The sequence below is a fragment of the Zingiber officinale genome, chromosome 3A, assembly GCF_018446385.1.
Source record: "Zingiber officinale cultivar Zhangliang chromosome 3A, Zo_v1.1, whole genome shotgun sequence".
In the NCBI taxonomy this organism is placed as follows: domain Eukaryota; kingdom Viridiplantae; phylum Streptophyta; class Magnoliopsida; order Zingiberales; family Zingiberaceae; genus Zingiber; species Zingiber officinale.
In genome coordinates this window covers 148,739,279-148,811,367 of record NC_055990.1, presented here as the reverse complement: position 1 = coordinate 148,811,367, position 72,089 = coordinate 148,739,279, and the positions used below count along the sequence as shown (strand labels likewise).

The window sequence follows — 72,089 nt, the reverse complement described above, 5'->3', positions numbered from 1 at the left end:
GATAAGTCATCTTTGCATTGGTTCTGTTGATCTCTAGTAGTGAATCATAGTTGTGTTAGTAGCAGGCTGGATCATACATATGCATATATTAGTGTTAGTGAGATAACTAGCTCCTCTTTCTCTCCTTAATGCCAAGGGAAAGCATGTAAATTAGAAGAAGAAAAACTCTTTTTTGCAAGAAATAATTGGAAGGATCGCAGGTGCATCCGTCCTACGCCTGAAGAATTGGAAGAAAACCCCAAATTATTTTTATTTGTGAAGATTACCAATTGAAACCTTTCAATCACCAAGTTCCTAGTCATATGGAGTGTTTCATTGAGGCATCTATAGCATTTCAAACTATGCATTTTGAGCATGGGATTTAAAACAGAGATAGACTACCTTATTCCACTGTCTTCTTCGAAGGTGGTTGAAATTGCTTAGAGATGCTAGAACTACATTTTCATGTAAAGCTCATCTTCCAACAAGGTAAATTCATTTCTCTAGCATATCAGCAAGATTTGCCTACAAAATCTTGAAATTTCGTTACACTTCACCCTCTCACACTTATCCATTCAGAAACTTTGATCTTTATATTTATATGTATAGTGTTGTCGAGCTCCATTCTATTTTAGTTTTCATAGAATTGTCAATAAAGTGGAAACATCACATTTGATCGAATGCGACATGCAACTGAACTTGTCCATTATTCGTTTTTTTCCGAATTTAGGTGCTACTTGCTAGATAGTGGCACAAGCATCATCCCTGTTTCTATGCTTTTCTGCAAGATTTGCTAATGATTGCATTTCTTTCTTCCATGCTAATTTTTATATATCAGTTGTTGAAATTATCAGTAATTGGATCTACATCAGTTTGGAAACTTTCTATAGGCAGATCATGTTGGTATATTTGAGCCAAATGATGTCATTACATTGGAATGTTTTTTCTCTAAGAAATCCTTTTTTCCTTCTACTAAATTTCTAAATATCTTTCCTTTCCTCTTTTTTTTTTTTCTTGATGAAGTTTTGATCCGCCCAAAGAGGTTTACTGGTTATACAAGACTTGCCATTGTTGTTGTTACTGTTGTTATTGAAATTCTGGTTCGATTTACAACTAGAATACGTAATGCACTATTGCCTTGGGCTGAAAAGGATCTCTTTTGCTTCACAATTTACAATGCTGGCTAGTTTCCATGTAATCGATACACACACTACATGACTACCTCCACCAGCATTGATCTTAATCTTGATAGGAAAGAAATGGTCATCCTTGACACACAGTATGCCGGGGAGATGAAGAAGGTTTGTTTGGTGTGATGCACTATCTAATACCTAAAAGAAACATTCTCTCCCTGCACTCTAGCAACAATATGTGCAAAGATGGTGATGTTGCCCTCTTCTTTGGACTATCAGGTAAGTGTTGGTCACACTACTTCCACATTCTTCCATTCTTTGGATTCAGTAAAATCACAACTTGTTGCTCATTTTCTTCTCAAAATTCAAACTTTATTTTCCTAATTGTTGTGAATTTGGATCCCAGTACTGTTATCTAGGTATGTGGCTAACTGATTTGACAAGGGCAAGGTATGAAGTGAGGGAGAAGACATGCACGAGGAAGGTATCCATTTCCGTCCACTTGCTTCCATTCTTCTAAATCTCATGCTCTGATATTTGTTTCATCTTAATTTTTAACATTTTCTACCTTTTTTGATTGCTTTCACTGCTGCTGTGCTGCATGATAGTATTCGATCATTTTCTTCTATTATTAATTTTGACAATATTCCTTGGTTTTCCTTCATTGTTGCATGTCTTTAATGCAGCATGTCTTTGTTGGCCCTTTCGAGCGGGTCCACGTATGTTATGTTCCATTGGTGCAGTGGCTCTCTCTCTAATTATTGTTCATTTTTCCCCTCTTGATCACCTTGAAATATCTATATCTATTCTAGCAATTACATCGGTATTATATTTTCTATTGAGAAACATTTATTTAGTATCTATTTATTGGTTTTGAACAGAAGAAGAAGAGGCGAAGAGGGTTGAAGGGAATGGAGAGTATGAACTCGAATTCAGAGTGAAGGGGAATAAGAAGGGACAATTTCGTTTTGTTTTTTTCTCCCTTTTTTCTTTGATATAGTTTTTTTTCTTTTGAATTTGGATTTTAATGTGAGTAGTTGTCAATGGTAATATTTGACATATTCTCAATTTTCTCAAATAATTTCTTTTATTTGACTTTGCTTCTTCATTACTGATTTTTTTTACTAATATAATCTGGGTTTGTTAACAGTTCATGAAAACAATTTACTCCAACGAAGAAATTGACGAAGTGCGATCCGAATGGGCGGATTGCGTACTAGACTATATTCATTACTAGGTATAAATTACTAGACTTCAAAAGATGGTTGAACACTTTGTTTGTGACTCCATGACTTATTGATTTTGATTCCTTAGTGCTAATAATTTGTTTGTTCACAGCTAGCTATCTCCTTTGCTCAATACTTCATTCTTGCATTTCTACCATGAGCAGTATTAGCTGACATTTCCCTTATTTATTGCCTCTCTTTGTGGTCCAAAATTAATAATGGTTGGGTTGTGTGAGTAGCTTATTTAGTTTTTTCGAATTATGCAAGGACTGACAATGTGGAAGTTATCTCCTTGTGAATTGTTAGATGATGACCTTTTTGTATCTTATGAGTTGCTCTACAAATTTCTTGTTTGTACTCTCCTTATGATTTTCGTCTATATGCCATGACTTAATCTTGTTTTTCCTCCTATAATTTATTATTTTTTCTTGTTTGTACTCTCCTTATGTCAATTTGCAGCTCATGGCAACTTGTTACTTGCAAAATGGAAAAGCATATTATGCCTACCAGGTCTCAAAGGTAATGCAGTCTGGAAAATGACATAGAAAATTGCATGAATATTTTGTTTCAAGATGTTAATGGATGTAATGTGCTTTGCATGGATTCTATTGATCTTGGATGATAGTTCACTTAAATAATGTTAGCTGCATGTAGTGCTAATTATTTAATAAACTATGCTAAGCTTGGTATCACTGCTCCTAGTAGATTCCATGTACTGTTATTCTCTAATAAACACCTCTTTTTGTTTCCTTCATTTGGTTTGTTTTTGCCTTCTATGCACTATAGATTGGTTAATTACATTCTCCTTTTGGAATTCTGGAATTTGATAAGTTTTGTTAAATTTTCTCTTGCAGGTCGGGCAATTCGTGAGGCTTGAGTTTTTTTGATGCAAGAAGTGAGCTTTGTTAGGATGTAACTTGCCTTGCTAATTTGTAAATTAAAAGCCATATGGAGAACAGCAAATGGAAAACATGTGATTTAATGTATATGGAGAGTAATGGAAAACATGTATATTTTGATGAGTAACAACTCATTTTGTATATTTGTGTATATGTGGCTACAAGATGAATTATATACGGATGTTTATTTTAGATTTAATGTAGTAAACATTTAGTTTTACATTGGTGGTTTGCTTATAGTAAAATAAGATTGGTTGTTTGGTATTAATGAACATTAAAGACAACAGTTAAAAATGTTGTAAAAACTAGGTAAACCACAACAAAAATTTTTTGTAAAAAGTGATAAAAGACAACGGTTTTATCCGTTGTAAAATATATTAAAACTGTTGTAAAAAAAATAAATGTGTCAAATATTATCTACCACAATAGTTTATATCTGTTGTAAAAAATGTCTACCACAACGGTTTATTTCTGTTGTTAAAATTATCTACCACAACGGTTTTAAAACTTTGTCGTATCCTTCGTAGCCAAATTTTGGGCATATAAACAACAACGGATAAAAATCGTTGTCAAATGTACAAAGACAACGGATTCAAAACCGTTGTCGTAGGGCAATACATTCTACAACACCCTCAGTTACAACGGTTTTTTAACCCTACGACAACGGATAATATCCGTTGTCGTTTGCAGTTTTTGTTGTAGTGGAGTCATGCCTACTAGGCAAGATGACCAAGACTCCCTTTAGTGGGCACAGTGAGAGAGCGACTGACTTGTTAGGTCTTATACATAGTGATGTATGTGGCCCTTTCAATGTCGCTGCTAGAGGCGGTTATAGGTACTTCATCACATTTACTGATGACTTCAGTAGATATGGTTATGTGTACTTGATGACACATAAGTCTGAATCCTTTGAAAAGTTCAAAGAATTCAAGAATGAAGTACAGAACCAGCTTGGCAAGAGTATTAAGATACTTCGATCAGATCGAGGTGGAGAATACCTTAGCCATGAGTTTCGTGACTATCTAGCTGAGTGTGGGGTTCTATCCCAACTCACTCCTCCTGGAACACCACAGTGGAATGGTGTATCCGAAAGGAGGAATCGTACCCTATTAGATATGGTTCGATCTATGATGAGTCACACAGATCTTCCGACATTCCTTTGGGGCTATGCTCTAGACACGGCAGCTTTTATACTCAACCGAGTTCCATCCAAGGTCGTGATAAAGACACCATATAGGATATGGACTGGGAGAGATGCCCAGGTGTCTTTCATGAGGATTTGGGGTTGTGAGGCTTACGTTCGATGTCAAGTCTCAGACAAATTAGGACCCAAATCCGACAAGTGCTACTTTATTGGATATCCCAAGGAAACTAAGGGATATTACTTCTACATTCCCAGTCAGCACAAGGTAGTTGTGGCAAAGACTGGGGTCTTTCTAGAAAGGGACTTTGTTTCTAGAAAGACTAGTAGGAGTATGTTCGATCTTGAAGAAGTTCAAGATGCGGACCATAGCACTGAAGCCTCGATGGAAGTTGAACTGGAACCACAAAGTGTTGTGGATGATGTTGTTCCACAAAGAGTTGAGGAACAACAACTAGTTCAAGTAGACATACCTCTTCGCAGGTCTGATAGGCTACGTCGTCAGTCTGAGAGATACTCATTTCTCTTGTCTGACCATGATGACATTGTGCTCATAGAGGATGAGTCTACCACCTATCAGGAAGCTGTGATGAGACCAGATTTCGAGAAATGGCTAAAGGCCATGAGATCCGAGATGGAATGCATGTACACTAACCAAGTATGGACTTTGGTTGATCCACCTGAAGGGGTAAAACTCATTGGGTGTAAGTGGGTCTTTAAGAGAAAGACTGACATGAATGGACTTATTTATAAGGGTCGCTTGGTAGCTAAAGGTTTCAAGTAAATTCATGGTATTGACAATGATGAAACCTTTTCTCCAGTAGCGATGTTTAAGTCCATTCGGATCATGCTTGCTATTGCAGCATATCATGACTATGAGATATGGCAGATGGATGTCAAAATCGCGTTTCTGAATGGAAACCTGCTCAAGGATGTGTACATGACACAACCTGAGGGTTTTGTAGATCCAAACCATACTAGCAGAGTATGCAAGCTGCATAGGTCCATTTATGGACTAAAGCAAGCTTCTCGGAGCTGGAATCTTCAATTTGATGATGCAATCAAACAGTTTGGTTTCATCAAGAATGAAGATGAACCTTGTGTCTACAAGAAGGTTGTAGGGGACATAATTGTCTTCCTCATATTGTATGTGGATGACATATTACTCATTGGGAAAGACATCCCTTTGCTTCAGTCTGTCAAGACCTGGCTAGGGAGTTGTTTCTCAATGAAGGACTTAGGTGAAGCATCCCGCATTCTAGGAATATAGATCTATAGAGATAGATCTAAGAGATTGCTTGGCCTAAGTCAAGGTGCATATATTGACAAGGTACTCTTTCGGTTTGCCATGCAGAACTCCAAGAAGGGATTTCTGCCGATGTCACATGGCGTGAGTCTTTCGAAGAATCAAGGTCCCTCTTCTAGAGAGGAGAGAGACCGCATGGATCAGATCCCTTATGCCTCAGCCATAGGATCTATCATGTACGTCATGCTATGTACTCATCCTGACGTCTCGTATCCTTTGAGCATGACGAGCAGATACCAGTCAGATCCAGGTGAAAGTCACTGGATAGCGGTCAAGAATATTCTTAAGTACTTAAGAAGAACTAAAGAATATTTCTTGATATATGGAGGCGATGACGAGCTAGCTGTAAAGGGTTACAGTGATGCTAGCATCCAGACCGACCAGGATGATTATCGATCGCAGTCAGGGTTCGTATTTTGCATAAATGGTGGTGTTGTGAGCTGGAAGAGTTCGAAGCATAACACAGTAGTTGATTCTACGACAGAGGTCGAGTACATTGCTGCATCAGAGGCAGCAAAGGAGGCAATTTGGATCCACAAGTTCATCACTGAACTTGGGGTGGTTCCCAGTATCGCTGACCCTATTGAGCTCTATTGTGACAACAATGGAGCTATAGCACAGGCGAAGAAACCTCGCTCACACCAGCGGACCAAACATATACTACGGCGCTTCCATCTCATTCGAGAGATTATCGAGAGAGGAGATGTGAAGATTTACATAGTACCTACAGAGGCTAACATCGCAGATCCCTTGACCAAGGCTTTTGCACAGAGGAAGCATGATGGTCACACTAGGTCATTGGGGCTTAGAGCCTACACTGATTGGTACTAGTGCTAGTGGGAGATTGTTAGTTAGAGCCCTAGAGCCAATCATTTGATTATTGTATTATGGACTTGTTGTATCATATTCTTATATAAATAAAGGCATTTGTTTTTTGTTATTATACTTACTTGTATTGGTGTCAAATAAACTAAGTATAATAGCGTCCTTGAGTAGAAGGTTCTTACCTATATCAATCGGTTAGTTAAACCGATAGTGAGATTATATAGGGAACACTACTCTTAATCATTCCTAGTCGAGTATTAACATTCAGGGACAATGTTAATGCAACGAGATTAGCATGTAGGTCAACTCGATGACTTGATCTCACAAGTCATGGATATAGAGATATCAAGTTGACACATGGGTATGCATTGGAGAATGTATACTGAATGACCCGCCATGAGAAAGTATCATGGATCGTTATATGAGTATCATATACTTTCTCATGTGGCTATTAGTATGACTACTAGTCCTTGGACCTGAAGTCACCATGGATCTCTACATAAGGAGTTACGTACTTCGGCTTCGTCAAACGTCACCCGTAACTGGGTGGACTATAAAGGCGATTACTGGGTATGTAACGAATTATGCAGAGAGATGTGAGTGATGTAGATGAGATCTATCCCTCCTATATGACGGGAGTGACATCGATATTCTTGATAGAGTGAGACCACGAAGTGCATGACCATGCCCAAATGAGTCAATATGAGATATTGAGCTCATTTGATTTAGTGAGTCTACTTGGAGTTCAAGATTTAGATTGGTTAGAGGATGACACGGTCTATGCCTCACATTGATCAATCTAGATGTCTAGGATAGAAGGACACTTGTCATATATTGTGAGAAGTCGCAATTAGTAGTCACAAGGTGATATTGGATCTCAACATTCTTGTAACTTGGGTAGTAATGATGTGTTGCTAGATACCGCTCATTACTTATGCTCCTAAATGGGTTTAGGGGCATTGCCAACGTTACAAGAACCTATAGGGTCACAAACTAAGGACAATTAGATGGAGATTAGGTTCATATGATGAACCAAGAGAATTAGATTCATGTGATGAATCAAATTAGATTAAGAGTAATCCTAATTGGGCTAATTGAGTTGGACTCAAGTTAATTTATGTGTTCAATGAGTCTAATTTAGATTATGACTCATTGAATCAATTTAATTAAATGAATTAGATTCATTATATTAAATTGGTTTGAATCAAATGGTTAGATTAGATCAACCATGAGAGAGATTTGGTCAAGTTTGACTTGACTTGAGAAGGAAGATGAAAGGTCAAGTTTGACTTGACCATTTGCCACCTCATTTGTGAGTTGACATTAAGTGGCCAATGATGATATGTCACATCATCATAGTTGGCACATGTGTGTGCCACCTCATGGAGATTACAAGTTCCCTCTTTAATGGCATCCACATTTAATGAAAAAGGAGTTACAACTCCAAGAGGTGGCCGGCCACTTTTATGTGGAATGAAAAAAATTCATTTTTCATTCAAGGGCATTCACTTCATCTTCTTCCTTGCTCTCTCTTCTTGCTCTCCCTCTCCTCTCTTGGTCGAACCTTACCAAGGTGCTAGCACACCTTTGTGTTAGGTTTCTCCACCTAGTTTGTTCGTGTGGATACTTCTAGAGGATTGTCTACTTTGACAATCTTGAGATCCGACACCTTGGACGAGTGGGATTCACGAAGGGCGCGCATCAAGGGTAAAGGCTCTTCTCCTAATGTAGATCTAGGCTTTAGTAAACTCGTACTCGTAATTTTTGTTTTATTTTACTTCGCACGGATCCGGTGGCTTGGGGTTTCGGGGTTTCCGCAACGCGAAAAGCGATTTTCACGGTCCAAAAAACCCAACATCATATGTTGTCAGCTAAGAGGATACTTTGTTATATTAAAGGTAGTCTTGATTATAGTTGATACGGTGTTTAAGGTGGGCCTCTTTAGGATGGGTCAAAGTCTAGGAGGTCGACTGATGCGGAAGTGAAAGTCAAAGTTAAAAGGGAGGTCAACAACATTCGGATCAAGAGAATGCCCTATAGGACCTCCGGGTTGGTCGGGGCTTGAGTTTCAATTTGGTGCGCGGATGGAGTGTTAAGTCAGGGGTTCGACCGACAGGGCCCTTTGGCCAGTCGGGCCTGAAGCCTAATTTCATAAACAATGATGAAGCATGGAGACAAATATCAATTACCCTTACCGAATGCTCTAGTCGATCGGATGTATGGTTTGATCGGGCATGCTAAACACTTGGTTGCTTGTGGTTCAAATAAAGAAGCTGAGTGAAAGCTGAGTCGCCATCTACATTCATAAACATCGACTAGGTACCTCTTGGGAGTAAGGGTCAGTCAGACTATATCAGTAATTCGATTGGTTGGTTAAAGTAGTCTATTGCAGGCCCTGCAACCCCACAAATTAATACATTTTTTTGGCATTTTGTGTCATAGAGGACTGAGGATATTCTGCAGGCAAATCGCACTTTTGAATCTGCCAGCCTATCAAATTATAGAGATTTGCAAGCTCATTTTAAGAAGTGTCAAAGTCACTTTATAGCCTGTCCTTTTTCGGAAGTACTTCAAAATTCATGCATAGATACAATAGTGACATTATAAAAGGGAGTTTTCATCCACAGGCAAAGGTACATGACGCTACATAATTTTACACGCTAGTTGCTATAGTTTCTTTTGCTATTCCTCTCCCAAAATCAATCACTAACTTGAACATCGGAGGGCTAACGCCGAGGACCTTTTCCCTGGCCCGACAACTAACGCTCATTGTGACATGCAAGATAGCGAGAAGTCTTCATCGGGTTAGCACCCGAGCCACGTTCCTAGTCATCCACCTTCACTGCTTTCAGACAGGATCAATAGTATTATTTATTCATCCTCTAGTAACTACAAGTCGATGGGCAATTGTGATAGTGATTTTGTGGGAGAAATTGATGATAGAAAAAGTATAACTAGTGATCCTGTCTGAAAATCGAAGAGATGGAAAGCCGAGGATGTGTCTCTCCCGCTGATCGCCTGTAGACTTCGCTCGGACTTACAACACAAACTACGTCAGTGTCGACTAGGGAAGGGGTCCCCGGCGTTGGCCCTCCAATGTCAAGTCAGTCACCGGCGATGAAGTGGAAAGCTAAGCAACAAGGAGACTGTAACAAAAAACAGTGAATATCGCATACCTCCGCTGATGCTTGGACCCCCTAGCCCGTGTTCACACTTCCCAAGGCGGGCACGCTTCTCAAAGTTTTCCCTGAAAAGACTTTCTAGTAAAGTGTCTCTGACACAGTACCTTAACGGGCCAAACATATCTCTGAAGTGACAATAAAAGCTTCCGTCGTATGATCTTCTGGCTATTCGTGCCTAGTGTCAGTGGCACCAACTCCCAAAAGGATGTCATTGGATATTAAAGGGAGTGTACTATTAGGCCGAGCGGGTTGGCCGCTCGGCCGGTGAGTCGCCGCTCTGGTGTCCCGTCTGGTCGGCCAGAACCTCGATACTCCTTTGCATGTCTGCTCGACCGAAGTTCCACTCTGCCACTGTCAAGACCTGCTGCCGGGCCGAGTGGGGTAGCCACTCGGCTGAAGTTGAACTCTATCAATGTCAGGCTCGGCTGTCTGGCTAAGTGAGGTAGCCGCTTGGCCGAATCTTGGGGAAGGCAAAAATCCACTAGCCAAGGGTCGGAAGACCTAGTGAGTAACAGCACGGCCGAGGGTCGTCGGTCGACGACATAAGGGGTTTCCAGTTGGGCTGCCCAAAGGGTCGCCAAATGGGCCGCTAGTTGTGCCACCCAAGGGGCTAAGGGGTCGGGTCGTTACCAGGATTCATAAACTCTAGTACTTAGCATAGAGGTCTAGAGTTCGAATCCTAGGGAAGGCAAAAATCCACTGGTCAGGGGTGGGAAGACCTAGTGAGTAACAGCACAGCCGAGGGTCGTCGGTCGACGACATAAGGGGTCGTCAGTTGGGTCACCCAAGGGACCGCCAAGGAGCCACCAAATGGGCCGTCAGTTGGGTCGCCCAAGGGGTCGAGGGGCTGGGTCATTACAGAGCGAGGTATCCGCTCGTCCGAAGTTCCATCTATCAATGTCGAATATTGGTGCCTTGACGAGCGAGGAAGCCGCTCGGGCGGCTTCTGCACATTGTCTTCATTGAGCGTCGGTCGTTTGACTTCTCCATGTGTCGAAGGAGGCGGTGGATCGGAGCCTCCTCCCCTAGTCGGGGCATGCTTCACCCGACCGGTCGATGCTATCTCCACGTTGACCACCTTGACTTTGACCTCCTTTAAGCTCCACCGTGGCAGCGGGGTGGTGCTCCTCATCATCACCACATCACATGTCTCCCCCTTAAGTCTAGTCGAAGGAGGTTGTAAGTCCGACTGACTGGACAATTGTCTGAGTAGCTTTCTTCCCAATCGGCCTTCGGCATTAATTTGACTTCTAATTGGGATGTGAATGCTTCTTGCCGATCGGCCTATTGAAGCTTATCGTTCGGGCATAGATATGCTCCCTCAATCCGATCGACACGATGAAGGTTTGAACTTGTAAAATCTTTTCTTGGCCTGTCTTTGGCGAGCGCGAGCCAGGCTTACGTCACCCATATTTCTAGGAAATCATGCAAATCTTTTTGTATTAAGGTTGAGCGAGCCCCCATGCCTTCATTAAATGTCGACCCATGGCGATGTGCCATGTGTCCTGCTCACTGTCGCCGCACGTCTAATGTGATAGGCGTATATCCGCTGTGATATGACGTTTGGTGGTTCAAATTCAATGGTTAGATCTTGGTCTGGGTTTCCGCGACCTAGATCAGACGGCTTCGATCGACCGACCCCCAGGCTTATAAGCCTGTGTGTGTTGCCGCCTTTGCGTACTTCTTCGAGTTCTTCGGCGACGTTCTTGTGCTTCGGCGACGCTCCTCTTCCCTTGCTCCTTCAGCAACCCCTTTCCAATAAGCTCTCTTCCCATCTCCCCTTGTTTTCTCATCTTCCGGCATCTATTCTTCCTTGTCCTCAAATTTTCGACGTCTCAGTGTTCCGATGACAATTTTGCCAGTAGGTTTTCTTTTCTTCGCGTCTCCACCTTTCTTTGTTTTGCAATGGCAAATTCCTTGCAACCTCCCGCCGGCCTCCCGGGGCCCTGGTACACCTCTACCGAGTCCCGATTCGACGTTGGCGACGTTGAGAGTCTGAAAGCCGCTTTTAAGCTTCCTCCAGAATATGAATTTATTCTTCCCTCTCCCTCCGATCGGCCAAATTCTCTGCCACCCGGCTGTATTTGCTTCTTTAGGGAGACATTTTACCGTCGGTCTGTAGTTTCCCCTCCACCCCTTTTTTTCTCCGTGTGTAAATATTTCCGAGTCTCCCTTCATCAACTAGTGTCGAACTCCTTTCGGCTGCTGTGCGGGGTGGTGGTTCTTTTTCACCTGCACAACATTCCCCTTACTCCCCGGCTCTTCCATTACTTTTATTATCCTAAATCTTCTTAGCCGAGGACTTTTCTTTTCCAAGCCCGAGTGGGTTTGGCTTTTTTTGATAAATTGCTAACTTCCAACAAACACTGGAAGGAGTATTTCTTTTTCATGCGCTTTCCCGAGCAGCCGGACTTTCCAACCTCTTGACAGCTCGACGTGGTGGCTCAGCCTCCATTAAAGAAGTACAAGAGTCGATCGAACTATCTCAACGCTGCTTCCATGTTGGTCGGTCAGAAGTATGACATCCACAAATTGTTGTTAGAGGGTGTCCTCTACATCTTCGGCCTGAGTCCGATCCGCAGTCGGCTGCGGACCAGCCTAGGAATGAAACTTCTTCAATCCTTCTTTTGATTCTAACTGATTTTTCTTCCTCTTTTATAGTCGAAGTCATGCTACATGCACATCTGGCTAGCAAGGCGAAGGTCACGGATGTCGCAATCAATGCGTTTGCTGTAGAAGAATTGGGGAGCCGCGGCCTATAGCCGGTCAGCTCACAAGAGGAGTCATAGGATGAAAGCGAAACGGCTCCTGTCTTGGCAAGTGGTGGAGCGACTGGTGGCTCCCACACTCCTTCCAAACGACAGTCAGTCATCCAGGTTGAGGGGGCATTAGGCTCAACCTCCTCAGTCGAGCCATTGATCAGGCGCAAGACGTGTCGGGCGAAGCCCTCATCACGCTCTGCCACTTCAGGGGTGCGATCTGCCGAAAGGATCGAGATGTTGACCCCCACTCCCACCCAAGAGTCCCCTACTCCTGAGTCGTTAGATCAGACCCCCTCCTTGTCCAATCTACGTCAAGGAACAATCTATGCGCCGCCAGTGGCCTTCCTGCCACCAAAGTTGAAGGCCAAGAAGTCTAGCATCCGCCTGGCATCTTCAGCTCGGTTGTCCAGAGGAGCCACTTCTGCACAATCAACCTCGAGCGGCCAATGCCATATTACGGTGATTCTCCACCTGCCAACCGAAGGATGGAGCGACTCAACCGGTGCCTCATCCCGAGCCCCCGAGCATCAGATAATAATCCAGGGGCCGCTCGCACAAATATGGGCCGACGCATGAGCCCGAGCAGCGGTGATGCCCCCGGGAGCGCTCGCAGACAGCCATACCCAGATCTCTGCTGGGGTAAGTTACATTTTCATAATTTTACCTCCGATTGGCGCTTATATTCTCTTTATTTGCAGTACTGGGTGGAGAGTCTGACCATGTGCCAAAGGCTCACCTTTTTGGAGGAGGAAATGAAGAAGATGAAGGCGTCAAGCGGTCAATCCTCCGCCGCTCAAGAGTAGACAATGTCGAGGTGGCCAAACTATAGGTCGATCTAGAGAAGAGCACAAAACTGCTCAAGGCCGAACAGGAAAAGAGTGCAGGGCAGGCCACTATGCTGACTTGGCTCAATAAGCAGGTCACCACCTTCGACAATAAGATCGAGTCAACTAATGCGAGGAAGAATCGGACCATCGAAGACCTTGAACTGAAGAATAAGGAGGTCCGGGCCCTGGCCTAAAAACTCAAGGAAGCTGAGGATTTCCTTGTCGCCGAGCGGAACAGCCAATCGGCTGAAGAAACTACTCTTTGAGGGCAAGTTGCGACCAAAAACAATGAGCTGACCACTGCCAAGGATGAGCTGGAGGCCTCCCGAGCGGCTTTAAAAACTTATCAGGATGCCGAGCCCAGCCACTTTGAGGCTATGAAGAAGAATTACCTTCACTCAAACGTTTTCAACGAGAAGGCCACCGATCGGGCTCTGCGCCTCTTTGATATGGCCATCAATGGGACGATCGACCAGCTCCGAGAGGGTGGCTACCTACCGATAGCTCTGACCAGTAGCATCATCAATCGAGATAAACTCACTGCGTCGTTGCCTGATGATGCCCTGGACTACCTTGAGTGAGGCCGAGAGTCCTTGTAAAAATTTCTAAAAAAATTTTGAAGTCTTAATGAATGCTCGTCCGTTTGGACAATTTTTATCTCCTTGTATGTTTTTTCGACTCCCCTTTTCTGTAAGCATTACACGAACTCGTGGCCCCGTGACTCCGATCGTCCATAATTAGTCTATCCAGTCGACCGATCCCTTTTGTATTCAGTTCCGTCATGATTCTACGAGCTTTCGATCGGTCCCGGGAATGTCTTGAAGAATTATATTAAACAGTCACTATATTTTGAAGACTTAGGCTTTTGAGTAGTCGACGCTTGCCCTCTTATTGAGCCAAGGGCTTAAGGTCATCGTTCAACCGTTGTGGAATATTAGGCGAACACTGGGGTTTAAGGTTGCCGCTCGACCGTCGATGTGATCCTGGGTTTAAGGTCGTCGATCGACTATTGACGTAGACCCATATTTAAGGTTGCCCCTCGACCGTTGATATGATCCTGGGTTTAAGGTCGTCGCTCGACCGTTGGTGGAGACAAGAGTTTAAGGTCATCGCTCGACCGTTGATGGAGATAAGAGTTTAAGGTCGTCGCTCGACCATTGATGGAGACAAGAGTTTAAGGTCGTCGCTCGACTGTTAATAGAGACAAGAGTTTAAGGTCGTCGCTCGACCGTTGGTGGAGACAAGAGTTTAAGGTCGTCGCTCGACCATTGATAGAGACGAGAGTTTAAGGTCGCCGCTCGACCGTTGATGGAGACAAGAGTTTAAGGTCGCCGCTCTACCGTTGATAAAGACAAGAGTTTAAGGTCGTCGCTCGACCGTTGATGGAGACAAGAGTTTAAGGTCGTCGCTCTACCGTTGATAGAGCAAGAGTTTAAGGTCGTCGCTCGACTGTTGATGGAGACAAGCATTTAAGGTCGCCGCTCGACCGTTGATGGAGACAAGCATTTTAGATCACCGCTTAACCGTTGGTGGAGACAAGCGTTTAAGGTCGCTGCTCGACCGTTGATGCAGACAACCGTTTAAGGTCGCTGCTCGACTGTTGATGGAGACAACCGTTTAAGGTCGCCGCTCGACCATTGGTGTATACCCGAGTTTAAGGTCATCGCTCGACCGTTGGTGGAGACGAGGGTTTAAGGTCACCGCTCGACCGTTGATGGAGACAAGAATTTAAGGTCGCCTCTCGACCGTTGATGGAGACAAGCGTTTAAGGTCACCGCTCGACAGTTGATGTAGTCATTTTCTCAAGAGGTATTATTCGCTTTTATTCATATTTTGCCTTGCGTTCAAGAAACATTCAAAGATACATAAATTCACTCGCGCACCTCTCATCCTGGCCCCATAGGGTTGGAGATGATTCGCGCTCTACGGTTGTTCTGCCTCCTTCTCAGGTTCCCGATCGACTATAATTAATATGGTGGCCTCCGTCCAACTGGGTGATTATGGACTTCTCTTCGTAGACCAACTCCTGGAGCTTTCTAGTGATGGCGTTCACCTCCAAGCACGGATTCTTCCGAGCGCTTCTTGCTTCGGCCTTGACCATCTCGACGTAGCAGAGCGGCCAGCTGATCGCCTCTGACTTCACCCACACGGTCGTCCACTGGGAACTTGATCTTTTGGCAGTAGGTAGACACCACCACTCGGCCCAGGATGATGTTGTAGGCCATCTGTGTGTCCACCACGATGAAGTTTGTGGTCCTGGTTCTCCTCAGTGGCTCTTCCCTGAGTGAGATGGCCAATCGGGCATGTCCGAGCGGCAGTATCTCGTTTCCCGTGAAGCCGTAGAGTAGGGTCGTCATGGGCAGCAACTCATTATGATCAATTTGTAATTGATCGAATGCCTTCTTGAATATGATATTCACCGAACTCCCTGTATCAACAAAAAGTTTGATGAATAGTATAATTAGCGATTACCGCTTGGATGATCAACGCGTCGTCGTGAGGGATCTCCACTCCCTCCAAGTCGTTGGGGCCGAAACTAATCTCGGGCCCTTCGACCTTCTCCCTGCTGCATCCCACTGCGTGGATCTCTAGCCGCCAAGCGTATGACTTCCTGGCGCGGTTGGAGTCGTCTTCGGTCGACCCTCCGGCGATCATGCTTATTTCTCCTCGGGCAACATTGCTTCTATTTTCTTCTTCCCGAGCGGAGGGTCTATTTCGCTCGGTCGTAACTCGGGAGGGATCAGTGTCATCCCTCCGCTGATGTTAATGGTGTCGCTCGGGCGCCCTTCTTTCATTCTCTCACCGCCAATAGATGCCTTTGTCGCCAATCAGGAGAAGGAGATATGCGACGGTATCCTCTTGGAGTTGGTCGATCTGCAAACAATTGGTGCCAGACCGCGGCAATCACGCGTATTGTGGGTCGGCGACTGGTGAAAGGAGCAGAACATGGGTGTCCATACCTTGCCCCTTGTCGTCTTTGGCCGACCGGAAGCCACATGTTGCACGGCATGTATCCTAGCCTCCTGGTATGGTCGCGCTCCCTCCGCTTTCGGCCCTTTGGGCGGTTGGTGGCTACTAGCAGATCGCCGCTTGGGCGCCGAGGGTTCGGTCGGTGCCTCTTTTCTCCTGGCCGCTTGGGCTTCTTCGACATTTATGTACTCGTTGGCCTTCTTAAGCATGTGGTCGAAGTCCCTGGGTGACTTCCTGATGAGTGATCAGAAGAAGTCTCCCTCGATGAGCCCCTGAGTGAATGTGTTCATCATTGTCTCGGATGAGACCGAGGGGATGTCCATGGCTACCTGATTGAAACGCTGTATGTACGCTCGGAGCACTTCCTTGGGCCCTTGCTTTAGGGCAAAGAGGTTGGCGTTCGTCTTCTGATAGCGTCGGTTGCTAGTGAAATGGTGTTAGAACGCGGCTTGGAAATCTTTAAAGCTTCGTATTGAGTCGTCCAACAGTCTTCAGTACTAACGTTGCGCCGATCTGGAGAGGATAGTGAGGAAGAGTCGGCACTTCACTCCATCTGTATATTAGTGAAACGCGGCTTCGTTATCTAACCTATCCAGATGATCATCTGGATTGGTCGATCCATTGTATGTCCCAATCACCAACAGGGTATAGTGTCTGGGCAGAGGGTCTTGTAAAATCCCCTCTAAGAATTGTAGGTTGATCCGTTCAAGCGACGCGCTGCTTCAGGGCACCTTGCCCTTTCGTGCATCCCGAACGAGAGTATCATCCGAAGAAGATCCCCATTCTTGATTCGCATGGGCTATTTCGGAGGGGGTTTGAAACAAGGCGCGATGGAAGGGGATCAGCGCGGGTGGCGCTTCCCCCTGTGTACCAGTTGGCCTTCTATTCTGCCCTCATACGGATATTTTCTCCTCTCAGTCTTCTTGCCCCGCTCGTCTGCCTGCCACCGATGTTGTAGGCTATGGCGCTAACCGATCGGCTAACGCCTGTTGTTGCTGCTGTTCGATCATCTTTGCCACTCGGGCTTGCACGAGCATGTCGACCTCTTCTTGGGTGAGCGTCACGGTGGTGAGTTGTCCAGCGTCCTCTATATTCTCGGCTCGGATGGAGGCTACGTTCCCACAAACGACGCCAAATATGATCCTGCCCGAAAGTCGAAGAGATGGAAAGCCGGGGATGTGGCGCTTGTTGGAGCAATCCCAATGGTCCGTGTGACCATGTGTTTTGGTGTTTTGGCAAAGGGTTTAAGTTAGATTTACCCTTGTAATTTGATATGTGTATGTGAGTGTGCAGGTTTGCAGAATACATATATAACTCAGCTTGATGGCTTCGGATCCGGTGAAGGATGGAGCATCCGAGGGACCGTGGACAAGGCAGCAAGGACAAGGGCCGAGGGAAGCGACTTCGAGGCATACGCGAATGATGGCATTAGGAATGAGCCGCGGGCTTGGATGTATCCGAGGGACAAGAGCTAAAGGAAGTAGGCTTGAAGGCAAGAGGTCAAAGTTGCAAAGAAGAGTCAACTGAGTCGTGAGGGTCCGAGTATGAGAGAAATGTACTCGGGAAGGGGAACCTTAGGCTCAGCATTGTACCAGTCGATTGGTACTGGGATCAGTCGACTGGTGGTGAGCACAGAGATGTTCTGTGCCCGAAACGACTGGGATCAGTCGAGTGGTCCATGGACCAGTCGACTGGTAGAGAGCCGTTGGGTTGGCACCATTCGACTGGTGCAAGAACCAGTCGACTGGTAACGGTAAAACAGCAGGGATGTTTTCCTCCAAGCTCTATAAGAAGGAGCTTGGGATGGCCGACCAAGGTGACGAAATTAGACTTGGTTAAACCCTAATTAGTAGTCATAAGTACTCAAGGTTTCCCTTGTGTCCAGGTGTCTTTAGTGAGTGTTGTGGTGAGGTTTCTCCACTCACAAGGAGGTTTGAGCTAGTCGAAGTTTCCGGGGACTAATCCACCGACGGATTGAGGGATCGTCCACCTTACGGACAGCCATAGAGTAGGAGCAAGTTATCTCCGAACCACATTACATCGACGTGTATTGGTTTGCATTTCTTTTTTATTTATGTTTGTATTCGTATTTGTATTTGTATTTGTATTTGTTATTGTATTTCCGCTTGCGCACTAACGAATACGTAGAAAGCAATTGATTTGGGGGCGTCGTCTATCCAACCCCCCTTCTAACCAGCCACCGATCTCCTATAGCGCTCCCGTCGACCGCCTATAGACTCCGCTCGGACCTGCAACACAAACTATGTCAGTGCCGAGCCAAGGAAGGGATCCCCGCCGTTGGCCCTCCGACGCTCAAGTCAGTCACCGACGATGAAGTGGAAAGCAGAGCAACAAGAAGACTGTAGCACAAACAGTGAATATCGCATACCTCCGCCGATGCTTGGACACCCCCCTTTATATAGAGCTCCGGTAGCGCACGTGCATACTTCCCAAGGCTAGCATGCTTCTCGAAGTTTTCCTTGAAAAGACTTGCCAATAAAGTGTCCTTGACACAGTACCTTAACGGGTCGAGCATATCTCTGAAGTGACAGTGGAAGCTTCCGTCGTACGATCTTCTAGCTGTCTGTGCTCAGTGTCAGCGGCGCCAACTCCCAAAAGGATGTCGTTGGATATCAGAGGGAGTGTACTGCTAGGTCGAGCAGGTTGGCTGCTCGGTCGGTGTGTCGCCGCCTTGGTGCCCCATTTGGTTAGCCAGAACCTCGATACTCCTTTGCGTGTCTGCTCTACCGAAGTTCCACTCTGCCACTGTCGAGACCTGCTGCCGAGCCGAGTGGTGTAGCCACTCGGCCGAAGTTGAACTCTGTCGATATCAGGCTCGACTGTCTGGCTGAGCAGGGTAGTCGCTCGACCGAAGTTCCGTCTCCCAATGCCGAATATTGGTGCCTTGCCGAGCGGGGAAGCTGCTCGGGCGGTTTCTGCACATTGTCTTCATTGAACGTCGATCATTAGACTTCTCCATGTGTCGAAGGAGCCAGTGGATCGGGGCCTCCTCCCCCGGTCAGGGCATGCTTCGCTCGACCGACCAATGTCATCTCCGCATTGAGCGCCTTGATTTTGACCTCCTTTGATCTTCACCGTGGCAGCGGGGGTGGGCCCCTCATCATCATCGCATCAACTGGTTTTATATTCTTTTTTGAAAAATAATGTAATTTCGTGGAGTTCAAAAAAATTAGTTATTATGACACTTTCCAATTATGAAGTTGAGTATGTTACAACTACTTCTTGCACTTGTCATGTTATATGGTTGAAAAGATTGTTAAAGAAACTCCATTTAGAGCAAGAAGATGTTACAAGAATCATGATTGATAATAAGTTAGCTCAAAGTTTGGCAAAGAATCTAGTGTTTCAAACGTAGCAAAGATATTGACACAAGATATCATTTTATTCCAAAAACATTGCAAAGAAAGAAGTTAAACTTAAGTATGTGAAGACCATAGATCAAGTTATTGATATTTTTACAAAGCCACTCAAATTTGATGATTTTCAAACATTGAGGTTCATGCTTGTAGTAAGGAAGATTCAAATTTAAGGGAGAGTGTTAGAAGTTAAAATATACTTGAATATACGAATCATAAATATTTTATGTACATGAACCAAGTGAAACATGAATCTTGTAATTTAAGTGTCTAGATAAATAAGTTTATGTATCTAATTAATGATGTATGACCTAGGAGTTATTGGGTAATATAAATACTCTTGTAATATAAAGTTGTAAGATAAACATTTTTTTTAATACAAAGTTATTATGCTACCACTTTTTTTCTCTTCCTAGAAAGTTTATTTGAGAGCTCATCACCTTCCAACATTATGCTCGTCAACCCGGTCCGCACCCACAACCACAACCGCAACCGCTTGCGCTGGTTATGGAAACTGGAGCAAACTCTGCTAATGAAACCTGGAACATTTGCAAGCCCCAACGGCGGGCCAAATAAGTGTAACTTGACAATCTCTCAACTTAAAATTATTCATGGCTAGTTGTTTGTTACCCAACGAAAACATAATATGCAACACCAAAAATAAATATGGCTAACACTTTCATTTTTGCGTGGTCCGAAATCTTTAATTCCTACTCAATGACTGAGTGACTTAATTACCTCTCGAATTTCACTATATTTCTTGTTTTTACAATTGAGAAACTCTTTACAATTTTTTTTTTCTTACATTGAGAACCAGAAGACAATAACCTTTATAAGTAAAACCAATAACAATATAAATACAACAAGAGTAAACATGAATATAAACCACTTTTTAGTTTTTTTAGCCTTTTTGTGAGCTTTTAATTAGTAGCCTTGCTAACAATATAAATACACTGTTCTTTTATCCAGTCATTTTATTTTATTAATTCAGGTATTCAAATTTTACTGACCCGATTAATCCTGACCTTCCTCCTAATCTGTCCACCGGCCGGTAAATCAAAAAACACTCATGATAGTGTGTCGACTTCTGACTTCCATATGTCATCCATAATCTTAGGGTTGCGCGTCCCTTGAATTCCAAAGCCAAGTACCCAATCCTCCTAAACCTATTTAACCATCTACTAAGAATTTAATCAATCTTATGATAAAAAGGTAAAATCGCTCGTCCCCAGCGTCCCCGTCGTACCCGACCTAAGACAATCATGAGAGAGGTAAATCATAACATCTGAGCGAGCATGTAGTAGATGGGGTGAGTTGCACAAGGACCAAGGATTTACACTTCAATTACCCTGAGTTTCGACCTCATGACCTAAAATGATAAGCATCCCACCATATACCAACTAGATGACTTATGAGATAAAGAATTTAATCAATCTTAATCTACTTTGACGTCTCTAATCCCTATATACCTAATCGCTCTGATTTAGTTGAACTTTTCTACTAGCACCCGTCTTTTGCTAACATCTATTGGATTTCTTTGATGGTCAAGAATTCAATCATTAATCTTGACTTGACAAAAGAAGAAAACACATCTTCCATCAGTATCACTCTGATGGAAATCTCACATATGAGAGCTTTTCTCTAGCTGATCATTTGTGAAAAATACAAGAAAAAAAACGTAGTTAGATACATGAGGTTTTCATCATACAGAGTTTTGGGAAAAGATCCATTATACATAATTTTATATTATTTTTAGAATTTGAATCCATGACCTTTTGTAATTCATCATCCATAATCTGTGGATGAGATGAAAAATGTAAGAAGAATAAATAAAAGATAGATGAGATTATATAGAAATTAAAGAAGCCGGCATACATAATTTGTGGCCCATCATCCATGATATGATGATTTTGGTCGGACCCCAAAGCATTTTTTGTCGACAACTACAAACAACCAACAACTTTATTCGACAGCACAGTAGGTGCATATCAATCTAGCTAGGTGGCGGTGACGGCGATCTTCATTCCGGATTTGCAGTGGCCGGCGAAGCTGCAGATGAAGTAGCTGGTGCCGCGGCCCAGCGTGATGCGATCGTTGCCGGAGGTGAAGACCTTCGAGCCGCGGGGGGCAGAGCAACTGCTGTACCCAGCCGCGCTCACCGCCACCACGTTGTGCACCGACGGATTGTACCTAAACACTGCAGCGGCAGCAGCAGCAGCAGCAGAAGTTGAGGAATGCACATACAAGAACAAGAGCGTACAGCAATTGACGATGATACTCACCGAGCACGTCGCCGGCCCTGAAGCGTTTTCCATCAGCCCAGCCGACGGTGCTGAAGCTCCAGCCGCCGCCGTCGCCGACGGTAAAAGTGGCTCCGTCGGCAACTTTGCTGTGCAGCAGGAGGCAAAGCAGCAGGGTGGTGAGCCCCAGAGCCACTGCTGCGCTGCCCCTTCCCTGAGCCGCCACCATCGTAGCTAGCTGTATACTGAATTAGTCGAAGAGCTTTGTGAGTGGAGAAGCTGGAGAAAGGAGTGACAGTTATTTATAGGCATTTCAGGTCCTGCAATGCGGAGGGACCGTCCCATTTAGAAAAAAAAAATCTATAAATATGATATAGTTAGAAATGGAATCGTGAATATTTAAGATGATAATTAAACATCTTTCTATACACCATACCCCAGAGATTTAAAGATAGAGGTTGAGAAGTCTGGGAGGGAGGATTAATTGAGATAATCTGAAGCCAACCACTCCATTATTAGTTTGCACGCATGGAGCTATGTGGCCGGCCGCGTTAATGTTTGGTACAGCGGCGGAGGCAGAGGACCGGGGAAGCGGCGGAGTGACGCCATTGCTACGGAGGAATCGCACACTTGTAATCGTGGCAGTGGACAGGGTCAAGTTCTCAGATTTTTCATCCCCAAGAAAATGTCTGCGATGAATCGTAAATGATATTCGAACAGCAAGTATTTGACAGTCTTGCCGTTTTGCTGCGAACGGTAGTGTTCTAATGCGCTGTAATTGAGACACATGATGATAAAAGTGAATACGTTCATCCTAAATATTTTCGTCAATTTGTCTCAAGATCAACACAGAGATGATAAATCATAAATAATTATTAACTTTTAAAATAATAACTAACACATAAAGAAAATATTTATCTTACTTTGCCGAAATTCAAATCCTAGACCTCATGATGACAATACTTCATGCGCTAGTCACTAAACCGTCTCTAGGATATTATACTTGAGACTCGAACAATATGAACAAGTACCACAAATGCTCCATCGGACTTTCCAATTTTATCGTCTTGACAAAATCAAAAGGCGATTCCTTTTATAGAAATTGTTCAAAAGCACTATTCTTTTTATTGAAATTGTTAAAAGATATTTTATTTATTATTATTAAAATAGTATTTATATTCCTGTAACTAATACCCAACTGTAACAGTTTTATATTATAATATAACACTGACCAAGTTTATATTGTAATAACTGCTATTTATATTAGTTATTAGTGTTAATAGAGTTGTTCAATAAAGATATTTTTAGAAATAAAAATTACATTATTTTGATAATAAATTAAAAAAATACCTATTTGACAATTCTAATAAAAAAATATTTTTTTGTGTCTTTCCCATGTTGTTGGTATGTTTTCCTCGGTGGATTTAGAAATCCTACCAGGAAGGAAGACTTTATATTGCTCTTGGAAGTTCACCAATTTTCACTCGTTAAATTTTTGCCCCTTAACAAGCAAATGAACTATAGCCTAATCATCACCCATGCATAAAACGAAGGATATCACATAATTATATAAATATTAAAAATTTGAATAATTTAAGTTTGTCCTTTAGTCCAATCTAATCTAGCAGGGTGAAATCATCACTTAACAATTCTCTCAGGACGAACTCATATACACTAAAAGGGATAAATTAGGAAGACTTATTTAACTTTAATTGAACAACATTCCTAGACAAGAGATACGAGATAATCAGAAATATTATTTGTAGCTATCGAAAATTGAATCATACCTCTATCGTGGCAAGTCCTGTCCGAATACTAACTCGGCTATACCTGTAAGGGTGTCCTTTAGTCTAATCACCTCTAGACATTTAGGACAATTGATTATATATCTTCTATTTTTTTTCAACTCTTCTAATTGATTAATCCTAAAGATAATCGATCTGAACCTATAAAAAAAATTTTATCAATCATCAGAATAATTTTATAGGTGCAAACAACATGTTAGGATTGTCATCTAACCGAAAAAAAAATAATCCACAGTCCACCATAATTAGGAATTGACTCAAAAAAAAAAAAAGTAAGTTTTGGTTGGGGAGGGAAAGAAATCAAACAAAAGGTTGAGAGGCAGTTACTGATCCTGCATTCGTTCCATCAGCAAACTAATCGGTAGAATAATTACTAGGAATCCTAAACATGCTGTCCGGATATATCAGCAGATTCCCCATCAGTATAACTATTCTATGACATTTCCATCAATTAATGCCGACAAATTAGATCGCAGATCCTTTTCATGGCACTGTGACCTTTGGCATTTGTTTGCTTTCGTTTCATCCCATTTGTTTGATTCCAAGTTCAAAGAAGGCGAGGCCGACATGAACCAATGACCAAAAACAAAAAACCAAAAAACAAAAAACAGAAAAAAGGTATATTCAATCTACCTTGTCCATCGACCTATTCAACCAACTCAATTCAACTGGTTTGATTAGCTCGTTCAACTTAGGCAAGTGCAGTTCACCTTGCCGGCACAACACTCCCAACTTGGCTTCCCTATCATGCCGAGTCTATTTCATCATCTAATTTGCGAGGCCTATTAAATCTATGGGTCCATCTAATCTGCCACTCGAAATATTTAATTCTTGAAGAATTGAATGGAGTAAAAATTGATATCAAATGTGATGTGATCCAAGTATACGTAAGTGAAAGAACTGTATCATTGTATGCTTAATTACTGGGACAAAACCAAAAAGAAAGAACTAGTATTACCTGGTCATCTCAAAAGTCAGACAACATACTTCGAAATTTTTAGGCCTTCAGCATGAATGTAACTTGGAGCTGAACTTTATCCAAGGTCAGAAAATGTTTCTGTAAAATACAAACTTATTAAAATATTTTGCTGAGGAAAGAATCAGCAAGAGGATGCTGAACGCAAATTTTCATTTTCAACATTGTAGGTGCAAATCAGCAGATAGTTCTGCATCAATGCAATTCTTCCGTACATCACCAAATTGGCCAGCAAAACAGCATGACACAAATTGAACCTCAATTATCCTCTGAGAATTCCCTTGGATGAATGCAGAAATATGCTTAGATCTTATTTTGGACTTTGCTTTCTTGTTCGAGGATGTAGCTTTTCTTCATTTCTTCCAGGATTGTGTCATTGGTGCTGTCATAGACTAATAATTTAGTATAGTTTCTCAAACAATACCAGTGGAAGTTATCCCTTGCACAAACTCTAATAAAGCAAAAAAGAGGATAATTAAAGATTAGGTTACAGGTTAGTTTGGAATTCACATTAAGCAAAAACAAAATTCAAAGAGAATATGCAGATGATATACATATGCACACAAGTCGTTTGTGGAAGCAAAACTGCGAGGAAGTGCTATGCAGACAAATAAATGGCTAACATCAAGGTATTAGAAAAAAAAAAAAGGGCATTTACATTGATAAACAAAAGCTACAATAACAAAAAAAATATACCAATTGATACATCTATTTTAATCTTCCAAATAGAAAAAGTAATTAATGCATTTCTGAAAATATAGATTAATATATTTGGAAATTTGTTATTTTCATATGTCAAATCATGCAATGCAAAGTACATGAAAAATAACAATTCACATAAACCAACGATGTTTATTTGGCTAGAGTAATGTTTCAACAAGACCAAAACAAACCATATCTAATGGTCATTGGAATTTTATATTCCTATTATCCAAGGAAATTCTCATTTCTTAGCAAATAAGTGAAAAAATAGAATCATCATCCCGTTATAGTATGATCAAGACCATGAGAATAATCCAATACCCTATTTTGATTTCGATTATTGAAAAAGAGAAGAAATAGAATAATCATCCGAATACAATATGATTAAGAATAAGAGAATGAACTAGTACCATGATTTGGCTTTTCAATTAGAATACTAAAACAGGGAATTTAAGAGAGTTAGGATTATTATTTTTTTTCCCGACCCACAATATAAAAGAAATAATTCAGGAATTACTAAATATGAACTCATAGCAATCAATTCAATCATATAACAGGATTTAATTGAGTATAAAGGATCAAAAGAACTGAGTGTGAAATACAAAATGAAAGTATATAATTTATGTAATTCTCTAAAAAGTGCATATCCTATTTGGATCTTCATTGATAACCATCTAGAACAATATTGCTATTGGAGTAGAGACACACTACTTGATGATGATTATGTTGCTTTGTGTATCTAAACGATGAGTTAGCAATCCCAACATTCCTTTTGGATGCCATACATAAGGAAAACTTGTCATTTTTCATTTCCTAAGATAAACATCAAAGAGACTTCTGCATGGACCTTTATTACTAGAAGCTGTTTTTTCTTCAGTTTTACAGGATCATTACTAACTAATGTATTATACCTAATAATTACAAAGATTGATCCTGAAAAACTAGCCAAAGCATCAATCACCATGACAAATAACTTAAAAAGTACTAGGAAGATATAAATTCATTTCTAAAACTTGCCCTAGGCGGCCGCCTAGGCGTTACGAGTCCGCCACCCACACTGGAAACCTACAAGGCGGGTGACCTAGGTGGCCCTCGGCGTCGATGATTTTGGGTTTTTAATTTTTTAAAAAAAAAAACTGACCAATAAATCATTAAATTTAAAATCCCTAAATTACCTATTTGTTTGTTTGTGTTTGCCTCTTCGTTTGCTCTCATCGTCTCATCGCCACGGCTTCGTCGATTCTAGTAAGTTTTTTTTGTTTTTGTTATTTATTTTTTGTTTCGTCTACTCCTCATCGGCGTCAGATACGTTGCGGGACGCGTCTGTAGCCGTCGGAAGAGTCCACAGCTGCCGGATGTGTTGTCGGACGCGTCCAGCGGCCTCTCATGATGCTTCCAACGGCGTCGGATGTGTCCCGTGACTCTTCCAGCACCGTTGGACTTCGCCAGAAGCGTCCCACAACGCTTCCAGCGGCGCCGAAGGCCTCTCGCGACGTGTTCGGTGGTGTTGTCGCGAGTTCCTATACTGTGCATAAATATTTTTAGGATTTAATTAAATCAAACAACTCCCAACTGAGATAGTTTCAATAATAGACTTTCATAAAGTCTAATTAAATTATCCCAATTAAATATATAAAAAATAAATTTAAATTTTATTTATTTATTAATAAATATTATTAATTTATATAAAACAGATTTAAATATATATAAACATATTTAAAATTTTAAAAATTCTAATAAATATTATTAATTTATATAAATCAGATTTAAATATATATAAAACATATTTAAAATTTAAAAATTCTAATAAATATTATTAATTTATAAAAAACAGATTTAGAAATATAAAAATTATATTAAAATTTAAAAAATTCTAATAAATATTATTAATTTATATAAATCAGATTTAAATATATAAAAAATATATTTAAAATTTTAAAAATTTCAATAAATATTATTAATTTATATAAATCAGATTTAAATATATAAAAATATTTTTAAAATTTAATTTTTTTAATAAATATCTAATAAATTTTATTAATTAGATTAAGATATATTAAAAATATATTCGATTATTCTCAGACTTGTTAATGTTATTTTATACAGTACAATTATATTTTATATATAATTTTTTTCTTAGACTTGTTGATGATTCCAATGTTTCTGAATTTATTCTCCAATTACTTTTCAGGTTATCACAATGGCACAACATCTGTAACTCAACCCGAATCCGGGATTCTTAGGAGAATGTCAAATGACATTGAATGGGAGTTTGGGATGTTGATTGATTCTAAAAACCTCGATAAAATTAAATGTAAGTTGTGTGATAAAATGATATCGGGAGGAGTGTATAGGATCAAATAGCACATTGAAAATATATCTGAAAATGTATCTAATTGTCGAAAAGCATCTCAAGAAAACAGACTATTTTAGAAGGGAGGAATAGAAAGAAGAACAAAATAATGGAAAAATAAAGTGGTAGAGCAGAGGTGACTATTTCTCAAAACGAAGAAGGTCCTGAAATTGAAGGGATAGATGGAATTAAAAAACCTCTTCTACTTGGCCCCATGGATAGATATGCATTAGTAATTGCTCCAGCAAATGTAGGTTCAAGTGGGAGTAAAGTGCACCAAAAATATATAAATGCAGCTCTTTTCAAAGAGTGAACTCAACAAGTTCAGCAATATGTTGGGAGATGGGTTTATGAAAATGGAATCCTATTCAATGTTGTTGACAATGATTGCTTTAAGCAACTAATGGAGGAAGTGGGTCAATTTGGACTAAGATTCAAGCCTCCAACTCAATATCAACTTAGGGAGTCACTGTTGAAAGCCAAAGTTGAAGAAACATGAAGAAGAATGGGTAAAGAATGGATGGTCGATCATGACAGATACATGGAGTGATAGAAAAAAAAGAAGCATATTAAATTTGTGTATTAATTACAAGGAGGGTAGTACATTTTTAGAGTCTAAAGAATCTTCAGACGAGGCACATACAGCTGAACTATTTTTGAAGATGTTGACAAATATATTGAACAAGTAAGAGCTCAGAATATTATTTAGATTATAATAGATAATGTCACCAACAATATGGTTGTAGCTAAATTGATGAGAGAAAAGCAACCTACAATCTTTTGGAGTTCATGTACAACTAACACTGTTAATCTCATGTTTGAAAGTATTGACAAGCTTCCACGATATAAAAAGGTTATTCAACAAACCAAGTCTTCTACCATTTTCATTTATGTTCACCATAAGACTTTGTCATTGATGAGAAGTTTCATGAAGAAGAGAGACATAATCCAACCAGGAGTTTCCTGGTTTGCATCAAATTTCCTCACATTGCAAAGTTTGATTGTAAAAAATTCTAGTTTAAGGGTCATGTTTACAAGTGATTTGTGGGAGACATGTAAATGGTCAAAAACAAACAAAGGAAAATTGACTTACTCTACTGTGATGAGCATGAATTTTTGGAATGATGTGACATTTTGTTTGAAAATATTTGCTCCTTTAGTGAGAGGTCTTCGATTGGTAGATGGAGATAAAAAGTCATCCATGAAGTTTCTATATGGGGAGCTTCTTCAAGCTAAAGAAGATATTAAGATGGCCTTGAACGACGTGGAATCAAATTATCAGCCTATCATAGTGATTATTGAGTCAAAAATGAAGGATGGACTTGATACAGCATTGCATACTACTGTCTTTTTTGTTGAACCCCTATTTTTACCATAATAATAGTTTTGTTGCTCTTCATGAGGAGGTTGCGACGGGGATTTTTGAATCCATGAAATTTTGCATGCGGTTAGATGTACAAGATACAATTATTAACAAGAAATTTGCAAAATATAAGTTATTTAGCAAAACATTAGTAGCAAAACATTAGTAGCAAAAGCATGTGAAAAGAATGATGATACATTTGATCCACGTGCATGGTGGAGTACATATGGTGCTCACACACCCAACTTGCCAAGAGTGGCATTGAGGACACTTTCATTAACTATAAGTTCATTTGGGTGTGAAAGAAAGTGGAGTGCATTTGAAGGGATAAACTTAAGTCTTTAATTTGTTTTAAAGTTTATATTTATGGTACTAACTATAATATTTACTTTCTCTTTTTTTCTTAAGATTCATACAAAGAAAAAAAAATAGCTAGTATTTGCCCAATTTAATGCTAGATTGTTGAACAAACAAAAAAGAAAAAAAGAAAGGAATGTCACAAGGTTGGATTGTGGATAGCGGGGAAGATGATGAAGTTGAACTAGGATCCGAGCTCACATGACAAATGGTTGATGAAGCAAGTGGAGCAGATGATAATCTACAACCCGAAGAAGCTCTAATGTGCGAGAACTTCACGAGGATGATTTTGCATCCGAAGAAGAGGAGGATCACAATGATGATATTGAGTTTGTGTCTGATGAAGAACAAGTTGTTGAAAATGATGGAAACGAAGTAAAATAAATATGATATTTTATTAGTTGTGTAATTCTAAAGTTTGAACTCATTTCAAATTTAATATTTTATTAGTTGTGTAATTTTGAATTTATTTTAAATTTGATGTTATTGTCTTGGAGTTATAGTATGTGATATATTATGTAATTTATGTGGATACCGTAGAATCCGCTTAGCAGTGCCTAGTCCCCACCTAGGCCTAGGCACTGGTCTGGCACCCTTTTAGCGCCTAACAAATTTTAGAAACTTGAAATTCATAGATATATCACTAAATATTTTCATGTTGAACCAATGCAATTTTAGTAATTTCAACCAAAACATTAATTTGAAACTTTATACGTTAATAGTTTGAATTAAGAATAAGATTTTAGGATTGAGAAGATGAAATTGATTTTTGTAAGAAAAAAAATGATCTAGGAAAGATGGGTGAACAGGGACTTATTTTGATTAAGAATTTTATATGCATGGATATATTTTCAACAACGTTATTAATGAAGTTATGCGTGGATTTTGTGCAGTTGTTATGTGCCTTAGATTTTTGAGCATTTGAAATTTGAATGCTCAAACTATCCCGATTGATTGGTATCTATAAGAGAAAAGAAGAGGGAGGCAACAGTACAGCTAACACCATTTCCTGACTTAAGTATGAAAGTTATTAACATACAAGAATAAACATGATTTAAGCCCCATTAAAAAATAAAAGAAAGTCAAATAAAAGGGTTTATATCATTCTCACTTTAGGTAAATGAGTTTGGATGTTAATATTGAACTTGGAAAGATGAGGACTAGACATGGATGACACTACTAGAAAACCATGAACTTACTATTGATGAAGGCATTCATTCAACTCTTTAGCTGCTTTCCTACAGTGCCAAACTATAGAAAAAGTTCTTCCGGCAGCACATTCAGCATACTTTGCACACAGATGATCACACTCCTTCAGTGCCTTTTGCTTCATTTTGCTGCGTAAAGCTGGAATTCTTTAATTAGTAAACAACAAAATGGTAACAACCATGGAAGTTAACATGGCTTAACCATGCCTATAGTCACACCATTATGTTGCAAGGATGAAAATGTGGAAAATTATTTCGATGTTAAAGATCCTAATGTAAACACATGTTTCTATACTTATCTTGTATGTTAATTAGGCATGACAAGGTTCCAACAATTCCAACACCCGACATATTTATAAGATATAGTAGGGTGACTGATCATCTCCCAAAAATCGCAACACCGGAAACACGAGAACAGAAAAATACATAAATATCAGAGAAAATAATGCAGAATCAAGATTCGCGAATTGAGCATAGAGAAAGTAGATTAAGAATCGGGGATACGACAGGAAGCAGGAGAGAGGAAGATACCTTCTTCCACCTTCTTCTTGACGCGGCTTTCTCTGGCCTCTTGTACGTACCCCATGGCAGAAACCAAGCGAATCCGAGCAGGGATTAAGATTTAAGAAATGCGAAACCCTACGGTGGAGGCGGAACCTGACGACTTCCTAGTTGACGACGACGTCGTGTAACCGAGAACGGCCTGTGATGAGTATTGCAGATAGGCACGTGTAGAGGTAAAACGGGCTAAATGGGCCAGAAACGAAATAGGCCGACTCAAACCATTTACATGTCGTGCATCGACATGACTCGTCACTGGCCGCGTTGGATGCCAGCTCGGCACAGGTCCTTATAGGCTTTGAGGGGACCGCGTCTCCTATCAATACGTGAGAGAACTCCCATTAGGACATCCACAGTGGGAGAGCTCCCACTGCATAGGAAGAAGATCCCTCCCAGGGAGCTTCTTCCCCATTTGAGAAGGAGCGGAGCCGCTCTTTCAACTTTTTTTTTTTATTATTTTTTAATTAAAATAAGTTTTTTTAATTTAAATATAATATTTAAAATGTTTTTTAATTTAAATATAATATTAGAAATATTTTTTTAATTTAAATATAATATTAAAAATATTTTTTAATTAGGAAAGAGATATATATATGGTGTGGAAGTTTAAAAATATGGGACTCATGAAAGAGTTATTGAAAGGTTTTTTTGATAGTGGAAAGATATGTAAGATTTTTTACTTTTGATGTGGTGCGGATGTGACAACGAACTTATAAATCCAATTTTATCGTGGGATTTACTATGTCACTGTCACATCAAAAGTAAAAACTTTACAACTTTTATAAACCTCTTCCTACAATCATAAACCCAACAAACAATTTTATATTGGACTTACCACATCATTATCTATATTTTCTATTTACTATCTTATTTACTATTTATTTATATATTATCATAAATATATATTTATAATATACATGTTAATTAATTTATTAATAATATATATTAGTTTTATTTAATATTTTTAAATGAATTATTAATTTAATAATTAATATATAATAATTAACTATTTTTTGTTCACTAAATATATTTACGAACAAAATAATTTCATAAAAATATTATTGAAAATTTAATAATTTACAATATTAACAAATAAATCATTACAATGAAATCATAAAATAAAACAGAGTACATAATTAAAATAGAATTAAAATATAAACGAACTATAAAGTACAACATAAATAAAAAACTTACAAATCAACAAACTATAAAGTACAACATAAATTTAAAAAAATATAAACATCCACAAACTACAAAGACCAACATAAATTAAAAAAACATAAATGTCTACAAATGACAAATCTATTATAGGTCACGTCTCTTTGTAATTTCTTCAACTATTTTCATATGCCAATGAAGTTATGCCTCTGTCATTCCACTCGCATCTTTCATAATCATATCATAATCCTTTTGCTTTAGCTCGAGTTCCTTAAGTGTCAAGTTTTCCTTTTGATATTGTTGCATTTGTTCTCATTTCACGTTGAAGTATTCGCCTTCTATAACTTTGGTTTTATTCTTTCTTTTCGCCTTCTGTTGTCCTATTAGACGTGAGCGAATTTCAGAGTCACCATCAGTATCCGGATTGGTTGAAGAAGTATGTGCTCCTGATTTGGAAGTCCTCGCCTTCTTATCAGCATGACGACCAAGAGATTGGGGAGCCCTTTTCTCGCACTCTGTTATAATCTTCCATACATGTTCATACTTGAAAGCCTTATTCTTGTGTACCTTTTTCCACATATCATGTGTAGCGGCTAAAACATCAGCGTCACTTTCACCACTAGCCCGATTGTTGAAGAAATTATTGTACCATCCTGAGAACTTACCAATATCAGGCATAACTCGATAGTAATGTGACTTTATCGATGTCCATTCTCTTGTTGTCATACCCGTAGGCTGATTATCATTATAGTACGTGGAGGTACGTTGCCAAAAATGCTTATTCTTTTGTGCATTACCAACTTTTGGGTCATTGGTAATAGTTCCCCAAGCTCTTGCAAGACACTTCTCCTCGACGGTTGACCACATCACCTTAGCTCTATTACGAGAGGCATTCATTTCTTTGTCATCCTCCTCATCATCCTCGATGTTAATATTTTCTATCCCAGGTATCGTCGAATGTGGTGGAAATTGAGAGCGTAGCATTGAAATTGGTGTTGGGAGCTCTCTATCGGATCCAGATCCACCCAGACTCACCCGTCAAGATTCATTCAACGACATGCTTGATGGAGATGGAGTAGTAAACACTTGAGAAGGAGGTTGCATCATAAACTGGCCACCTATTGAAGCATAATCAGATGGAAACATGAAAAATGGAGCATGATGAACAAAATTCGAACCAGTGGGAGTATTTTATGAAAATTGAGTTGCATAAGCAAATTGCGACGGATGAAGATTGGGAAGAAAATGCGATTGAGAATTTTAAGAGCTTGAATTTCCCTTTATATTTGGAGAACCAAATAAATTGTTGAATGAACCACTGAATCTTTCACCCATTTGGAATAAGAAGATAGAAATATCGTGGTAGAGAAAGTTTTAGATAGTGAGTAGAGAAATGAAAAATACTTCTCTATTTATAAGTAAAAAAAAGTTATTATTAAAATAAAAAAATATTATATAGCCGTTTTTTTTACCGTTGTCAAAAAATAGACGTTGCCAAATAACGTTCATTTTTGCCAAAATGAACGTTGTCGTTCGATTTTGCAAAATGAACATTGCTCATTTTTGTCAAATGGACGTTGTTCATTTTTGTCAAATGGGCATTATCTGGTAACGTTCATTTGATTAAGTTTATTTTTTAAATAAACATTTACCTGACAACGGGCATGGGACCCATGTGTATTAAATATTTTATTCTTAAAAGCACCATGAAGCCAACATCCAAAATTGGATGCTGGCTTCTTTAGTTCTCAACTTTTTAAAGTGGTGCAATGCAATTGGGTTTATAAAACTCAACTTCTTGGGTTTTGTGTAACAACCCACCCTTCTTACTTCTACTCTCTAAGGGCGAATGTTATCTAACTACAACTCTCTATCTAGTGTCACTGACGCTATTGATCATGTCCGAACGCTGACTCAACGGACGCTGGGCACGTGGCGCTCTCCTAATCGATGACGTGGGCCTCCGGCTAGTCGTACGAAGCTCTGGTGGACCTACACAGAAGTCGGGCCGGGAAGGGGTTCCCGGCGGCGACCCTCCGACGCTTAAGTCAGGCAAGCAGATGGTGGAGAAAGTAGCTCCCAAGCTTATAGAACGCGTACCTCCGGCGAAGTCTGCTACTCCTTATATAGAGCGGTGAAAAGAGTCTCTACGCGCCCACCGAGGCGCGTACGTGTCCGCAGCCCATACCTCGATATGTACTTGTCAGAAAGCTTACCTGACGCCATACTGCAATAGTCTCATCGCGCCTTCGATGGGACAACAGGACACCCCGTTGTCAGACTAGGAGTATGGCTTAGTCATATGACTTGACGGCTGTCAGAAGATGTTCTTGTTCTAGTTTGCCCACCGCCGGCCGGGACGTACGTCCGGCCGGCTGGACGGAGACCGTCGTCCGGACGACCTTCATCCCCTGCGCCGGCCGGGCGGCACGCCCCTCACGTCTCGCCTGTCGCTGGCGTTCAAATGCTGGGGAGACTTCTGGGCGAGTGCCTCCCGCTCGGCTCTTAGACATTGTTTCATTGAGCGTCGGAACCCCGATCTCTGTCAGGGCGCCTTTTACTATCAGATGTTTACTGGCAGACCGATCGGCTTGCCCTTTTCTCATGGGTCCGATCGGCTCACCCTTCGGACCCCCGCCTTTGACCTCCACGTGGCGTTGACCCCTCGTTAGGGGTCCTGGCTTACCACCGGATCACTTGCCTTCCCCGAGTCTAGTCGGGAGGCGAAGTCCGACCGACGGATCGCCGATCCGATCGAGCAATGCGATCGCATTAGGCCGCCGCCAGCCCCGGATATTCATCCATTCGCAGATCTTGTCCGTGCCTTGTGTTCTCTTGAATCCATGTCCGATGCTCTCCCCACTACCCATCACGTGCGCTGCGCACGGTAAGGGAGCTCATTAAATGCGGCATATCCCACCGACACGTGGCGATCGTCGGCTTGTCGGATGGCGGTGGCGTCACTTCCGATGGGACAGCCACCGTTTGAAATGAACGGCTGGATGATGACCTCATTATCGACGACCTGGATCGGACGGTGGAGGTTGCTCCCGGGCGGCGATATAAAGCCCGCGACTCCGTTTCCACAGCATTGTTACTTCATCCTCCTCCGGCGTTCCTCTGCTCGTTTTTTTTTCTCCGGCGACCTCGCCCCTCAACTCTTCGGCAACCCCCAGGCCCCCGTCGATCATCTTTCTTGCTCTTAAGACCCTCTTTCTCGTTCCCAACGTTTTCATCTTTCTGTTAATCGTTTCCTTCAGTCGGTTTTCCTCCATTCCTTGCTTGAACCTTCCCTTTTGGTCCCGTATTCTTGTCTTTCGACCATGACTAGCACCTCGCAGTCGACTGGCGGCGCTCCGGGTCTATGGTACACGACCATGGAGAGCCATTTTGATGAGGAGGACGCGTTGCGTCTCGCTCGGACTTACGACATTCCTTCTGACCACCAAATAGTATTAGCCACACCGGCCGATCGGCCTCATGAACCGCCGCCCGGCACAGTTCTTTTTTTCCGAGACCAATTTTTGGCCGGGCTACGCTTCCCCCTCCATAAATTTTTCTTGCAAGTTTGCAACTACTTCCGCATCCCGCTCGGCCAACTAGTTCCGAACTCCGTAAGGCTGCTGAGCGGAGTGATAATTTTATTCAAACTGAACGGCATCCCCCTCGACCCTAAGATTTTCCACTACTTTTTTTATCCCAAGCAAGCCGAGTGGGGCACCTTTGTTTTCCAGTCTATGATAGGTTTCGTCCTCTTCGATAATATGCCGAGCTCCAACAAACACTGGAAGGAGCACTTCTTCTATGTGCGTTTTCCCGAGCTACCAACTTTTCGTACCAAGTGGCAGACGGCGATGCCGGCGCAACCGGAGCTCGGCAAATTTAGAGGTGATGCGGCCTACCTTCATGCGGCCGAACGGCTGGTTGGTCAGCGCTATCATATTGACAAGCTGCTCCTTCCGGGAGTAATGCACATATTTGGCTTGTCTTCTACCCCCGCCGATCTGCCCTGCAGCATGAGTAAGCGATTCTCATCCCTCCTTTTTCTTTTGTTCTAATTGATTTAATCTTTGTTTCTGCAGTTGAAGTCATGTGGCGCGCTAAGGCGACCGAGAAGCTCAAATTGAAAGCCGCTCAGATTGAGGCGGTGACGAACAAGGAGGTCGCCGAGCGGGGCCTTGATCCAGCCGATCCGACCGGCGAATCAGGCGAGGGGACTCAGGATGCCCCTGAAGCCTTAGCAGCCACTACCTCTCACGACGAGGCAGCGGGCGGCGCAGAACCTTCTACCCAAGCCGAGGTGGAGGGTCGTTCGGCAGATGATGTTCCGCTACTCACTCGGAAGCGCCGACGACCGGAATCTGCATCTGCCTCAACTCCACTTGATGAGCCACAGCCCGAGCGGGGCACGGATGCTCCGGGACGATTTCCCTAGAGAGCACCCGACCGCATCTCCGAGGGCAAGCTCGAGGTGCCGCCGTCCATCCTTCAAGAACTTTGCGCCAGACGCGCTTAGCTTCCTTCCTCGTCCACCGGTGGGCCATCCAGTAAGGCCGATGCTTCTCGGGGTGAGCCGAGCGGCTCGAATTTGATTAAAACCGTCCTGCGCCTCCCCTCAGAGGAATATATGGCTGCTGCTGATCGGCCAATGGTCCCCGAGCAGCAGATCACCTTGACACGTCGGCGCCGGATAAAAGCGATGACTCCCGGGCAGCTCGGCGACAGCAACCTTCAACAGGCTACCGGGGTATGCTCTTTTCCTTTGTTCGTGTATTTGGATTAAGTTTTTAACCTGTTCACTTTTGCTCGTAGAACTGGGTGGAGCAGATTGCCGTTAGCAATCGGTTGGCCAAGCTGGAGGATGAATTGAAAAAACTCAAAGCCGCGGGGGACATCCAACAGTCGACGGCCGCTCTGGAGAAGGCCAAAAAATTACTGGAAGCCGAATGGAAACGGGCTTCCGATCTAGCGAGCAAGGTCGTTCGGCTCGAAGCGATGGTCAAACAACGAGATAAGGAGATCAAGACGGCGATCACCCGGAAGCACCAGGCCATCGATGACATGGTCCGAATGAAGGTGGATATCAGAGGGCTGGAGCAACGCATCAAGGATCTGAATGCTCTTCTGGCCACCGAGAAGGAGGGCCGCTCGGCCGATCTCCTAAGATTTGACGGAGAATTGAAGGATCTCCAAGCTGCCAGCGACTCTGCCCACGCCGCGCTTAAAGAATATCAAGAGGGGGAGTCGGCTCGTTCTGACGAAGCGAGGAAGGCGTATCTCCGCTCGGAAGATTTCGGAGAGAAGTTTACCGACAAGATATCCCTCACTTTCGAAGAGGCGATCAAGGCGGCGATGGATTACCTGAAGACCAAGGGCCACCTGCCCGCCGAGCTGGCCATCCCCCCCCCCAGGACCTCGCGACCGTGATGGGCGCCATCCCTGACACTCTTTTTGACTTTGACGCGTCATAAGCGTTTTTTTCTTTTTATGAACTTTTTTGAATTCAGGCCGTTCGGCCCAACTTACTTTTGTAGTTCTTTAAAACTCCTCCGCTCGGCACCACGCTCTGTCAGACTAAAGTCGATTATCTTTAATAACGTCATTCATCATGCGACTGAGTAGCCGCTCGGCGCGCGCGTTCACTCGTTCACTTGCTCGCATTTTTAATTCCGATTAACCATCTTTTGCTTCGCGCCTTACCTCAAAGGGGGTTTTCGCTAGATTTTCGCAATGCGAGCCGCTCGGACGTTTATAGACGCCGGCTCGTCTCTCGATATTTAACGTCAAAGCTCGACGGTCTTCCGCTCGGACGTTTATAGACGCCGGCTCGTCTCTCGATATTTAACGTCGGAGCTCGACGGTCTTCCGCTCGGACGCCGGCTCGCCTCTCGATATTTAACGCCGGAGCTCAACGGTCTTCCGCCGGAGCGTTTACCGGCCCGCCTCTCGATATTTAACGTCGGAGCTCGACGGTCTTCCGCTCGGACGTTTATAGACGCCGGCTCGTCTCTCGATATTTAACGTCGGAGCTCGACGGTCTTCCGCTGGGACGTTTATAGACGCCGGCTCGTCTCTCGATATTTAACGTCGGAGCTCGACGGTCTTCCGCTCGGACGTTTATAGACGCCGGCTCGTCTCTCGATATTTAACGTCGGAGCTCGACGGTCTTCCGCTCGGCCGTTTATAGCCGACGGCTCGTCTCTCGACTCGACGGTCTTCCGCTCGGACGTTTATAGACGTCGGCTCGTCTCTCGATATTTAACGTCGGAGCTCGATGGTCTTCCGCTCGCACGTTTATAGACGCCGGCTCGTCTCTCGATATTTAACGTCGGAGCTCGACGGTCTTCCGCTCGGACGTTTATAGACGCCGGCTTGTCTCTCGATATTTAACGTCGGAGCTCGACGGTCTTCCGCTCGGCCACCCGATGCTGACGTGGCTTGCTGCTCTGGCCGCTCGGCTGTTGCCTTCTGTTTTTGCTCCACAAGCTTGGCGGCCCTTATCTCGATCAGAGCGTCGAGTTCCTCGTTCGAAAGCGTCACCATGTGTTGTCGTCCAGCTTCATCCATTGTTTCTGCTCGGATACAGGAACGTTCCCACAGACGGCACCAAATTGATCCTGTTCGAACGCTGACTCAACGGACGCTGGGCACGTGGCGCTCTCCTAATCGATGACGTGGGCCTCCGGCTAGTCATACGAAGCTCCGACGGACCTGCACAGAAGTCGGGCCGGGAAGGGGTTCCCGGCGGCGACCCTCCGACGCTCAAGTCAGGCAAGCAGATGGTGGAGAAAGTAGCTCCCAAGCTTATAGAACGCGTACCTCCGGCGAAGTCTGCTACTCCTTATATAGAGCGGTGAAAGAGCCTCTATGCGCCCACCGAGGCGCGTACGTGTCCGCAGCCCATACCTCGGTATGTACTTGTCAGAAAGCTTACCTGACGCCATACTGCAACAGTCCCATCGCGCCTTCGATGGGACAACAGGACACCCCGTTGTCAGACTAGGAGTATGGCTTAGCCATATGACTTGACGGCTGTCAGAAGATGTTCCTGTTCTAGTTTGCCCACCGCCGGCCGGGACGTACGTCCGGCCGGCTGGACGGAGACCGTCGTCCGGACGACCTTCATCCCCTGCGCCGGCCGGGCGGCACGCCCCTCACGTCTCGCCTGTCGCTGGCTTTCAAATGCTGGGGAGACTTCTGGGCGAGTGCCTCCCGCTCGGCTCTTAGACATTGTTTCATTGAGCGTCGGAACCCCGATCTCTGTCAGGGCGCCTTTTACTATCAGATGTTTACTAGCAGACCGATCGGCTTGCCCTTTTTTCATGGGTCCGATCGGCTCACCCTTCTTCGACGGACCACCTGGCCTTTTGACCTCCACGTGGCGTTGACCCCTCGTTAGGGGGTCCCGGGCTCTTATCACCGGATCAGCTATTATTAGAGTCAGTTAGATTTATCACGGTTCAGAGGAATTCCTACCGAAAAATTTCGGCAGAGTCTCCCCTGTACCGGTGACCAAATCTATAATACACAAGATATATACGCAGCCACATGCGGCTGGAACACATTTTATTCACAACCACGCAGTAATAAATTCATACTATAACCAAAAGACTAGACTAGCAACAAGAACTAAACACAACTCCCAGAATAGGACATAAATAAGCTACAATACGAATCAAACTCAATCACAATCACATAAACTTCATAACAGTATTTAAAGAAAAGAACTAAAGCATAAACTCTAATCATTAGGTCCTGCAAGTTTGCTAGCACTCTCTGGATCTCTCCATAGTCCAGTCACCACACACATTCATCATCACCACCACCCTGTCGCCTCCCTTCATATCTTAGCTTTTCCTTTATCTGCAGTAGGAGGAAAGAAAATAAAACTATAAGCGATAACGCTTAGTAAGTACTAATCTATCTCACAAAACTCGAAGTGCATAGAAAGTAATGCAATAATACTGAAACTGAAATGCTAAAGCAAATCTGCATGTGCTCATGGTATACAAAAATAAAACTGGATACTGAACATGCTCACTAACTGACAGGATAATAAGGAAATTAACACTGTAAGCTTAGAATTAAAGAAACTAACCTTTTATTTATTCTAAGCATAAAACTTGTTTCAATTTCCTATATTCTTGTAATAGAAATTAATCTTTTAATTTCTATCTTTTACTTTCTTCTTCTTTCTTTCTTCTTAACTTTTCTTTTCTTTCTTTGGGCTCAGGCTTAGTACCATCTTTATTTTGCGCGCTCTCTAATAGTGACTGGGGTAGCGAGCCTCCAGCCCTATGAGGATAAAGATCTCAATCTTACCAGGGCCAAGACCTCGGAATTGGTCACCTGGATTTGTTTAACGACAACCTCGGAAGTCGGGTACTAGCCTCTTACTTTAATTTACTAGTTATCTCTTTTTAACTAGACTCTAGTCTTTTCTTTACTCATACTTCTCATACTCCTTTATTAGAACTTATTAGAATCCTGTAGATATACCTAACAAGTGTAGGATTACAATTAACTAAGCATGCTATATAAAAACAATACAAGAGAAACAATTCTAAACTCTCTCTAAGCATGTTATAAAACAAAGCAACAGAAAAGCGAATCTGAACTTTCTAAACATGCTGTAAAACAAAGGAAAAGAAAGCACATCTGAACTTACTAATTGATCCGGCGGTTAGAACAGGGGACCCCCATTCTGAGGGGTCAATGCCACGCTGGAGTCAAAAGGCCAAGTGGCCGACCGGAGAGGGAGGGGCCGACCTCCCGACCGGCCCCGGCAGACCAACCGGTGAATAGCCAAGGCAATAGGGGCCCCCACTGAAGTCGTAGTTCCGACGCTCAATGGAACAGTAGCAGGGAGCCGAGCGGAAGCCCTAAGAGAAGGTGACATACTGCTAACAGGCCTTGCATAGTACCCTACCGAAAATATCCCCAGCATATCGATGCATACGGCAGGCCGGCGAGAGGGGAATTTCGTCCGGTTGGCGCATAAAATGAGGGCCGTCCGGACGTCACTCCCCGTCCGGACGGACGTACCGGCCTGTGAGGTAGGGAAGGACAAGGACATCTTCTGACAGCTGTCAAGTCCCAGGGCTAGGCCATACTCTTAGTCTGACAGTTAAGTGTTCTCTTGTCACATCGAAGACGTGCTCGGACTGTAGCAGTATGGCGTCAGGTAAGCTTTCTGATAGACACATACCGAGGTATGGGCTGCGGACACGAAGGCGCCTCGGTGGACGTGCAGGAGCTCTTTCACCGCTTTATATAAAGAGCCGCATACTTCGCCGGAGGTACGCGTTCAAGACCTTTGGAGCTACTTTTTCCACCACCTGCTTACCTGACTTGAGTGTCGGAGGGTCGCCGCCGGGAACCCCTTCCCGGCCCGACTTCTGTACAGGTTCGCCGGAGCTTCGTGCCACCAGTCGAAGATCCACGTCAGCAGTCGGAGAGCGCCCCGTGCCCAGCGTCCGCTGATTCAGCATTCGGACAGGATCAAATTGGCGCCGTTTGTGGGAACGCTCCTGCATCCGAACGGAAACAATGGACGAGGATGGACGACAACACACGGTGACGCTTTCGACGGAGGAACTCGACGCCCTGATCGAGATAAGGGCCGCCAAGCTTGTGGAGCAAAAACAGAAAGCCACAGCCGAGCGGCCGGAGCAGCAAGCAACGTCAGCATCTGGTGGTCGAGCGGAAGCACCGCCGGCCACCGTTGCATTTCATCGAGCCCTATTCCGCACCCCTGATGCCGCAGCAGCTCATAGATATCGTGGATCTTCTTCGGACGAAATGCCTAGACGAGATGACAGAAAAGGGAAAGCCCCCCGAGCGGACGCATCGCCCGAGAGGATTAATCGCCAATTTTCAAAGGCTATTCTACGAGATCCTCTGCCGAAGCACTACGTGCCTCCGACGATCGACGAGTATAATGGGACAACCGACCCAGATGATCATCTGGGTAAGTTTGATAACACAGCTACGCTCCATCAATACACAGATGGAGTAAAATGCCGAGTTTTTCTTACCACTCTCGCGGGATCGGCTCAACGGTGGTTTCGGAGGCTGCCGGACGGATCCATCACAAGCTTCAAGGATTTCCGGACGACCTTCCTCCACCACTTCGCAAGCAGTCGGCGCTATCAGAAAACCAGTGTTAGTCTGTTTGCCATCAAACAGGAGCCGAGAGAGCCGCTCAGAGCTTATATCCAGCGGTTTAATCAGGTAGCCATGGATATTCCAACGGCCACCTCAGAGACAATGATGAACGCATTTACACAAGGCCTCATGGACGGGGACTTCTTCCGCTCCCTCGTTCGGAAGCCGCCTCGAGACTATGACCATATGCTACACCGAGCCAACGAGTACATCAACGTGGAGGAGGCCCAAGCGGCTCGAAGAAAGAAAGCTCCGACTGATCGGGCTCCACCTGCCAAGCGGAAGCCTCCCACCGCTCATCAACCGCCAAGAGAACCGAGGGCCGAAGCAATCCACTCCCCTCATGTGAGGTCCCACGTGTAAGAAGTAGCAGCCGAACGGCCCAAGCCAAAGAAGAAATGGACTCCCATGTTCTGCTCAATCCACCGCACGGACACGCATAACACCAGAGATTGTCGGAGCCTTCCCGTTCCCCGGAATGGCGGCCGACGGTCTCCCTCGGTCGACAGGCGACAAAGAACTCATGAAGCCGATCGGACGCGAGCTGATAGGCGACAGCAACAGACTCCGATCGACATCGCTCCCAAGGCGGGAGAATCGCCGAATGTCTAGAGAACGGTCCCGACCGTCCGCTCGGGAAGAAGAAAATAGAAGTAATACTTCCCGAGGCGAGATCAACATTATTGCTGGCGTGCCGACCGGAGGAGACTCTAACCGAGCAAGGAAGGCGAGCGTCCGACAGCTCCAGATCCATGCGGTCGGCTGCAGTCAAGTGGATCCGAAATCGCTTTGGGCCCGGGACTTGGAAGGAATTGAAGTGCCCCACGACGACGCTCTGCTCATCAAAGCGGTAATAGCCAACTACACTATTCACCGCGTTTTTATTGACACAGGAAGCTCGGTCAACATCATATTTAAAAAGGCGTTCGATCAACTACAAATTGACCGAGCCGAGCTGCTGCCCATGACAACCCCGCTCTACGGGTTTACGGGCAATGAAGTCCTGCTAGCCATCTCACTGGGAGAAGAGCCGCTTAGGAGGACGCGGACAGCGAACTTCGTGGTGGTGGACTCTCCCTCATCCTACAACGTCATTTTGGGACGACCGGTGCTCAGCGAGTTCCGGGCGGCCGTCTCCACCTTCCACCAGAAGATCAAGTTCCCCGTCGACGACAAAGTAGGAGAAGTACGGGGAGACCAATTGGCAGCTCGGCGATGCTACATTGAAATGGTCCGAGTAGAAGCAAGTTCCACTCGGAAATCGCCACGGATCGAGGTGAATGCTATAACTGAAAAACCTCCCTCTTTAGTTTATGAAGAAAAAGAGGAAGTACAGATACACCCCACCCAATTAGAGGCTACAACATTCATCGCGTCCGATCTAGAGGCTAACCAGAAAGAGGAGGTGATCCAATGCCTCAGGAGAAACCATGATGTCTTCGTCTGGTCGACACATAAGCTGCCCGGAATTTTGCCAAGTATTGTGCAGCATGAGCTCCACGTCCGACCGGACGCTCGGCCAGTCAAGCAGAGAAAAAGAGATTTCAGCGCCGAGCAGAACGCTATCATCCGGGCGGAGGTGGAGAAGCTTCTGGAAGCCGGCCATATACGCGAAGCTGGCGAACGTAGTATTAGTCTCCAAGCCGGGCAACAAGTGGAGAGTATGCATAGATTTTCGGGATCTCAACAAAGCCTGCCCGAAAGACTTTTATCCTCTGCCCCGGATAGATCAGCTAGTGGACTCTACGGCCGGCTGCGAATTAATATGCATGCTCGACGCTTACCAAGGCTATCATCAAGTGTCGCTCACCCGTGAAGATCAAGAAAAAGTCAGCTTCGTGACGGCCGACGGCGCCTATTGCTATAATGTGATGCCGTTCGGATTGAAGAATGCGGGAGCCACTTATCAGCGCTTGATGAACAAAGTATTCAGAGAGCAGATCGGGCGAAATCTGGAAGTGTACGTGGACGACATTCTCATCAAGTCCATCCGAGCGGCCGATCTCTTCAAGGACATGGAAGAAACTTTCCGAACGCTACACAAATATGGAGTCAAGCTAAATCCTCAAAAGTGCTTGTTCGGAGCAAAAGGAGGGCGTTTCTTGGGGTATATAGTGACCGAGCGGGGTATTGAAGCAAATCCCAGCAAAGTAAAAGCCCTACAAGACATGTCGCCCCCAAGAAATCTGAGAGAAGTGCAGCGTTTGACCGGTCGGATAACTGCTTTGTCCAGATTCATATCCAAAACCGCCGACCGGAGCCTTCCTTTCTTCAAAATCTTGCGCAAGGCCACTAAATTTCACTGGGACGAAGAATGCGATCGGGCGTTCAAAGATTTGAAGGCATATCTGAATTCCCTCCCGGTATTAGCCAAGCCAGCTGCGGGTGAGCCACTTTGTATCTATTTGTCTTCCACCGAGCAAGCAATTGGCTCGACACTAGTAAGGGCGAGCGGAGAAGAGCCTGTGTATTTCCTTAGTCATATTTTAAAAGATGTTGAATCTCGCTACACTGGGCTCGAAAAGCTGGCTTTTGCTCTGGTCCTCGCCGCTCGGCGCCTTCGCCCATACTTCCTGGCGCATACCATCATTGTCAAAACCAATAGCCCGTTCGGGCGTGTATTATTGAATCCAGAAGCGTCCGGGCGGCTCATCAAATGGACGACGGAGTTAAGTGAATTTGACATCCAATACCAGCCCCGCTCGGCAATCAAAGCGCAATCCTTGGCCGATTTTGTGACTGAGGTGCAAAGGCCGGAGCCAGAAGCTACGTGGAGAATATATGTGGATGGGTCGTCCACTCGGCTGTGAATATTATTGCTCTCCCTCAAGAAGAAAAGATGCACTTATCCGTCCTACTGGATTATAAAGCTACCAACAATGAAGCGGAGTATGAGGCCTCATAGCCGGCTTGCAGGCAGCTTGGCGCCGGTCGGGTAACACTTCATTCGGATTCGCAGCTAGTCACAAGAAGAGCTCTCTCGGCACTTTTGAAATTAACACCGACTCAAGCTCTATGTCAAGCGTTTGAGAAACTTAAAGCCAATTTTAGAGAAATTATTGTCCAGAAGATACCCAGAGAAAATCAAGCGACCGATGAGTTAGCCAAACTCGCGAGCTCAATAACACCGGCCGCCATTCAGCAGCCAATTGAAAAAGTACTGCTGGTGGTCGACCAGATGGAAGGCCTCACGTTTCCAAGTGACTGGCGGACACCCATCATAGAGTTCCTCCGCTCGGGCGCCACACCATCCAATGAGAATGAAGCTCAGCTGCTAAGGAGGAGAGCCGGTCGGTTCACACTCATCGGCGATCAGCTTTACAAAAAGGCTTTCTCACGCCCGCTGTTGAAATGCGTGAGCTCGGAGGACTCAGCTTACATCCTCCAAGAAGTACATCAAGGATCGTGCGGAGGGCATCCGGGCGGACGATCACTAGCTAAGAAGATCCTGCTAGCTGGATACTTTTGGCCGACTTTACAAGCGGACGCCGCTCGGACCGTGTCGACGTGCCTTTCGTGCCAGAAGTACCATAACTTCTACCATCGACCGGCAGAGGAAATGAAGGCCGCCACTGTGTCTTGCCCGTTCGACCAATGGGGAATGAATATTGTGGGTCCGTTTCCTATGGCGACCGGATAGCAAAAATTCTTACTGGTGGCGGTTGATTATTTTTCCAAGTGGGTGGAGGCCGAGCCGCTAGCCAAGATCACCGAGCAGATGGTCAAGAAATTTATTTGGCAGAACATCATCTGTCGGTACGGCATCCCCCGTCGACTTATTTCCGATAATGGGCGGCAATTCACGGGAAAGTTGCTCAAAGATTGGTGCAAAAGCTATAGCATCGAACAACACTTCACATCTGTAGCCTATCCCCAAAGCAACGGTCAAGCCGAAGTAGCCAATCAGGAAATTCTTCGCATTCTGCGCGCTCGGCTCGACCATTTGGGAGGAAGTGTCGGGCGTCCTATGGGCCATCCGAACGACGCCAAAGGAAGGAACGGGCGTCACGCCTTTTCATCTGGTATACGGCGGCGAAGCGGTGATTCCCGTCGAAGTCGGCGTCGAATCCGCTCAGATCCAAAATTATGATGAGGACAACGCCGAGCGGAGGAACATGGAGCTAGATTGGTCGAAGAAGAAAGAGCCAAGGCGTCCGTTCGGCTGATGGCGTACCGGCAGCGGATGAAGCAAAACTACAACCGCCGCGTAATCCCCAGATCATTCCAGGTCGGCGATCTTGTCTGGAAGAGAGTCAAGCCGGTCGGCGACGTCGGCAAGCTGGAAGCTCCTTGGGCGGGCCCCTTCAAGGTTATTGAAAAGCTCCACTCGGGCGCTTATTATTTGGAAGATGAAGACGGGCGTCAACTGGACTGGCCGTGGAGTGCGAATCATCTCCAGCCTTATCGGGCTGGGTGAAAGGTGCACTAATGTAACTTATTTTTGCATATATTTTGGTCGCCCGTACCCTCATAATGCAGGAAGCAAAATTAATTCAAAGTGCTACTCGGAAAACCTAGAGGTTCCACTGTACAAAAATTTTGCACAAAGGTCTGAACCTTTTCCTAGCTACCATGTGTTCTTTTAAATTAAATTTTGGATCACCTGCGGAACTTAACACGTTTGATCCAAAACTTAATCTATTCGTTCTTTTAGGTTTTGACTTGGGTCTCCTACGGAACTTAACACGTTCGACCCAAATCACCTTAAGTTATTAATTCCATTAAATATTAATTTCCATAATTGGTTTCCAGTACTGACGTGGCGAGGCACATGGCCTTCTTGGATATGGGAGCAACCACCACCGACTAGACAAAACCTTTTATGGAAAGCTAATATTTAATTTCCTAAAATAACTTTAGGTTAACCGAAAAGAACAATCAAATCACAAGGAAAAAAAACAAAAGAACACAACATCGAAAAACATATTCGAAACACTAGAATCGCATGCCTCTTGTATTTGGTATTATTTCCAAAAATAACTAGTATGATGCGGAAAGAAAAATTACTAGTTATACCTTTTAGAAAGACTTCTTGATCTTCTACCGTATTCCTCTTCTAACCTTGGACGTTGTGTGGGCAACGATCTTCCGAGTTGAGAACCACCAAGCACCTTCTTCTTCCTTACAAGTTTCGGCCATCAAAACTTCTCCTAGGATGAAGAGGTTCGGCCACCACCACCATGCTCCAAGGGATGCTAGAAAAGAGGCTTCTTTTCTCTCCTTCTTAGATCCGGCCACCAAAGCTATCTCCACCATGAGTAGGTTTCGGCCACACAAAGGAGAGGAGAGGAAAGAAAGGGCCGGCCACACCCAAAGAAGAAAAGAGGGAGAAAAATAATAGAGTTCTTCTACCATGAAGGCACCTCTACCCCCTCTTTTATAATCCTTGGTCTTGGCAAATAAGGAAATTTAAATAAAAACTTCCTTAATTCTTTTGCCATGAAAAGGAAAAATTATTTAATTAAAAATAATTTCTCTCTTCTCAATTTACAATGGCCGGCCATTATACAAATCTCCAAGCAAATAAAATTTTAAACACCAATTAAAACTTCCTTATTTGCTTCCGGAAATTTATAAAAATTTCTCAATAATTTTTATCCCTTCATGATTGGTTTATAAAAAGGAAATTTGATAAATTAAAATCTTTCTTTTAAACATGTGGATAAAAAGAAAGTTATCTCTATAAATTAAAATCTCTTTTAATCTACAAATAAGGAAAGATATCAAATCTTTTCTTAATCGTTTGTAGAAACTTATAAAAGAGAATATTTAATTTTAAACTCTCTTTTAAATCATGAACATGATTAAAAAGGAAAGTTTTCTTAAAATTAAAAATCCTCCTTTAATCAACAAATAAGGAAAGATTTCAAATTTTAAACTCTCTTTTGTAGATGATTTACAAAAAGGAAAGTTTTATCAAAAATTAAAACCATCCTTTTAAACTACAAATAAGGAAAGAGATTGATCTTCTCTTAATCTTTTGTAGAAAGCTATAAAAGGAAATTTTAAATTTTAAACTCTCTTTAAAATCATGATATCCACATAAGAAATAATTTTAATAAAAATCTTTTTAATATTCTAGTGGTCGGCCACCCAAGCTTGGGACCCAAGCTTTGGCCGACCACCTACTGGCTCATCCATTGGTCTTGGCCGGCCCTAGCTTGGGTTCCAAGCTAGCTTGGCCGACCCCATTGGATGGGTAAGAAGGTGGGTATCGGTGGGTATAAATCAGATATACTAGAGGCTACGATAGGGACCGAGAGGAGGAATTGGTTTTGGTCACCCGATGAAATTAAGCATCCCGTGTTCGCCCCGAACACACAACTTAATTTCATCAATAATAATTCATTCCACTAAATAACTATTATTGAACTACCACACCAATCCCAAATTACATTTTGGGCTCCTTCTTATTATGAGTGTGTTAGTCTCCCTGTGTTTAAGATAACAAATGTCCACTAATTAAGTAAGTTAGTGACAACTCGCTTAATTAATATCTAGCTCCAAGAGTAGTACCACTCAACTTCATCGTCATGTCGGACTAAGTCCACCTGCAGGGTTTAACATGACAATCCTTATGAGCTCCTCTTGGGGACATTCTCAACCTAGATCACTAGGACACAGTTTCCTTCTATAATCAACAACACACACTATAAGTGATATCATTTCCCAACTTATCGGGCTTATTGATTTATCGAACTAAATCTCACCCATTGATAAATTAAATAAATAAATATCAAATATATGTGCTTGTTATTATATTAGGATTAAGAACACACACTTCCATAATAACTGAGGTCTTTGTTCCTTTATAAAGTCAGTATAAAAGGAACGACCTCAAATGGTCCTACTCAATACACTCTAAGTGTACTAGTGTAATTATATAGTTAAGATAAACTAATACCTAATTACACTACGACCTTCCAATGGTTTGTTCCTTTCCATCTTGGTCGTGAGCTACTGTTTATAATTTATAAGGAACCGATAACATAATCTTCTGTGTGTGACACCACACACCATGTTATCTACGATATAAATTAATTGAGCAACTATATTTATCATAAATGTAGACATTTGACCAATGTGATTCTTATTTCTAGATAAATGTTTATACCAAAAGCTAGGCTTTTAGTATACACTCTAACAATCTCCCACTTATACTAAAAGACTAAGCTGCCATATCTGCTACCATACATCTGATTCCCATGTCTTTCAAAAAGCTCTTGCCTTAAGGACCTTAGGTTATCATCTGATGCAATCTAGGCGGCAACAACTTCTCCTCGTTATACAATTTCTCGTATTGGGTAGTACTTGCGCTCTATTATGTTTACTTATCTTATAGACTCATGGTTTCTTCGAGTTTGTTACTGCACCATTATTATTACAATAAATTGTAATAATCTTTGGACAAACTAGAAATCATATCTAAGTCTATCTTGAGGTAATTAAGTCATTCAGCTTTTATGGCTACCTCAGAGGCTTGCCATATACTCAGCTTCTATAGTGGAGTCCAAAAAAGCACCTATGCTTATCACTCTTCCATAGTTATGACTTTTCCTCCTAAAGTAAACACAAAACCCCGAGGTCGACTTATTATTGTCCCTATCCGATTGGAAGTCAAAATCCGTGTAACCCACAGGGACCAAATTAACTGCCTTGTAAGCTAGCATATAATCTCTAGCGCCTCTAAGGTACTTTAATATATGCTTTACTGCAGTCCAATGTCCTTGTCTAGGGTTACTTTGATATCTGCTAACTATGCCCTTGGCAAAACAGATTTCTGATCTCGTGCATAGCATACATTAGGTTGTCTAACTGCCGAAGCATAAAGAACTGCCTACATGTCCTCAATCTCCTTTGATGTCATCGGAGACATCTCTTTAGATAAAGACACTCCATGCTTAAAAGGTAAGAAACCTTTCGAGGAGTTTTGCATGCTTAAAACGAGCAAGGATTTTCCGATGTATCAAGCTTGGGATAAGTAAAATATATTTTTTCTTTCGATCCCTTATTACTTTGATCTCAAAAATATATACATTCTCCCAAGTCTTTTATATCGAATTATTTGGACAACCATACCCTTACTTCTGACAACATTTTGATATTGTTTCCAACTACCAAAAATGTTATCTACGTATAGCACAAGAAATACCACCACGTTTCCATCACACCTTTTGTATACACAAGACTTATCCGTTTACTCAATAAATCCAAAGGTCTGGATTACTTTGATAAACCGGATGTTCCAAGACCTTGAAGCTTTGCCTCAGTCCATAGACTGATTGAGCTTGCACACAAGATGCTCTTAGCCCTTTGCAATGAACCCTTCTGGTTGCTTTATATGGATGCTTTCATCAAGACTTCCATTAAGGAATGCTGTCTTGACATCCACTTGCCAAATAGATAAAAGAATCCGGATAGACTTAAGCATGGCTACCAGTGAAAAAGTTTCCTTTTCATCAAGCCTTGCTTTGAAAGTTACTACCTTCCTTTCTATCCCTTTTTTTTCTATTATAGACCTTTTTACACCCAAAGGCTTTTATACCATTTGGTGGTTCTACAAGCTTCCAGATTTTATTAGAATACATATATTCTAATTCTGTTATTCATTACTCTTTGCCAAGATGTTGCATCTTTATCTTGGAGTGTTTCGTCATATGTCCGGAGATCAGGTTCATGTCCTCCAGGGATCGAGTCCAAAAACTCTCCCAAAACATGAATCTTTTTAGGTTGCCTAACAACCCTCCCACTACGACAAGGCACTTTCTACAATTGTGTATCATTTGTGATACGTGTTGCAGTTTCCTTGTGGTATCTCATCTTGTACAGTTGGTACTAGATTAGACATGCCTTTTATTACTTCCTTAAGAACAAATTTTCTTATGGGCACATGGTTTATTACATAGTCCTTTTCTAAAAATCGGTCATTGATGCTAACAATGACCTTCTGATTTTTAAGACTATAAACCTACTTTCATTTCACTAGGATAACCCACAAACAAGTGAATTCCTGTCCAACTTATCATTGTCTCTCTTCTGCATATGTGCTGGACTACCCGAATCCGAATATGCTTCGAAATAGGCTTACGCCTATTCAGCAATTCTATATGAGTAGAGAGTTCTGACTTTAGAAGGTACTATATTCACTCCCGTTTCCAGAGTATATCCTTAAAATGATTTTGATAATATTCTTAATAACTCATCAATCTACTTATTTCCATAAGAGTCCTATACCTTCCTTTTCCTACACCATTCCGTTGGGTGTACCAGATGCGGTTAGTTGGGATTGAATCCCTACTTCTGATAAATGACTCCTAAATTCTCCCAAGAGGTACTTGCCACTACGATCTTACCGTAGTGTCTTGATACTTTTACTTTGTCGTTTCTCCACATCAGCCTCGTACTCTTTGAACTAATCAAAGCACTTAGACTTGCGGCACATCAAGTAAATATATCCGTATCTCAAATAGTTGTCTATAAAATAGATGAAATATTTGAAACAACCTCTTGCCTGGATGCTCATAGAATCACACAAATCAGAATGAACCAATTCTAATATATCTTTGACTCCATACCCCTTAAACTTAAAAGCTTCTTGGTTATTTTTCCTTCCAAGTAAGACTCGTAGGTTGGAAAGATTTCCACTACTAATGAACCCAAAAGTTCATCAGCTACCAATGAATCCTACTCAAGTTAATATAACCTAGCCTTAGAAGTCAAAGATATAATTGGTTCATTTTCGAAGGTTACTTTCTCTTAAAGTTAGTAGATGTGTTACTAATTTTCATTTGTTGCATCATGAGAGTTATTGGATTTATAAATTGCCAACCAACGTACCAGAACAGATAACTTCCCTCTTTTTCTTAATAACAACTTTGTTATTTAAAAGAGGCAGAATATCAAGTTCTTTGAATAGTTTAGAAACCGAAAACTAGTTCTTTCTAAACTTGGTGCAAAGACAATTACTCAAAATCCATGTTTTATTCTTATCAAAAGATAAACATCTCCCACCGCAACAACTACCATTTTACACTAGTGCCCATGTAGATGGTGTTTTAATTTTCATTTAGTTGCCGGGTTTCGAACCCCGAATGAATTGCGACATGATTAATGGCATCTCAGATCTACACTCCGTGTTCGTAGATAACACCACTAAACATGTTTCAACTAATGAATTAAATACACCTATATTGTTCTTAGTTCTAAGAAGACAGTCTACCTTAATGTCCAAGTCTTATTTCCAATCATTACAATTGGGATTACTAAGTCTTTCTTATAGTATGACTACTAGGGGATTGACAAACATTTTAAATCCTAAGAATCACAAAAATACTTGGTCAAGATCAACTCCTTAAAAATCCCCATGAATTTTGTATGCCACGATAGTGTGGACGTATACAAAATCGAAGAGGAGATTTTATTCATTAATTTTATTATCTCGTCAACTTTACTTTATGACGAATAAAATTAATAGTTGATCTGTCTTTGATCAAATATTTGGTCAAAAACTTTTGAATTTTAAAAAAAATATTGATTCCTCAAACAATATTATTTAAATTCACCAACACCTCAAACACCGTGAATTTTGCATGCCACGTTAGTGTGGACGTATACAAATTCAACATTTGTAAAAGGAGGGTTTTAACCCATTAATTTTATTATCTTGTCAACCTAACTTTTTGACAAATAAAATTAATAGTTGGTATCATTTGGTCACACAAATAATAGCAGTGACTCCGATGGGGAGGATACTATTAGATGTGTCTAAGTGTATACCATTACTTGACACTAAGTCCATTAATAAGATTATGCCCCTTCCGTTGGGGAAGATCACACGCTCTTAATTAACTTCCTATAGTTATCCAAAAATGGAAGTCTGTTCTAGTGATCCACAAACAAGCTCATCCGTTATGGAGGAAGGCACTCAGAGCCAACGCGCAAGCTTGTTTGCATCACTTACAAACCAGTAATGGAGACCATGGGATTTATTTAAAAATCCCTCTCCCACTTAGTTATTTATAAACGAGGAATTTTAACTATGCTAGCCTACTAAATATGTAAACTAACATGCACACACAGCACAATATAAAAGCAATAAATAGAAAATCTAATTTTCAACTATTATGACTTTTATCTCTTGTTGTCCTTCGTGTGTTGTCATCCCAAGCTGCTGCCATATTTGGCCACTGCCACCACGTCTAGCTGTCGCATCCATCTTGCTCCTAGTTCCGCTGCGCCTCTAGTCCTTAGAAGGTTCCACGCTTTGCAAGATTCGATCCGCGACATAAATAGAATTTTACATTTTGATCCTATATTCCTCGAAGGAATGTACATGTAAACTAGATCGAACATAAAATAAAATTTACATCCATCGATCCTATATTCCATAAAAGGAATGTACATGTAACTAGATCAAAAATAAAATCCTAATAAAACTAAATACAGCTCCTGCTGTATTTTATAATACAATCATGCACACACAATAAAAATGCCCTTGACATGTCCAAGGGTCCAATCACACACATAATAACTATAAGCCATAATAGTTGGATTCTGCATCCACAAAGTTAGCCCATCCTACTATTAACTGCCTAAATTATGTATGATATGTGCATAATTAACCTAATACCAAATACACAGAGACAAAACCCTAGCTCTGATACCAATTGTTGGTTGCTACTCGGAAAACCTAGAGGTTCCACTGTACAAAAATTTTGCACAAAGGTCTGAACCTTTTCCTAGCTACCATGTGTTCTTTTAAATTAAATTTTGGATCGCCTGCGGAACTTAACACGTTTGATCCAAAACTTAACATATTCTTTCTTTTAGGTTTTGACTTGGGTCTCCTGCGGAACTTAACACGTTCGACCCAAATCACCTTAAGTTATTAATTCCATTAAATATTAATTTCCATAATTGGTTTCCAGTACTGACGTGGCGAGGCACATGACCTTCTTGGATATGAGAGCAACCACCACCAACTAGACAAAACCTTTTATGGAAAGCTAATATTTAATTTCCTAAAATAACTTTAGGTTAACCGAAAAGAACAATCAAATCACAAGGAAAAAAAAACAAAAGAACACAACATCGAAAAACATATTCGAAACACTAGAATCGCATGCCTCTTGTATTTGGTATTATTTCCAAAAATAACTAGTATGATGCGGAAAGAAAAATTACTAGTTATACCTTTTAGAAAAACCTCTTGATCTTCTACCGTATTCCTCTTCTAACCTCGGACGTTGTGTGGGCAACGATCTTCCGAGTTGAGAACCACCAAGCACCTTCTTCTTCCGTACAAGTTTCGGCCATCAAAACTTCTCCTAGGATGAAGAGGTTCGACCACCACCACCATGCTCCAAGGGATGCTAGAAAAGAGGCTTCTTTTCTCTCCTTCTTCTCCTTCTTAGATCCGGCCACCAAAGCTATCTCCACCATGAGTAGGTTTCGGCCACACAAAGGAGAGGAGAGGAAAGAAAGGGCCGGCCACACCCAAAGAAGAAAAGAGGAAGAAAAATAATAGAGTTCTTCTACCATGAAGGCACCTCTACCCCCTCTTTTATAATCCTTGGTCTTGGCAAATAAGGAAATTTAAATAAAAACTTCCTTAATTCTTTTGCCATGAAAAGGAAAATTTATTTAATTAAAAATAATTTTTCTCTTCTCAATTTACAATGGTCGGCCATTATACAAATCTCCAAGCAAATAAAATTTTAAACACCAATTAAAACTTCCTTATTTGCTTCCGGAAATTTATAAAAATTTCTCAATAATTTTTATCCCTTCATGATTGGTTTATAAAAAGGAAATTTAATAAATTAAAATCTTTCTTTTAAACATGTGGATAAAAAGAAAGTTAGCTCTATAAATTAAAATCTCTTTTAATCTACAAATAAGGAAAGATATCAAATCTTTTCTTAATCTTTTGTAGAAACTTATAAAAGAGAATATTTAATTTTAAACTCTCTTTTAAATCATGAACATAATTAAAAAGGAAAGTTTTCTTAAAATTAAAAATCCTCCTTTAATCAACAAATAAGGAATGATTTCAAATTTTAAACTCTCTTTTAAACATGTAGATGATTTACAAATAAGGAAAGTTTTTATCAAAAATTAAAACCATCCTTTTAAACTACAAATAAGGAAAGAGATTGATCTCTTCTCTTAATCTTTTGTAGAAAGCTATAAAAGGAAATTTTTAATTTTTAAACTCTCTTTTAAAATCATGATATCCACATAAGAAATAATGATCCTGTTCGAACCAAGAGTCAACGAACGCTGGGGATGCGGCGCTCCCTGCTGGATCCTCGAGTGCTCCGGTGAACCTGCAGCAAAACTGAGCCGGGAGGGATGTCCCGGCGACGGCCCTCCGACGCTCAAGTCAGGTAAGCTACGATGAACAAAGTGGCTTCCAAAATCTCAGAATACGTACCTCTCCGGCGAAACCTGAGGTTCTTTATATAGAGCTATGAAGGGTCTGGGCACACGTACCTAGGCGCATAAGTGTCTTCTGTCTTTTCCTAGGTATGCGGCTGTCAGAAAGCTTACCTGTCCTTTCCTAGGTATGTGGCTGTCAGAAAACTTACCTGACCCATATCGCTACAGTCAAAGCATGCCCTCGATGGGACAACAGAATCCCCTGTCACGAGATTTGGAGCATGACACACACGTGAAACCTACCGGTTGTCAGAGGAGAAATCCTCGGGTCTTTTTCCTTGCTCCAAAACTTGTCGTCCGAGCGGACATCTCCCTAAACATCCGACCGGACATACGCAATGGTTTACTTGTGCTTGGTGGAGGCGAATAAACAGGGGCGCTTTATGACTGTGACCGGTCAAAAGGTCAGCTCGGTCCGTGACCTTTTTAACTGAGCGTCGGAACCCCGATTTGACAGGGTCTTCCAACTATAAGTGCGAGCCGGCCGGACCCTTCCGGGTATTCGATTCCATCGGGTGGCCGGCCGTCTACGGTCGTCAGTCCGGTCGGACCACACTCTCCTCGGATGAGCGGCTGCTCCGGTGACTTTAACTTGGCGTTGACTTTGCCTGAAGGGGGGGCCCGCTCTTACTACCGGATCACTTGCCTCCCCTTCAAGTCTAGTCGAGGGAGGCGAATAGTCCGACTGACTGGACTGTGAGTCTAGCCGAACGGCTCCTCAACGCCAATACTATCCGCTCGGTCAGCCGTAGAAATATCCTTGAATGAATCAATGATGGCCTTCACCGGATCTCCTCGCGTTTTGCGCCAATCTTCGCCATCAAGGCCGATCATACCTTCATTAAATGCTCCGAATGATTGACTGCCACGTGGAGCAAGGCCACCAGAGTACGGAGGCGGTTGCATGATATTGTGATGTGATCGAAGCAATTCGAAATAAACGGCTAGATGTGTGCTTTGATTCCCGTGACCTGGATCCGACGGTGGAGGCCGCCCGACCCTCACCCTATAAATTCTTCGTTTCCTTTTCACCTTCACACGCCTCCATTACCTCTACTGCTGCTCTCTGCGCTTCGGAGCTCCGGCGATCTTGTTGCTGCCCTCTGACGCTCTCCGGTGCCTCTCCTCGATCCATCTCCCTCCAGTAAGGTTTTAGAGCTTTCCTCCTTCCTTTTCGGTATCGAATTCGCCTTTCTTCCCCTAGCTCCAGTCTTTGAAATTCCATTTCTTTGTCTTTGAGACTTCCTTTTTGCTTTCTTCTGTCTGGATCATGGCCAGTTCTTCTCACCCCGAAGAACAATCCCTGGGCCCATGGTATACCACCATGCGGTCCCGTTTCGAACAACGGGATTTTGATATTTTGGCTGACAATTTCGAAATTCCCGAGGATTTCGAAGTTCGCCTAACTGGTCCCGCCGCTCGGCCACACCGACCGCCGCGCGGCGGTTTCTGTGTTTTCCGCGACCAATTTACTGCCGGTCTACGGTTCCCCGTGCATCCTTTCATAGTAGACGTTTGTAATTATTTTGGTGTGCCGCTCGGAAGTTTAGTACCAAATACCTTCCGTCTCCTCTGCGGTGTTGTCGTTTTGTTTAAGATCCATAACATTCCCCTCCGCCCGGAGGTCTTTTTTTATTTCTATTATCCTAAACAAGCCGAGCCGGGCACCTTTATGTTCCAAGCTCGGCCCGGTCTGGTCTTCTTCAATAAACTACCCACTTCCAATAAACATTGGAAGGACTATTATTTCTACATCCGCATGCCCAGTCAGCCAAACTTCCCGACCCAGAGGCAGGTCGGTCTACCTCCTACTCCCGAGTTGAAGAAATTCAAGACCCGACCAATGTACTAGCCGGTCTGCGGCTTGACATCAACAAACTTCTTCACGAGGGAGTGATGTACATTTTGGGCTGAGTCCTATACGGACCCCACTCCCGACCGGTAAGAATTTTGCTTGGGCACTTGCTTTAATTGCTAAGCGATTTCTTCTTCTTTCATGCAACGAATCGTCATGGACTCGGTGATGTCCTGCTCTAAAGAGAAAACAATGGCTAGGAGGTCACATGGCCAAGGAAATGGAGGCGCGGCATTCATCGGTCGGTTCACACGAGAGAGCGACTCAGTCAATCTACTGCCCGACCTCTCAACAACCAATGAGCCCTCCAGGGAACCAACGGCCACCGAGGAAGGATCCGTTCGGAGGAGGAACAACCCGCAAAGAGGCGCCGGTGGAGATCACCGCTTCCCGGTCGTCCAGGCGATCGTGCTGGTGCTCGCCATGATCTATATCGGCCTGACGCTCGCCGCCGACCTCTTGAACGCCTTCCTCGACCCGCGCCTGCGCCAGTCGTGAGGATCCGCCGATGAGCCTCCCCCCCGACACGGCGGCGCTCGCCGCCCCGGCCCTGCCCCCGGACGCGCCGATCGCGCTGGCGCCGGTCCCCTCCCCCACTCGCCTGATCCTGCGCCGGGGCCTGCGCCACACCGCGCCCGAGCACACCATTACTTTGAAAGGGCCTCTCGCCGAGATGTGGGCCGACGCTCGGGCGCGAGTAGCAATGATCCCTCTCCAGAACTTAGCCAACAGCCACATGCAAGCGGCTACGGGGGTAAGTTTGTTGCTTTTTGAAGTTTTGTCTGAATATTTCCGCCCGGCTTTTAACAAATGTGTCTTGCTTCAGAGATGGGTGGAAGAGATAGCAGTTTCCAGCCGCCTGGCTATGGCGGACGAGGAGATAAGGCAACTGAGGGCGGCTGGCGGTCCGAGCGGCTCCCAAGGCCCTTCCTACTCCGAGCTGCAAAAAGAGCTGAAGAAAGCTCAAACTCTGCTGGCTGCTGAGCAGAAGAAAACAGCTGACCAGGCCCACGCCCTAGCCGAGTCCGAGCAACAAGTCAAGTCGCTTGACATGAAGATAACTCTGGCCACCACTCGGAAGAACACAGCCATCTCCGATCTGGAGAAGAAAAATGTAGAGGCCCGGGGCCTGGAGTTGAAGATAAAGGAGCTGACGGAGCAGCTCGACCGGGAGAAGGCATACGGAGAAGATTGAAAGTCTGAATGAGGCCCTCACAAGCTCCCAGGCGACCTTCAAAGAATACCAGGATGCTGAGCCGAGCCGAGTCGCCACTCTCCGACAAAGCCACATCTGATCGCCCGAGTTCTCGGAGAAAATTTGCGAGCGGATGTACTCGGCTTTCGACTTGGCCATGACGGCTACTATGACCTATCTGAAGTCGAAGGGCCTTCTTCCGGAGTCCACCAATATTCCGGCCGGCGATCAAATGGAGCTCTTGAGCAACATTCCGAGGGACCTCTACGACTACATTGAGTAATTCTTGTAATTTCGCCGCTCGGCTGAACATGAGTCTTTTTTTGTACTTAGGCCACTCGGCCTAAGGTTTTTAATGTTTTCCTTTCGTGTATTCTATCTTATTGCACTGTCCACTTGCTAATACCGGTCTGTCCGCTCGTCCGCTATCACCCTTTGGCCTTCGAGGTGCATTCTTGAAGTATTTTCCCACCCTTCCGATGCGACCGAATATCATTACTGTGTTGCTAGCAAGACTCGCTTATAGGCCGACTGAACCTTTTATACCGAGTCTAAGCGGAACTTAGCGTCGTTAACAATATCACCGCGTGATTGCCGTGTCGACGATATTCCTCTGATTATTTTAGACGCCCGGCCTCGATCTTAACGACGGAGCTCGTCGGCCAGGATGTTTATAGCAGGTCGGCGCGGCTCTCGATCTTAACGACGGAGCTCGTCGCGCGGATGTTTATAGCTGGTCGGCGCGCTCTCGATCTTTAACGACGGAGGCTCGTCGGCAGCGGATGTTTATAGCCCACGGCCTCGATCTTTAACGACGAGCTCCGCCGGGATGTTTATAGCCGTCGGCGCGCTCGATCTTTAACGATGGAGCTCGTCGGCGGATGTTTATAGCCTCGGTGCGGCCTCGATCTTAACGACGGAGTCTCGGCGGCCAGATGTTTATAGGCGGTAGCGCCGGCTCTCGATCTTTAACAACGGAGCTCGTCGGCGCGATGTTTATAGCCGCCGGCGCGTGTCTCGATCTTTAACGACGGAGCTCTGTCGCGGATGTTTATAGCCGGCCGGGCTCTCGATCTTTAACGACGAGCTCGTCGCCGGATGTTTATAGGCCGTCCGGCGGCTCGATCTTTAACCACAAGCTCGTTAGCGGATGTTTATAGCCGGTCGTGGCTCTCGATCTTTAACGACGGAGCTCGTCGGGCGGATGTTTATACGGTCGGCGCGGCTCTCGATCTTTAACGACGAGCTCACCTGGGATGTTTATAGCTGGTCGTACGGGCTCTCGATCTTTAACGACGAGCTCGTTAGCCGGATGTTTATAGCCGGTCGGCGTGGCTCTCGATCTTTAACGGAGCTCGGCTTTAAGGCTAACTCCTTGCCAGTCGGCGACCTTGGCCTTCCTTTCAGCAGAGAATACTCGATGTGCTTTCCTCTTTCTACTTCCCGCATCGCAAGTACATAGCGGCCGAAGTATATAAATTTGTATTTAGCGCACCTTCGCCCGACTTGGAGAACGACGCTTAGCCGAACGGCTCAGGATCCGCTTCATCGAGCACTTTGGCTCGGCTAATTTCCCTCCGTCCAGACGGTGCGGGCCTTCGATACTCACGCGCTCGGTTCGACCCTTTTACCTCCGGCCGACGGCGAGGGCCTTTTTTCCTTGATGCTATTCGTTCTTTTGACTTTTCATCTCCGCCAAGTAGTGAAAACATTCGACATGATGACATGCCTTACATTCCGCCTAAGGCCGGAGGTGGTTGTTGGGTGATCGGTCGGCGGCTTTTAAGGGGGTTGATAGACGACGCCCCAAATACCGCTTCCTACGTGATTCGTTAGTGCAAGCGAAATACAAATACTAAAGCAATGAATACGAAAGCTAAAGACAAGGAAAAGAACTAGCAAACCAATACACGTCAATTTACGTGGTTCGGAGATGATGCTCCTACTCCACGGCTGTCCGTAAGGTGGACGATCCCGATCCTTCGGTGGATTAGCCCCCGGAAACTCCGGCTATCTCAAGTCGCTCCTTGTGGGTGGAGAAACCTCACCACAACACACCAAGACCTCTTGGATTCCACAAACACTTGAGCACTCTTGTGACTACTAATTACGCTTTAACCAAGTCTAATTTCGTCACCTTGGCCGGCCATACCAAGCTCCTTCTTATAGAGCTCGTTACAAGTCGACTGATCCTTGCACCAGTCGACTGATGCCAGCCCAACGTCTATCTCAACGGCTCTCTGCTACAGTGCATCAGTTGACTGGTCCATACACCGGTCGACTGCTACATAACGCTACAGTGCGCTACAGTACTGCTACAGTGCCGCTACAGTAAAACCCTAAAGCTAGGATTTTACTCCGAGTACAATCTCTCATGCACTCGTACCCTCACGACTCATTTGACTCTTCTTTGCAGCCTTGACCTCTTGCCTTCAAGCCTACTTCCTTTGGCTCTCGTCCCTCGGATGCATCCAAGCCCGCGGCTCGTCCCCAATGCCATCCTTCGCGTATGCCTCGAAGTCGCTTCCCTCGGCCCTTGTCCTCGCTGCCTTGTCCACGGTCCCTCGGATGCTCCATCCTTCACCGGACCCGAAGCCGTCAACCTGAGTCATATGTGTCACCTGCAGTCCTGCACAACTCAAGTACACATATCAAATAACAAGGGTAAACCTAACTTAAACCCTTTGCCCAAACACCAAAACACATGGTCCCACGAACCATTGGGATTGCTCCAACAATCTCCCCCTTTTTGGTGTTTGGCAATACGTTTAAGTTAGGGAAAACAAATAGCAAATAAACATGCTAAAACAATGGACTTACGATGCCAAGGCTACACACTTGGACTTACTCCGCCGAATGGACTTACGATGCCAAGGCTACACACTTGGACTTATAATGCCGAATGGACTTACGTTGCCAAGGCTACACACTTGGCAACCGCCGAAACAATGCACCAAGCATTAGAACCTATCACAAGGCTCCCCCTACACCTAAGCTCCCCATTGAGCTAGGATTTTCCCACAGGGCTTTTTAAGAACCTATCCCAAGGCTCCCCCTACGCAAAAGGACTAAGGTTTTCCCAACTAAACCTTACTTCTCCCCCTTTGCCTAACATCCAAAAAGTTCTCCAACAATATCCCAATTGTTGAAAACTTATCATCTAAACTGACCCTAAACTCATGTATTAATCCCCCTTGGATCCTATACATCTAAACGAGTTGACATGGTCAAGATCAGTGCTGAAAAACACTTTCAGGCTGGTATCAGTCGACTGCCCCAAGTGCCAGTCGACTGCCTCCTTCGACAGAACCTTACAGAAGCATTCTGTGGTCGAAAAACACTGTTACCAGTCGACTGGTATCGACAAAATGAGCTTACAGAACCATTCTGTGCTCAAAAACATTGTTACCAGTCGACTGGTATCTGTACCAGTCGACTGGTACCCTATTTCTGAAAAAATCAGCCTTTTCAGGCCAACTTTAGAAATGCACCAGTAATTCCCTAGACCTCCAAAAATTCCCAAATTTTGTGGAGAGGTCTATTGTACCAGTGTCTACTTGGGAAAAATACATTACAAAATGTATCTATCACCAATCCCAAGATTGACACAAAATCCAAAACTAGCTAAATGGTTCAATTGAACCTTGACCTAAAGTCCTAGTTTTGACTTCCTCTTGATGTATTTGCCCATACCAACCCACAATGCATCCCTAGCATTGGTTTACATGGCATCTATACATCCAAAACCAATTATCACGCTATATGACCCCAAATGTCATATTTCTTGCATGAAACACAAACCATGTGTGCCAAATCCCTAGGTTTGAGACTCAAATCCATCTCCAAACCTTTTGGCACACTCCATGGCTCCTCTAGACTCCCAAGTAGTACCCTCCTGAGATCCATTGGCCATGGGTCCCAACTTGACTCTTTGAGCTCCCCTTAGAGCTCTTAGCCTTAGTCATCTTTTTAGATGCTTTCTCCACTATGGCTAAACCACAATGGTGCACCTTAGACACATCATCCTTGCCATAATCATATGCAACCCTAGCATATTTCTTCTCATTGGCTTTAGATGATTCTCCCTTGCCCTTATCATGTGCCACCCTAGCACATGGTCTCCTTTTGGCCTTGGAGACACTAGATCGGTATCCCAAACCCGATCTATCATTGTTGGGTTTTTGACTCCCCAACACCATACTTAATCCCTTAGATCCAATAGTGAATCTCTTAAGGAATTTCTCCAAATTATCAAGCTTTGACTTCAAAGCTTGATTTTCCCTCTCTAGGTTCCTAACCCTAGAGTCAACATGTCCACCTTGGACCTTCCTAGACCTACCCTTTCTAGGCATGTGTCTCCCCTTCTTGGGATTAATGCCTTGGTTCTCCATTACCTTCTTCTCCTTAGGTAATGAGAATTTAACTTGCCTAGGTCTATCATGCATAGGCCTCTTAGGGTTATGATCGATATTTACCCTATTCCTATCATGATATCTAAAACCAAAATTTTGCATGGGTAAATAATAAGAATTATTTCTAACATGCATGGAGGAGTTTAAATTTGAATTAAACTTCAAGTTAGGATATACCTCCCTTACCCTTGAAGCTCCCCCTTGACACTTGCTTCTCTCCTTCTTCTCCCATTTCTTTAGATGCGCTAGCTTCTTAATTTCTCCCTTTTGGGGGCATTTGGTGTGGTAGTGGCCCTTCTCTCCACACGTGAAGCATATGATGCGCAATCTCCTCCTTTGGGCTTCTTCACTCCTACAACCCTTGTTAGTGTTTAAATTAACTTGAATGGGTTTAGGAGATACCTCTTTCTTACCCATAGGACATCTACTTTTGTAGTGTCCCCTTTCATTGCACCCGAAGCACACAATGTGAGCTTTTGATTTTGCTTCGGTAGAGGTGCTCACTAGGTTGACCTCCAAGACCTCTTCTTCATCCTCTTCACTTGTCTTGGACTCTTCTTCAACCCTTGAGGATGTTAACGATGCTTCTTCATCCTCCTTCTCCTCCTCGGAAGTTGAGCATGAGTTAACTTTCGGTTGCTCCTCCTCCTCTTCTTGAGCCATTAAAACCATCTCCTTGGGCTCCACATCCGATTGGTCCTTCTTCTCCTCTTGGACCACTCCATCACTTTCTTCGGATTTTTCTTCTTCTTCTTGTGTAGGCAAAAATTCCTCCCATGGAAATTTCTTCACTTTGCTCCACAATTCATGGGCGTTCTCATATTTACCTACACCACTTATCACATTAGGAGGCAATAAATCAATTAAAATTGCTATTACCTTTGAGTTTGCCTCCGATCGTGAGGTTTGCTCCTCCGTCCAATGTCGTGTTCGGAGCTTCTTTCCTTTCTTGTCCTTTGGGACTTTGAACGGTTCATTTACCACCATCATGGTGTCCCAATCCGTGTTGAAGAAGATCTCCATCTTCTTCATCCAATAGGTGATGCCCCCAAGGCTTCCTCCTTCAAATTTTAGAGGGACAATCAACCCGGCCATCTTATGCTTCCTTGGCGGTTAGTCCAACGGAGAGCATCCTCGCTCTTATACCACTTGTTGGGTGATCGGTCGGCCGGCTTTAAGGGAGGTTGGATAGACGGCGCCCCCAAATACTCGCTTCCTACATATTCGTTAGTGCGCAAGCGGAAATACAAATACTAAAGCAATGAATACGAAAGCTAAAGACAAGGAAAAGAACTAGCAAACCAATACACGTCAATTTACGTGGTTCGGAGATGATGCTCCTACTCCACGACTATCCGTAAGGTGGACGATCCCGATCCTTCGGTGGATTAGCCCCCGGAAACTCCGGCTATCTCAAGTCGCTCCTTGTGGGTGGAGAAACCTCACCACAACACACCAAGACCTCTTGGATTCCACAAACACTTGAGCACTCTTGTGACTACTAATTAGGCTTTAACCAAGTCTAATTTCGTCGCCTTGGCCGGCCATACCAAGCTCCTTCTTATAGAGCTTGGAACAAATCAGAACCTGATTTGCTCGTTACCAGTCGACTGGTCACCGATCGATGCTGCCCAACGGCTATCTCAACGGCTCTACATTGTGCATCACCGATCGTCCATACACCGATCTTCGACGATGACGCTACAAGATCGCACACGATGCGCTACACAAGAATACTAAAGGCTTCTGAAAACCCTAAGCTAGGATTTTACTCCCGAGTACAATCTCTCATGCACTCGTACCCTCACGACTCATTTGACTCTTCTTTGCGCCTTGACCTCTTGCCTTCAAGCCTACTTCCTTTGGCTCGTCCCTCGGATGCATCCAAGCCCGCTGCTCGTCCCCAATGCCATCCTTCGCGTCTCGCTTCCCTCGGCCCTTGTCCTCGCTGCCTTGTCCACGGTCCCTCGGATGCTCCATCCTTCACCGGACCCGAAGCCCTCAACCTGAGTCATATGTGTCACCTGCAGTCCTGCACAATTCAAGTACACATATCAAATAACAAGGGTAAACCTAACTTAAACCCTTTGCCCAAACACCAAAACACATGGTCCCACGAACCATTGGGATTGCTCCAACAGTGGTTTGCGCTCCACGGCCTATCTAGCTGCCGACCGTCCTCGTCTTCCAAATAATATGCGCCCGAGCGGAGCTTCTCGGTGATTTTGAAGGGACCCGCCCACGGAGCTTCAAGCTTGCCGACGTCGCCTACCGGCTTGACTTTCTTCCAGACAAGGTCGCCGACCTGGAATGATCGGGGAACGACGCGCCGGTTGTAGTTTTGCTTCATTCGTTGACGGTACGCCATCAGCCGAACGGATGCTTTGGCACGCTCTTCGTCAACCATATCCAGCTCCATATTCCTCCGCTCGGCGTTGACTTCATCATAACACTGGACCCGGACGGACTCTACGCCGACTTCAACTGGAATGACTGCTTCACCGCCGTACACCAGATGAAAAGGTGTAACGCCCGTTCCTTCTTTAGGAGTCGTCCGGATGGCCCATAAAACACCCGGCACTTCATCCGCCAACTTCCTCCCATGGTCGTAGCCGAGCGCGCGAGAATCGGAGAATTTCGGTTGGCTACTTGCTTGAGTTTTGCTGGGTAAGCCACGACGTGAAGTGTTGCTCGATGCCGTAGCTTTTGCACCAATCTTCCAGCCTTTCCCGTGAATTGCCGCCCATTGTCCGGAAACCAATCGGCGAGGGATACCGAACCTACAGATGATGTGTTGCCATATGAATTTTTTGACCATCTGTTCGGTGATCCTGGCTAGTGGCTCGGCTTCTACCCATTTGGAGAAATAATCGACCGCTACCAGCAAAAATTTCCTTTGCCCGGTCGCCATTGGAAATGGACCCACAATATCCATTCCCCATTGATCGAACGGACATGAAACGGTTGATGCTTTCATCTCCTCTGCCGGTCGGTGAGAGAAATTGTGATACTTCTGGCATGAAAGGCACGTAGATACTGTCCGAGCGGAGTCCATTTGTAAGGTCGGCCAAAAGTATCCAGCTAGCAAAATCTTCTTGGCTAGTGATCGTCCGCCCGGATGTCCTCCGCACGATCCTTGATGTACCTCCTGGAGGATGTAAGCCGAATCTTCCGAGCTCACACATTTCAACAATGGGCGAGAGAAAGCCTTCTTGTAGAGCTGATCGTCGATAAGGGTGAACCGACCGGCCCTCCTCCTGAGCAGCTGGGCTTCCTCCCGATCGGCCGGTGTGACTCCTGAGCGAAGGAACTCTATAATGGGTGTCCTCCAGTCGCTGGGAAACGTAAGGCTTTCCATCCGGTCGACGTGCGCTACCAGCAATACTTTCTCAATAGGTTGCTGAATGGTGACTGGCACTATAGAACTTGCTAGCTTGGCCAAGTCATCTGCTGCATGGTTCTCCGTTCGGGCAATTTTTTGAATAAGGACCTCTCGGAAAGTGGCTCTGAGTTTTTCAAAGGTTTCAGCATAGAGCTTAAGCCGAGCGCTGTTAATTTCAAAGGTACCAGAAAGTTGCTGAGCGGCCAACTGTGAATCCGAATAGAGAGTCACCCGACCGGCACCCACATGCCGGGCTGCCTGTAATCCGGCTATGAGGGCCTCATATTCTGCTTCGTTGTTGGTAGCTTTGTAATCCAGCCGGACGGATAGGTGCATCTTCTCTTCTTGAGGTGAGAGCAGCAATATTCCAATCCCACTTCCGAGCCGAGTGGAGGACCCATCCACATATATTCTCCACATAGATTCCGGCTCTGGCCTTTGCACTTCGGTCACAAAATCAGCCAAGGATTGGGCTTTGATCGCCGAGGGTATCGGATGTCAAATTCACTTAGTCCACTTGATGAGCCGTCCGGACGCTTGATTTAGTGGACTGTTCGTCCGGACAATGATGGTGTGAGCCAAGAAATACGGTCGAAGGCGGCTAGAACCAAAGCAAAGGCCAACTTCTCGAGCCCGGTGTAGAGATTGACATCTTTTAAAATGTGACTTAGAAAATACATTGGTTGCTCTTCGCCGCTCACAAGTGCTGAGCCTACAGATACTCGATTGACGACAAATAAATATAAAGTGACTCACCCCGATCGGCTTGGCTAACAGGCAGGGAATTAAGATATGTCTTCAATTCTCCGAACGCTCGATCGCATTCTTCATCCCATTGGAACTTAGTAGTCGCAGAATCTTGAAGAATGGAAGGCTCCGGTGGTTTTGGAGATGAATCTGGACAAAGCGGTTATCCGGCCGGTCAACCTTTGCACTTCTCTTGTATTTCTTGGGGCGGCATGTCTTGCAGGGCCTTCACTTTGCTTGATTCCCCGCTCGGTCACTATGTACCCCAAGCCCTCCTTTAGCTCGAACAGGCACTTCGGGATTTAGCTTGATTCCATATTTGCGTTCGGAAGGTTTCTTCCATATCCTTGAAAAGATCGGCCGTTGATTTAATAAGAATGTCGTCCACATAGACTTCCAGGTATTCTCTGAACACCTTGTTCATCAAGCGTTGATAGGTGGCCCCAGCATTCTTTAATCCGAACGGCATCACATTGTAGCAATACGTACCGTCGGCAGTCACAAAGCTAACCTTTTCTTGATCTTCGCGAGCGAGCGGTACCTGATGATAGCCTTGGTATGCGTCGAGCATGCAAATCAATTCACAACCGGCTGTAGAGTCCACTAGCTGATCTATCCGGGGCAAGGGATAAAAATCCTTGGGGCATGCTTTGTTTAAGTCCCGAAAGTCGATGCAGACTCTCCACTTGCCGCCCGTCTTGGAGACCAATACCACGTTGGCCAGCCAGCTCGGGAACTGCACCTGCTCGGCGCTGAAGTCCCTTTTTTTCTGCTTCACTGGCCGAGCGTCCGGTCGGACATGCAACTCATGCTGCGCTAGTCTCGGCGAAATTCCGGGCAACTCATGTGTCGACCGGACGAAAACATCATGATTTCGTTGGAGGCATTGGATCAGCTCCTCCTCCGGATCGAGCGATAAAAGTCGTGGCCTCCGATCGGGTCGGATGGATCTGAACTTCCTCCTTTTCATCGTAAATTAAAGCGGGAGGTTTCTCGGTTATGGCGTGTACCTCAATTCGGGGCGCCGAGTGGAGCAAGCCTCTGCTCGGACCATCTCTATATAGCACCACCGAGCTCCACGTACTCCTACTTTGTCCTCCACGGGAACTTTATCTTCCGTGGAAAGTTGAGACAAGCTGCGGAATTCCCAGCGGTCATCCCAAAAAGCGTCGTGGGGACGAGGGAGAGTCGACCACCACGAGTTTATTGTCCTAGTTCTCTGGCGGCTCCTCTCCCGGGTGGTAGGGATCTGTCAAAATTTGAACTTGCCCAGTAAACCCGTAGGCGGGTGTCATGGCGTGACGATCAATTTGTGATCGAACGCCTTCTTGAATATGATGTTGACCGAGCTCCTGTGTCAACAAATATGCGATGAATAGTATAATTTATAATGAGCAGAGCGTCGTCGTGGAACACTTCTACTCCTTCCAAGTCTCCGGGACCGAAAGTGATTTCCGGTCCACTTGCCCGCTCTTGGCTACAGCCGACTGCGTGGATCTGTAGCTGCCGAGTTGGAGTCTCCTCCGGTCGGCCCTCCAGTAATAACGTTGATCTCACCCCGGGAAGTATTACTCCTGTTTTCCTCTTCCCGAGTAGACGGTCACGACCGTTCTCTGGACGCCCGGCGATTCTCCTGTCTTGGAGATCTGTGCTGATCGGGTGTCTGTTGATGTCGCCTTTTGGTGCGGGGCCGGTCGGCTTCATGGGTCCTTTGTCTCCTGTCGATGGGAGGAGACCGTCGTTCGGCTTTCCTGGGAACGGGATTGACCACGAAGGGAAGACTTCGACAATCCCTCGTGTTGTGCGTATCCGTCTGGTGGAAGGTGCAGAACATAGGGGTCCACCTCTTCTTTGGCTTGGGCGGGCAGCCACTTCTTGTACATGTGATCCGGCGTGGGGGATCGAATTGCTTCGGCCCTCGGTCCCCTGGGCGGCTGTTTTCGTTCGGCATGAATAGGTGCCCGTTCGGTAGGAGTTTCCTTTTTCCGGGTGTGCTTCTTCCACGTTTATGTATTCATTGCCCGTGCAACATATGATCATAATCTTGGGGCGCCTTCGGATGAGCGACCGGAAGAAGTCCCGTCCACAAGGCCTTGCGTGAAGGCATTCATCATCGCTTCCGATGTGGCCATTGGGATATCCATCGCCACTTGGTTGAATCACTGGATGTAGGCTCGAGCGATTCTCTTGACTCTTGCTTGATGGCAAACAAGTCGACACTTGTCTTCCGATAACGCCGACTGCTGGCGAAGTGGTGGAAGGCCGTTCGGAAGTCCTTGAAGCTAGTGATGGATCCGTCCAGCAACCTCCGAAACCACCGTTGGGCCGATCCCGAGAGAGTTGTAAGGAAGACTCGGCACTTTACTCCATCGTATATTGATGGAGTGTAGGTTGTTATCAAACTTACCGGATGATCATCCGGGTCCGTTGTTCCATTGTACTGCCGATCGTCGAGCCACGTAGTGCTTGGGCGGAGGGTCTTGCGAATAGCCTCCGAAAATTGGCGATTGATCCGCTCGGGAGGAGTCCGCTCGGGCTTTCCTTTCTGTCATCCCGCCTTGGCATTTCATCCAAGAAGATCCTCTATCTCTTGGGCTGGTATGGCTTGAGTGCGAAATAAGGCCGGTGGAATGCGGCGGTGGCGGAGGTGCTTCCGCTCACCACCGACGCAGATGTTGCTTGTTGCTCGGCCGCTCGGCGGATGCTTTTTGCTTTTGCTCCACGAGTTCGAGTTCTTCTATTGAAAGCGCCACCGTGTGTTGTCGTCCAGCCTCGTCCATTGTTACGGTTCGAATGTCTGTCCGACGGCGCCAATTTGATCCTGTTCGAACCAAGAGTCAACGAACGCTGGGGATGCGGCGCTCCCTGTTGGATCCTCGAGTGCTCCGGTGAACCTGCAACAAAACCGAGCCGGGAGGGATGTCCCGGCGACGGCCCTCCGACGCTCAAGTCAGGTAAGCTACGATGAACAAAGTGGCTTCCAAAATCTCAGAATACGTACCTCTCCGGCGAAACCTGAGGTTCTTTATATAGAGCTATGAAGGGTCTAGGCACACGTACCTAGGCGCATAAGTGTCTTCTGTCTTTTCCTAGGTATGCGGCTGTCAGAAAGCTTACCTGTCCTTTCCTAGGTATGTGGCTGTCAGAAAACTTACCTGACCCATATCGCTACAGTCAAAGCATGCCCTCGATGGGACAACAGAATCCCCTGTCACGAGATTTGGAGCATGACACACACGTGAAACCTACCGGTTGTCAGAGGAGAAATCCTCGGGTCTTTTTCCTTGCTCCAAAACTTGTCGTCCGAGCGGACATCTCCCTAAACATCCGACCGGACATACGCAATGGTTTACTTGTGCTTGGTGGAGGCGAATAAACAGGGGCGCTTTATGACTGTGACCGGTCAAAAGGTCAGCTCGGTCCGTGACCTTTTTAACTGAGCGTCGGAACCCCGATTTGACAGGGTCTTCCAACTATAAGTGCGAGCCGGCCGGACCCTTCCGGGTATTCGATTCCATCGGGCGGCCGGCAGTCCGGTCGGGCCGGCCGTCTACGGTCGTCCGTCCGGTCGGACCACACTCTCCTCGAATGAGCGGCTGCTCCGGTGACTTTAACTTGGCGTTGACTTTGCCTGAAGGGGGGGGCCCGCTCTTACTACCGGATCAAATAATTTTAATAAAAATCCTTTTTAATATTCTAGTGGTCGGCCACCTAAGCTTGGGACCCAAGCTTTGGCCGGCCACCTACATGGCTCATCCACTTGGTCTTGGCCGACCCTAGCTTGGGTTCCAAGCTAGCTTGGCCGACCCCATTGGATGGGTAAGAAGGTGGGTATGCGGTGGGTATAAATCTGTATATACTAGAGGCTACGATAGGGACCGAGAGGAGGAATTGGTTTTGGTCTCCCGATGAAATTAAGCATCCCGTGTTCGCCCCGAACACACAACTTAATTTCATCAATAATAATTCATTCCACTAAATAACTATTATTGAACTACCGCACCAATCCCAAATTACATTTTGGGCTCCTTCTTATTATGAGTGTGTTAGTCTCCCTGTGTTTAAGATAACAAATGTCCACTAATTAAGTAAGTTACTGACAATTCACTTAATTAATATCTAGCTCCAAGAGTAGTACCACTCAACTTCATCGTCATGTCGGACTAAGTCCACCGCAGGTTTAACATGACAATCCTTATGAGCTCCTCTTGGGGACATTCTCAACCTAGATCACTAGGACACGCTTCCTTCTATAATCAACAACACACACTATAAGTGATATCATTTCCCAACTTATCGGGCTTATTGATTTATCGAACTAAATCTCACCCATTGATAAATTAAAGAAATAAATATCAAATATATGTGCTTGTTATTATATTAGGATTAAGAGCAGACACTTCCATAATAACTGAGGTCTTTGTTTTTTTATAAAGTCAGTATAAAAGGAACGACCTCAAATGGTCCTACTCAATACACTCTAAGTGTACTTGTGTAATTATATAGTTAAGATAAACTAATACCTAATTACACTACGACCT

General features: G+C 44.2%; 3 protein-coding genes across 5 annotated transcripts; all 3 read right to left on the bottom strand.

Annotated features, from left to right (window-relative positions):
• Window positions 1-21,453: 21,453 nt before the first annotated feature.
• Window positions 21,454-24,891, bottom strand: LOC122052756 (basic blue protein-like). 2 transcript variants are annotated; one of them, XM_042614447.1, is made up of 3 exons: window positions 24,631-24,891; window positions 21,910-22,112; window positions 21,454-21,824 (listed from the first exon to the last, which is right to left on the bottom strand). In XM_042614447.1, the coding sequence occupies exons 1-3, from the start codon at window positions 24,636-24,638 to the stop codon at window positions 21,625-21,627; spliced, it is 411 nt and encodes a 136-aa protein (XP_042470381.1). In that variant the 5' UTR covers window positions 24,639-24,891; the 3' UTR covers window positions 21,454-21,624. The 2 variants fall into 2 exon arrangements, with proteins under 2 accessions (XP_042470381.1, XP_042470382.1); XM_042614448.1 differs by lacking the exon at window positions 24,631-24,891 and adding an exon at window positions 22,304-22,515 and having other exon boundaries at window positions 21,910-22,187.
• LOC122052757 (uncharacterized protein DDB_G0275933-like) lies at window positions 24,684-31,357 on the bottom strand. 2 transcript variants are annotated; one of them, XR_006132088.1, is made up of 4 exons: window positions 31,163-31,357; window positions 30,623-30,770; window positions 24,864-25,030; window positions 24,684-24,729 (listed from the first exon to the last, which is right to left on the bottom strand). XR_006132088.1 is itself a non-coding variant. In XM_042614449.1 (3 exons), exons 1-3 carry the CDS (start codon window positions 31,215-31,217, stop codon window positions 24,952-24,954), a joined length of 282 nt encoding a protein of 93 aa, XP_042470383.1. In that variant the 5' UTR covers window positions 31,218-31,357; the 3' UTR covers window positions 24,684-24,951. The 2 variants fall into 2 exon arrangements, 1 of the variants encoding a protein (XP_042470383.1); XM_042614449.1 differs by having other exon boundaries at window positions 24,684-25,030.
• A 1,305-nt stretch (window positions 31,358-32,662) lies between these two features.
• Window positions 32,663-33,334, bottom strand: LOC122050763 (glutathione S-transferase T2-like). Its single transcript, XM_042611643.1, has one exon. It carries the CDS (start codon window positions 33,332-33,334, stop codon window positions 32,663-32,665), a length of 672 nt encoding a protein of 223 aa, XP_042467577.1.
• Between the last annotated feature and the right edge of the window lie 38,755 nt (window positions 33,335-72,089).

Bases quoted from the DNA above. Each gene is read 5' to 3' on its own strand.
- LOC122050763 (XM_042611643.1), bottom strand. From the start codon at position 33,334: ATGCTACGCTCTCAATTTCCACCACATTCGACGATACCTGGGATAGAA.
- LOC122052757 (XM_042614449.1), bottom strand. From the start codon at position 31,217: ATGGGGTACGTACAAGAGGCCAGAGAAAGCCGCGTCAAGAAGAAGGTG. The intron at 30,771-31,162 runs GTATCTTCCTCT...AAAGAATTCCAG, and splicing joins CAAGAAGAAGGTGGAAGAAG to CTTTACGCAGCAAAATGAAG. The intron at 25,031-30,622 runs GTAAGTTCATGG...AGTCTATGACAG, and splicing joins AATGAATGCCTTCATCAATA to CACCAATGACACAATCCTGG.
- LOC122052756 (XM_042614447.1), bottom strand. The intron at 21,825-21,909 runs GTGAGTATCATC...CTGCCGCTGCAG, and splicing joins CAGGGCCGGCGACGTGCTCG to TGTTTAGGTACAATCCGTCG.